Source organism: Pipistrellus kuhlii, unplaced genomic scaffold (genome assembly GCF_014108245.1).
Source record: "Pipistrellus kuhlii isolate mPipKuh1 unplaced genomic scaffold, mPipKuh1.p scaffold_m20_p_14, whole genome shotgun sequence".
Taxonomy (NCBI): Eukaryota; Metazoa; Chordata; class Mammalia; order Chiroptera; family Vespertilionidae; genus Pipistrellus; species Pipistrellus kuhlii.
The window spans coordinates 41,060,001-41,132,089 of NW_023425449.1; the positions used below are offsets into that span (position 1 = coordinate 41,060,001).

Sequence of the window (72,089 nt, forward strand, 5' to 3'; positions counted from 1 at the left end):
TTGTAGCCAAGCTAAGATAATTGGTATGGTGGAATCTGACTTAAGGTTTTGCTATAAACACAAATGATTTTTTATCTGTTTTAAAAAAAAGATGCTTTCTTGCTACCAAATGAGGTCAATTCTAATACATAATATATGATGAAGTATACAAAGTATTTAAATAAGCTCACATACACTCATGTGCATAAAGATAAGTTTACTTATCAGGCACCTTGATCTACTCTTCACTTTTAACTTTTCTTTGCAGAAAGAAGTCTGCTTTCTAGCCTGTATAATAACATAAACTAAATCCACCCCTGAGACAAGAAGTCAGAGCAGTCTACAAAGCAGACTCTGAGCAGGACCTGGCCCTTAAATCACAGCATATCCATGTCTGCTGAAAACACTCAGCAGTGGGGCTTGTGAAAACAGAACATTCTCTTTCCCCAAAAAGCACTGTCTACATCCATCTTCCAGGAGAAATGGCTTTCCAGGGACTGCAGGCTGATAAGACATGGCAAGTGATAAATGAAGCACTGGTGTCAGAGGATAAAGGGCCCCCTGAGGTTGGGAAGCCAGTACCATTTTGACAAGAGTTATGCAGGCAAATGCATACCTGCCAAACACAGCTCACACATGCACACACATAACACACACACACACACACACACACACACATTCACACAAGCATGCATGTACACATGTACACACAGGTGGCATAGAAACAATCATCAGGCCATTTGGAAAGGAAACGGAAGTCTCTGGAAAGTGGAACTCTGCCTCCTTTTGCTTACAACACTCAACACTTTATTTAGCCTCTTTGGGCCTCAGTTTCCTCAAATATAAAGGAGAGAAAATAACATTGCCTAATTCATAGGGGTCGCATCAGATTAGAAGCTCTAATACAAGTAAACTGTAAGAACAGTGTGTAGCACATGGCCACTTTAGTTTATTCTTATAAAACTAGATGTCGATTTTTTCATTGCCACCTTTCCGGCATCTGCCCTCCACCTCCAAATTGTACCTGTTTAAACAAGCACCTCTGATTATGAATGCTGGCAAATTCCAATTAGGAAAGCTCAAAAGTTATTCTTGGGACAAATCTTTATCCTTAACCAACTTGTTCAGTCACCTCAGCTGCGTTTTCAGATGCTTGCTCAACACCAGCAATTCCAACTTAAGGGAACAAAGAGGGGAAAACCCTCCCTTCCTACTGATCTCTTTGTCCCCTTTACCCCTGGGCAGAAATATCTGGGCACCAGCAGGAATGAGAAAACCCCGTCCTGTCCTGGCAGTTCCGGAGACCAGCAGGCTATCTGCCTCCTGCAGGCTCTGGGATGGCGGCCCGCCTCTCGCCCAGCCATGCATCTGAGGCATGAAGTGAATGGCTAACAGCTCCAAGTCTCCTCTTGGAAAAGCATCAGCTATTTTTGAAACAAAGTACTTCCTCGAGACAGAGAAAGTCCATATTAGTAAAAAAAAAAAAAAAAAAAAAAAAAAACCAATGGAGAAGTGCCTCTCTGGCTCTTCCTCTGGAGCCTCTGCTGGTTATTTTTGTAGTTTCCTTTCTCTGCTAGCACACTGGGAGAAGTGAGGAAGTGGACACTATTCCCAGGGCGATGCCTCTGACTTCACAACTTCCGGTAGCTCGGAGCCATGCCCGGATCTCGGTGGCCACAGCAGATCATGGGGGAAGAGGCTCGGGCTCTGGGTTTGGATGGGCGTAGGTAGAGATCCCAGCTCTGCCACATGAGCCATCTTAGGAAAGAAACCTATTCTCTCTGGGAATTGGTGCTGCAGCTCAGAATTAGGTGACATAAGGAATAAAAGGTTTTTGCCTAGTCCCAGTAAGCCCGAAATACATATATTTAGCAGTAGTGGTGTCATAGTGGTACTATTCTGACTGGCTAATAGCCAGATGATTTCCTGAATTGTTCCAGAAATACATAATATTCACAATATTCATTTAGGTAATCTATTTCCAATGATTTTTAGAGAAATCCTAATATAACTGGCCAAAGTCTGAAGTGAATTATCTTGACAAAGTCACGAGAACCAGATTTAACATGTGATGAAGCCCCAGTTACTTGCAACCTTGCCTTCCTCACTTCCCCTTGCAGCGGAGAATGGAAAGATGGCCACGGGGGTTCATCCAACCCCCGCAACATGCTGCTTTCAGTGTGACCTGGCCATGACTCCCAGTAAGAGGGGCCACTTACTTCTCCACCCCTTGGGTTCATCCTGGCCTTGTGATTTGCTCTGATAAGTAGAAAGTGGCAAAAGAGCAGGTGGGGGACTGCAGAGTCATCGCTTCAGGGAGCTGGCAGCAACCACACTAGCTCTTTCTGCTGCTATTAATGTCTGCGAAAAAAAAAAATAATAAATAAATAAATGAGCTAGCTTCCTTGAAGGTGAGAGACCACCTGGCGAGACAGAAATCCAGCCAACAGCTAGCACCAATCCCAGAGTGGAGCCACCTCAGACTATCTCATTCCTTTGGAGCCATCAGTTCCCATAAGACCCGTGAAAGGCCTATTCAGCTAAGCCAAACATTGCTAACCCACAGAATTGAGAGCTAATAACTGACTGTGCTTTCAAGCCACTAAGATTTGCAATGCTTTAGTCCATAGAAAGTAACAGCTGATTACCTCCTTCGGCTTCCTCAAGCTTCCCAGGCTTGGTCCTAACTGGGGACCTTTGCACTGGCTGTTCCCTCTCCCTGCAGTGCTTTCTCCAAAAGTGTCTTCTGCATATGGCTAGCTCTCATGTATTCTTTAGATGTCTACTTAAAAGTCTCTTTTTTTCTGACGCCTTTCCTGCCCCCTCTAAAATTTCACTCTTTCCCCTGATGTTTTCATTTCCCGTCCTTACCCCTCTAGCCCCTACAGCACAGATAACTGTCTAATGGAGTATGTTTGCTATCTTTCTCCTGCAGTCGAAGGAGAGCTTCATGAGGGCAGTTTTCATTGGTTTGGTCCTGGAACACCACCTAGCACAGCAAACTACATTAGCTTGGCTAAGTTTGGCTGCTATAACAAAAGAGATCTAATAATAATCTAGTGACTTACAACAGGTAAGTTATTTCTCTCGGATCCTAGTTGAGCTTTCTAGGCCAGCAGGTAGCTCTGTCCCAGGAGACCCTCAGAGGCTAGATTTGAGTTCTCTCCCATTACTTGCATAGTTGAGTCCAGATGGCAGAAAAGTTCTCTATCCCAACTCAAGGGAAGGGAAAAGTAAACTTGCCTGGATATCTTAAGACATAGACCCCAAGCTGGTACAAATCTCTTTTGTTCGCACAGTCATTCCTACCCACGTGGGAGATGGGAGCCAGGGTCTGTCTGGGCAGCCTCATGCCCAACTACAAATCTATTACCATGTAGAGGTACCAGCAATGGACTTGGCCACCAATCCATCAGAAGTGGACAGCTTTCCCAGGAATTCTTCTTAAGGAACTTGTCTCAAAATAACTAATGTTGAAATTAACAATAAAAAACATAAGAAATACATTACAGAATCCTCATGCTCAGTTGAGCGAATTGATGGATTAGCTGGTGGGATCCACAGCCACAAAGGCTAGCAGAAAGTCAGCAGAGAGATAAAAACCATCCGATCTCACTCTAGGCAGGAAATCAGGGTGACAGAGAGCTATGATTCTTGGGAGTGTGCAACGGATGTGAAGCCACCACCATTCCTGCTTCAAGTCCAACTTTGCTGGTTTGGACACTAAACAATTCATCATTCTGATCACCAGCTTTTTGCCCTAGAAAATCAGGAAATGCTTGGAGAAGGTATGTTTGTGTATGAAATAAAATAATGAGTATGAAAGCAGACTAAAGACCAGAAGACTGTAGAAATGTTGGCTATGAGCTGGACCAGATGAATGGAGGCATCAAGTAACCAGCTTGGGGACATATTTGGTGTGTGGGAAATTTGTACCTCTCTAAATTAGCAAATCCTCTTCAGACCATGATAATCATACCTCTTTCTAGTTGGTGGAAAGAAGGAAAATACATAGGGGGCATTTTGTGACCATCTTAGAGGTAAAATTTGGTTATTTTGCATCTGACTTCTGTCTGATGCTTCTGTAAATGTAAATATGGGCACTGCATGTATTTGATGCTCTCAGGAAGGCCAAGGCATGGTTAGGAGCAAGGACCCTATCCAAGTGGTTCTATCTAGAAGAAGGCCCAACAATCAGAGATGGCACAGGATGAAGCCAGCTGGAGGGCAGATCCCTTCCTGGATGTTTACATTGCCCATGGAGGTTCGCATTAAATAACAACTTCTCAGCAACTGTTCAGAGAATAATCCTGAAAGTGCTTCAAAATACACTGGTTGATCTGAAACTCCCAAGTCTACTACTAAAGCTGGCATTATTTTTCAAGGGAAGCCGTACGGAAGATCGTATGCAAAGCCAGAGTGGGAAATGGGAGAACTTTCACTCTGTGCTGTTGTTCCTGGCATCAGAGAGGCTTTTTCATAAGTCACCCTTTGTGTTGCACTTGTCCATTGTCCAGAGTTTTGCTGGTAAAAATGGAAACATTGAAATGAACCATGTTTTAATCTAAATAAAAAATGACTTGACTATCTATTACTTGCTTAGGTTGATATATAAACAAACAACGATAAACTATGTTTTAATATGTGCATGATGACGAAAACAGTTTCAAACAAAAGACTTTGAAACATACATTTAAAAACTTGAAATCTGGAACAAGAAGAAACACTTCAGAATTGATCAACATAAAAGGCTCTACAACACTTGGCCACATTTTCTTTCAATGCAAGGTTCTCTGACCACTAAAAGGGACAATATTTAAGCTCATGCATTGAATTTGGAATTACAGGATTCCCTCATTGACTTAACGCAGTATGGGCTTATCACTGAACCGCTTTACTGATTAATTCAAGTACACCTTAAGTTGAATAACTACTGAGATTTACTGGTGTCTTTTAATTTCCCAATTATATGCTAGTCCCATTATATTTCCTTTTTTATTGATTAAGGTATTACATACATGTCCTTATCCCCCATTGTCCCTCCCACTCCCCTAATTATGCTCTCACCCTCACCTCTTGTTGTCTGCATCCATTGGTTATGCTGATATGCATGCATACACGTTCTTTGGCTGATCTCTCCCCATGACCCCCACCCTCCCTTACCTTCCCTCTGAGGTTTGAGCATCTGATCGATGCTTCTGTCTCCAGATCTGCTTTTATTCATCAGTTTATGTTGTTCATTATAATCCACAAATGAACGAGATCATGTGATATTGATCTTTCTCTGACTGGCTTATTTTGCTTAGCATAATGCTCTCCAGCTCCACCCATGCTGTTGCAAAAGGTAGGAGTTCCTTCCTTTATACAACAGCCATTACACTTCTTAATCTTAACAACACTCAACATTTCCGGCCACAGTAGCCACTTTCTCAAATGCATCATTTTCATCTTCAGAAAACCAATCAGTTAATGCCATAGTGATTACTAAAATACTGCTTAGTCAGTAATTTAGTCTTTCTCCTCTAGATCATTGACAGCAATTGTCATGTAAACTATGTTCTCTAAGATCAGTATTCATCATACTTTATTTCATAGATCCCTAGATCTGAACGGAATAATTCTGCTTCGGGGGAATACAAAAAGAGATATCAATTATGACGTTTCACTAACACAGAGTCAAATGACACAATTTCTAACATGCTGGATACTTTGGGGAAAGGCATAAACAGTATCAGTCTGTGTGCTTGACCTATTTTCTTGAACAGTCATGTGTATGTAGTCACTTTAATAAGAGACTCTTAGATTTGCCAAAGGAAAAACTTGACCTAAATCAGTAACTGCTTTCACCAAGGATGAATTAAGAAGAAGAAAAAAATATTTGATTCTCCTAAAGCTCTTTCAAAATAAAATCAAGTCAAATGTGTAAAACTGATAATTTACTGAAATAAGGAATCAGGAATCACTTGGCTCTAACTCTTCAAGTGTAGCTAACTACGTATGGACACAGATGACCAATAATGCTACTTCTATTCGTTGAAAAAGTAGGCAATGTAAAAGAGAAAGTGAAGGTCTAGCTACACTGAGGTGGAATTACCACCGAGGCCTAAAGAGCAGATGACAATTTATGGGTTCTTTGTTCTGTTCTATTGATCTATATGCCTGTTCTTTTACCAGTAACTGGCTGTTTTGATTACAATGGTTTTGTAGTAAATTTGATTTCCAATGCTGTGACCCCCCCCCCTTTTTTTGTTCTTTTTCAAGATTGCTGAGGCTATTCTAGATATTTTTAGGTTCCATATATGTTTTGGGGGTATTTATTCTAGACCTGTGAAATATACTTCTAGCTGGTATTTTAATAGAGAATGCATTGACTCTATAGATTTCTTTGGGTAGTATGGAGATTTTAGTGATGTTAATTCTTCCAATCCATGAACAAGATACATTCTTCCTTTAGTTTGTTTGTTTTTATATATTTCTTTTTTCAATGTCCTATAGTTTTCTGAGTACAGGTCTTTTACCTCCTTGGTATTCCAAGGTATCTTATTTTTTGTTGCAATGGTAAATGGAATTTTTTTTTTTTTTTTAGTTTCTCTTTCTGAGAGTTCACTATTGGTGTATAAAATATGCCATCAGTTTTTATATATTAATTTTGTGTCCTTATACTTATCCTAAGTGAAATAAACCTTTCAGAGAAAGCAAGTATCACATGATCTCACTTATATGTGGAATCTAATGAACACAATATGCTGGTAAACAAAATAGATCTAGAGACATGGAAGCATGGAATAGACTGATTAATCTCAGCGAAGGGAGGTATGAAGAGATTAACCAAAGAACTTCTGGGACACATACAATAGGGAGGTGAGGGACAAGAACTGGATGGAAGGGAACAGTGGGGGAAAAGGTGAAAAGAGATGACATCTGTAATACTCTCAATAATAAAAATAATCTATAAGATCCCTTTCTGGTCACTTAGCAGCCACAGCAGAGCTCTTGGGAGGTTTAGCCATGTTTTCTTATCAGCTTAGCTTCCTGGGAAACTTACATTTAGAACATTGCCCGTGACATTGGTCCTTTACTGAATCTATTACTTGGTTCACAGTCAAAGCACTTGCATAAGGAAGTTAAATTCAAAGTGAATAAAATTAGTAATGGAATTGACTTTATAAAACATCAAATGTTTATCATGAAACCTTGATAATAATGCATAATGAGTGGAGAGAGTGATTTGAACTTTCTGTACCACACTGATATTTACTGATCAGGGTGTGGCACAGTGTACAAAAGCTGTCAAATTTCAGAATGAGCTGCAAATCATTTATTTTACTGAAAGAAAACCTTCTTGATCTGTTGACGTCTTCTGTGATATGTAACCCTTATCTGATAGATATCTATGGCACTGCCAGCAACAGTGGATGAGCAAAAAAGGGAAAAAATCAATAATTTACTGATGATAAACACTCTTAGGAAATTCAGGATAGAAAACAACTTCTTAATTTGACATAGAACATCTATAAAAATCCAACAGCCAACATCATATTTAATAATGAAATGTTGGGCCCATTCTCTCCAACATAGGAAGACTGGATTTCTACTTTTATCACTTCTCTTCAACATTATACTGAAAGGAGTAAAAAATAAAAATCCTCGGTTTATGTCCTGTGTTACAGAAAATGTGTTTCGCCAATAAAGAAAGAGAAAGAAAAATGGTATACACATTGGAAAAGAAGTCAAAGTTCCTTTATTTGTAGACAATATAATCATCAATGTGAAAAACTTAAAGTAATCTACAAACTAACTAATAAAAAATAATATATGGGTTTAGACAGTTTCAGGATACTATATCAAATATATAGTATATGCAAATATCAATTATATTTTATGTACTATCAAAAAATAATTGTAATACTAAACTTTGCATTCATATTAGCATTGAAAATACTTATGAATACAAGTAACAAAAGATGCTCCGGCTCTTTGCTGAGGTCATATTGAGCTGCTAGCAGCTTCGGGGGCATCTTTAAAAATCAGCAACCTGGCAGAAGACATCAAGGCCAAAATCAATAACTACCAGACTGCTCCTTTGGCAGACACTTCCCCAACCAGAACCAGACCAGGAACTGTTCACAGAACTACCTGGACTTCCACCCTGTGAGTAGACAATGACTGCTAAAGGGGTTGACTGTCTCTGTGTGTGAATGGTACTGGCATGTGTACCGGTACCCATATCCTGGGTTTCAGCCTAGGATGACCACCAAGCAGAAGGTACGTTCCCTGGAGGATTTGAACTGAATGCACCCCACCTGTCCTCTGTCCTTCATCCTTCTCCCAGGGAGATAAAAGGGAACCTAGGTATTACATCCCACCCTGGAATCCTGAATCATGGCTTAACTACAATAATAATAAATACTTGCAGGGAAAATGTTTTTAAAAAAGCTCTGATGTGTACACTTAAAACTTTGTCAATGCTGAAACTAATTAAAATGGAGATATATATCATGTCCATGAGTAAAATGTTAATATTTTTATGATGCAAATTCTACACAAATTGCTATATAAGCATGATACAATCCCAATCAAAATCTCAGCAAAATTTATTGGAGAAGTTGGAAAATTGATTTAAAATTCAGATGAAATGAAAGGATGTTAATAAATAATAATTTTTGAAAAAAAACATTATTAAAGAACTTACACTACCCATTTTGAAAAGTTACCATAAAACTGTAGAAAACAACAGAGTGTGATATTGGCATAAGGATAGACATAGTGATCAATGAAACAGAATAAAGAGTCCAAAAATAAACCAACATTTATGTAATCATTTACGAAAAATTTCAAAGTAATGCAGTGAAAATTTTATAGCCTTTTATATAAATTGAATAGCCATATGAAAAATAATGTACATCAACCTTTACCTCACACATATACAGAAATTAACTGAAAGGACCAGAGATATAAATATAAGAGATAGAATCATAAACTATGTAAAAAAAAAAATGAAAACAAAATTCTTGTGGCTTTGGGTTAAGCAAGCAAAGTTTTTTAGATTGAACACCAAAAGCATTAACTATGAAGTTAAAATTTGACAAATTAAACTTCATCAAAACTCAAAACTATTTCTTCTCAAAAGCCACAAATAAGAGAATAAAATATAAGTTACAGACTGGTATCTGATAGAAAAATTCCATCCATAATATATAAATATTTACAACCCAATATCAAAGTCATACAATCCACTAGTCAATAGGGAAATGCAAGTTAAAAGCACAAAGAGTTACCATAGCACCTGCACAGAATGCCTAGAATTAAGAAGATTGGCACTAGTGAGTGCTGATGAGGAGTAGGAGCAAATGGGACTCTTCTACATTGCTAGTTTGAATACAGAATGTTATGTCCACCATGGAAAACAGTTTAATAGTCCCTCCTAGTTAAACCTATATTTATCATTTGACCCCAAAGGCCTGTTCCTAAGTATCGATATTTACCCAAGAGAAGTAACTACACATAATCTCACTGACTTGCACTTGAATGTTCATGGCAGCTTTATTAATAATAGTAAAAAATTTAAAAATAGTGCACATGTGCACCAATTGGTGAATAAATGTGACACAAACAGCTATACAATGGTACACTGCTCAGCAATAAAATAAATGATGCATGCAAAACATGAAAGTGTCTCCAAAGAATTTATACTAAGTAAAAGAAGGCAGATACAAAACCACTTGATGATATGACATTAGAAAAAACAAAGAAACAGCATGTAAATCTGTGTTTCTAGGATGGTAGAGGAGGAGTTCTCTGCCAAGGGGTAGGAGTAGATGCGATGTGGTGAGAGAACACTCTATAGCATGGTTATTGTGAATAGTCACATGAATGTATTGATTTCAAAACTCATCAAATTATTGACTAAAATACTTTATCTTTATTTTATGTAAATTATCTCAATAACATTTTTCAATATTTTTTGAGATTTGGATCTTATTATTAATACGTGTTGAAGTTTAAAAATATGGAAAGTAATGGTGTATTCATTTCCTAATGCTCTGTTACATAATACCACAAATTTAGCAGCTTAAAACAATAGTACAAAGTTTTATCAAGCTCTACTTGGTTCTCTGTTCAAAGCCTCATGGGAAAAAATGAAACTGGCAGCCATCTAGAGGCTCTGGGAGAAGATCTCCCAGACACATTCAGGTTGTTGGCAGTATGAATTCCTTTATGGTTGTAGGACTGATGTTCTCATTTCCCTAATATGTAGCCCCTTCCATCTTCAAGCCAGCAATGGCATGTGCAGTCCTTCTTGTGCTTTGAATCTCTTGCCTTCCCCTTCTACCTTTCCCTCGTGTGATTACATTGAACCTAGCTGGATAATCCAATATAATCTCCTTATTTTAAGGTAAACTGTTATTAGTAACCTTGATGATATCTACAATGCCTCTTTTGCCATCTAAGGTAACAAATACACAGTCCTGAGGTTGAAGCATGAATTTTTGGGGGGAACATAATGTTGTCCCCTCAGATAGTCCACACTACTGGTGATGATCTAACAAGGCACTGACTGCAGCTTAGTCTTTGCCAGATAGTGACCTAAATGCTTCAAAGTTATTGCTGAAGTCTATCTTCCCAGCTGCTGTCAGAGGGGAGCACTATCTCCCTGGTCATCGTTCAATGTGGAAAATGAGCATGGAAAGGTTTGTAAATTGCCAGTATCACTTGGCCAGTTAATGATGGGGCAGATATTATATTCATATCTATCTGCTTGCAAAGCACTAAACTGATGGTGGTTGTATTTTGGTTACTATGTCATTCTCAGATGATCTTAATTAAAAGTAACAATGGCCTCTCACCAGTCCCTCATTCAGAATTACTTGAATTTTTCTCTGGCAATACATTGCACAGCTTGCAGTTACATGCTTTTTAAATTATGTAATCAGCATCTGTCTTTTCACTAAGTTATAAGTATCCAGAGAGATCATGTATGTCTACTCAGTATTGTATGTCAATGTCCCAGCTGACACTTAGATTACAGTAAGGGCTCAACATGTACTTGTTGAATGACTGACTGACTGAATGAATGAACGAGCAAGTCAATAGCAAATAAGTACACATCCCACTTCTGTTATTCTCTCCAAAGGCTGTTCATTTCTCCTTGCCTTTAAAACAATGAGGCATAACATTGAGAGCATGATGCAAAGGAAAAGAATGCACTGATGTCCCAGGTCTGTGCCCCACAGATTAACTGTGACATTCTATAAACACACCTCTGGAAAGGATTGCTGGAACCTGCCACATCTCTGTTCTTCTAACCTCTGCAGAGAAGAGGATCTTATTATTATAACTAGAGGCCCATGCATGAAAATTCATGCACTGGAGGGAAGTTTATAATAATTGTTCTGTAATAATTCAGGTCATATTTTATCTCATCATTGTATTTGCATAAGTGAACAACTTGAGCCCTTCCCACTCTAGATTTTAGGAAGCATTGCCTGGACTAGCATGTCCCAGGGACTGAATTCTGTAGGGTCCCACTGAGTTCAAAATACAGTCTTCCTGGACTAGCATATACACCACTCACCACATGACCAGGAATGGTTAGAACCCAGCAAGCAGGAATGGAGCATGACTCTTGAGTATCTAATGTGACTCACTTGGCATAGACCCAGCATCCAGAATATATCGGTTAAAAAAAAGGAACTAATGTAACCAGTGTACCACATGGAAAGTGATCCCACGACTTTCCTGGAATTTATCATCTTAAAAGTCCTCCTCCCTGAAACAGAATAAAAGCATATCTGCAAATATAAGGATAGCAATGTTGGCCGTGTCCTTTCTACAACTTATACTGTGAAATCGCCTTTCTTGATTTGTCTGTGTCTCTATACTTCAAAGAGAATGTCTCTGAAACCTCCTCTACCAGTATGTAACCCCATGTGAACAACTATACACCAACAGGAAAGATTTTATTTAAACATAATTACGTTTCTCAAGTGCTAAACAGTGTGTGCTGTGAGTGGTCTGGTTGGCAATATTAATTTTAATGAAAGGCCAGAAAACACATCCCTGGGGTGTTCTCGGTCAGTCCTCCCCAAGCAGTGGGAACAGAGCAGCAACTGCTCCAGGTGTGGGCTGTTTTGGGACAGCCATTTAGTATTTCCCCACCAATGTGGGAGACACTTGAAAGAAAAAATATTCCAAACTTCTCTCGATAGCACACCAAAAATCTAGAATGGGAATCATGGGAATTTGAGTGACTGAAGAAGAATATAGCCACTTTGAATTTGCAGACGAATCTTGGCTTTGCTTTGATCATTTGAAATATTGAGCAATATGAAAAGATATCATGACACATTCAGTTGATATGAGATGCAGGTTTTTGTAGGTCGAAAATGGTCAACTGCTTGACATTTTCATAAATTTCAACCTAGTAAAGAGACCATGAGAGTAGATGAATCTCATCTCAACTTTAGTTTCATTTTCAATAATCACAAAACTGGAAGGACTTAAAGAAAATAAGTCCAATTTTTTCATTTTAAAGACTGTGTTAGTAGGATTAGGTATAATTTAAAGTAATTAAAAACCCTCAAATATCTATAGGATGAATGAGATAGAAGCCTATTTCACATCCCCATCCAGGAGTGCCTGGATATGTAAGGGAAGAAGCACCTTTTAATTCCACCCCTTCACTCTGAATGGGTTCCCAGCCTTCATGAACCTCACGGTCTAAGATGTCTGCTGGAGGCCCAGCCATTACATAGACAGGAGCATGTGAGAAGAGAGGCTTACAATCCAGACAGAGGCCAGGCCCTGGGGAACTGGGGAAACTGTGCCAAGAGGCTTGGATATATCTTGCAGGCACCCAGAAGGCATTTGAATATTAAGCAGAAGAAAGATATGACTGGCTTTGTGTTTTAAGTAAATCACGTTGGCAATCCTTTGGATAGTTTAAAGAAACAATGGGCTATTGCAGTAGCTAGGCAAGGGCGAGAAAGATGGATAAAACAGGAGGTGCAGCAGTGGAGGTAGTGTGCAAGCCTGCACTTCCTGGGAGGATAGCTGAGAAGAAAAGACAGAACTAATATGATACTGTCAAAGAATTTTGACTTCCTCCTGATTGTGAGTGTGTAGAAGAAGCAGTATTTTGGGGGGAGAAGCAGGTTTCAGAGAAGAAGAATGTAGAGGGGCCCTATGCAAAGATGGATCGTGTAAGGTAAATGTTCACAGTGGAAAAGAAATTGGTTTGGTACAGTTGAAAGGGATTAGACAGATATGGGCTAAGAAGTAAGTCTCCTAATCGGGTAAGATCATTGGAGAAAAGTAATTATGAGAGCTTCCTTTTGTCTGGAAGTCAAGAATAATGGAGGCTAAGAATGTGGTTACAAGGGCCTGGTCTCAAGTATTTGGGGGGTCCATGTCCTTTTCTGGCTGGCATTGTTTCAGAGGTCTAGGCAGTGTCAGGCATGGTCTGAGAGGATCAGCCTGGCCTGGTTCTGTGTAGGAGGTTTGTGACAGCTGCAGAGGGCCATGAGTAGTGTCAGAACCCACCAGGAGCTCTGGGCTTCCCTGGAAAGAGGTAGGCATTTACTGGCCCTGTGGTAGAGATTAGATAGGGCAGCTGGGTGCCCATGGCCCAGCCCTCAATGTAAGGAGCCAGAGGGTTCCACAGGATTTCTGCGTCATCTCCTTAAGGCCTGGAGGAGCAGCTTCCTTACTCAACCCGTTGACATAATTGCCATCACATTAATTACTTTTCATATCCACATCTTAATTTGCACACTTCATAGCCCACCTGTAAGATATAAGAATCTTTCCCTGGCCAGTTTTGCTTAGTATAGGGGTGTCGAACTCAATCAGAGAAGGGGCCAAAATCTAAAATCCAGCCTAAATCGCGGGCCGAATGGTTTACTGAACAGTCATAAACTGTCATTGTGATGGAAACGCAGCGGAGTGCAGTGATGACAGCGCGGTGCGGGCCACATTGCAAGGCCTGGCGGGACAGATTTGGCCCGCGGGCCTTGTGTTTGACACATGTGGCTTAGTAGTTACTGCATCAGCCCATGGACCAAAAGGTCTAGGGCTCGATTCCAGGACAAGGGCATGTACTTTGGTTTCAGGTTTGATCCCCAGCCCTATGTGGCAATTGCTGGAAGCAACCAATCAATGTGTCTCTCTCAGATCAATGTTTTGTTTTTTTCCCTCTCTCCTTCCTCTCTCCCTTCTACTCTGTCTGAAAATCAATGGAAAAAAAAAAAAATCCTCCAGTGAGGTTTAAAAAAAAAACAACACAAAAAAGATTTAAGAATCCTATCCTTAGTAAGCCTTAGGCACTTACCTTACCTCTTGATTATGGTTTTAAAAAACTTATGCAGAAATGTGTTAACACCAGTATTAATACATTTTTGAGAGCATATTTTGGGAAAAGTTTTTCTTTAGTACTTAGCCCCTTTAAAGGCCCTGGTATGTATTCACAGGGCTCTCCATGAAGGGGTGCTGTGTGGGATGGGGGAAGGGTCATCTCTGCTCAGGTGATTTCTCCCATCACTCTCCTTTAATACAGACAATTGAAAGTGGACTTTGTTGTCAAACTTGAGAGGTATAGAAAGATAGGTGATGCGGAGATACACATAGACATAAACACAGGAAAAGACAGAATGTGAGTGAGAGTGAGAGCACAGAAGAGGGGCATCATGTAGTTGACAATCTAGTGGGGAGGAGAGATTAGAGAAAGACAGCTATCAGTCATTGTGGCAAGCTCTAGAAAGAAACTGGCCCAGAGGCAGGGAAAAGACCACAGGGTATGGAGGAATTCACTTCATATGAGGAGTCAAAAAGCCTCTGAAGAGTTTCCTCTGCGGATGGGAAAAGACTATGCAGACGGCCTGCGGGGAGACAGCTGGGTGGTTGAAGGTACTGAAAGCAGATCGTCACTTCAGCAGAGCAGCCAGAAGGGAAAATGGTAAGAGAGAGCAAAGGAGATTCAACCACCAGATAATTGGCTAACATCACCTCGTAACTTCACTATTTCTCCAAAACAAAATTGGTAAAATTAAATTGAAATTGCATAGATAGCTAACCTTTATATTTTTCTTTTATTCGAGTAATTTCATAATAGGTTTGTCATATACTTGGAAGTTAATTCTATGATGTCATTTCCTAAACAGTTTCCAAATGCCTTTATCATAAAGAGTTCACATTAAATAAAACACTTTCATCAATTCAAGGTCCAAATTATTTATCATGGCAAAACTCCAACTAATTGTGAGTCAAAGGGAAGACTATTTTGCACACAAAATTAGAAATATTTATAGCATTAAGGTCACGTTTATGTACTTTTTATTTACAATAGTATCCATCTCTAAGTCGCTGGAATTTCGGAAAGTTCTATGATCATTTCATGCACAGTAAAATTTGTGTACAGTACAAATTAAACAGTTTTTTATTATTCCATTGATAATTGATTTGATATGAGATAACTGTTCTTGTTTAATTGCCTTACTCTGAAGAAAAAAAAAAGAAAAGGAAAAGAAAAGAAAAGGAAAGAAAAGAAAAGAAAAGAAAAGATAAGAAAAAAAACCCCGAGGGGAAAGCAATCCTATTTCTGGCCAACACAAGAACAGAAATTTCAATTTGCTTTGAAATGCAATTAGTTGAGTCTATCAGGCCTACCTCTGGTTTCTAAAGTCTGCAAATACTAAGTGCAAAAACTTCACAAAAATGTAAGGAAAGTTCTAAAGTTTAAGGATATGTTGACAAAACATGCCCTTCATTAATATCTTGTTTTCCCTAAGGGTTTTCAAGACCTTATAGGAAATTTAATTCTGTAGGCCACTCTCTCAGAGAGGTGAGTTTTATATAACAATGCATTTGGAAATTTCCTGCTAAAAGAATAGTATGGAAGAAAGAATATGGGAAGGAGGAAGAATGTAAGGAGGACACCTCAAAAGTTTTATTAGCGGGTTAAGTAATTTTGCTTGGTAGAGCAGATTTGATTATTTTTCAAAATACACATTTTTACTGATTTAGAGACAGAGAAAGGGAGAGGGAGAGAGGGAAACACTGATGTGGATGTGAGAGGGAAACATCAATCAGTTGCCTCCCATACACATCTGATGGGGGATGGAACTGTAATGTGTGTTTGTGGAATTGAACCTGACTGGGAATGGAACTGGCAGCCTTTTGGTGCATGGAGAGTGCTCAACCAACTGAGCTACCCCAGCCAGGGTATATTTGATTCTTATTTTCAACTTTCTGTGGTTTTGTCCTTACTTCATTTTTTCCACCTCAAGGGAACATGGTTGATGGGTCCTAGGCCTGAAGCTTGTGAATTAAGAACTCTCTAGTTCATCCATATGTGTTCTCCAACAAGCTCCAAGTGTATCTGCAGAGACACCTGAAGAGGCCCATCAGTGTGACCCCGCCAGAGGAGTCCTGCTCCCAAGAAGTGACAGCAGGGGTCCCTTCAGAAAACCTAGTAGAAGGAGGTTCCTACTAGACCCACAAGCAGAAACATATGGGGCCTACAGCTTCTCTTATTGTAACTACTGAGAACCACTTTTCTGGCTCCATGTCTTTTAGAATGAGCCCTACAATAACCTCCATGAATTAAATATTTCCTACAATTTTATAATCTAACAAAGGCCACTATGGTTTCACAGGTGAGTGTAATTAGAGTTTGTCCAGTCCTCCCCAGTTGGTGTCTAGAATCTCATTAGAAATGTCACAGCTGCTAGGTAAGAAGACATATTATAGAAATATTATTTAACCAGAAAATTGTTGAAAACTCATAGTCACTATCATTATACAATATATTGGTTAACTGTTCTCAGCAAATTTCCTTTAGGATAATACAGCCCCTGCCTTCACTGCGCATCATTGATTCTGGTGTCAATCAGCATCCCAATTTTTTATTCAACAAATAAAAAAAAAAAAAAATCAGAGACCTCAATACTGTAACTTTTTTAATTGATTTTTTTTTTTAGAGAGAGAGGAAGAGAGGGATAAAATGATAGAAACATTGATGAGAGAGTAACATCCATTGGGTGCCTACTGCATGTCCCCTAGAGAGGATTTAGCCCACAATCCAGGCATGTGTCTGACCTGGAAGATTCACATTAACTGTGACCTCCTGGTTTATGGGTCGATGTTCAGCCACTGAGCCACACCAGCCAGGCGAAACTATTTTATATCAGATTGTTACTCAGGGTTGGCAGAAATTTTCTGGTTTCAGCCTAAGAATGACAGTATGTATACTATAAAATAAGTTGTAGTCCAAGGAATTTCCCCTCTAAAGTTAAGCAAGTAGATACTTTAAACAATACTGTAGGTTTGTACTCCTGGCTGACCTTGCCCATTTTATTGTTGACCTAATTCAGAGATAGTGTTCCATCTGTAGCTAAGAAAGTCTTCCCACATTGAAGATTGGAAGAACTATTCTCTGTTTGTAGACTTTCAAAAAAGTAAAAAAAAGAAAAAAAAAGAAAAAAAAATTCCTTTCGTTTTACTTAAAGGAATATTTGCCAGAAAAGCAAGATTGGGCCCAACCCCACAGATAAGTGGCAGTTGTCAGTCTGTTTATTAGAAAAGCTGCCCCTTTAACTAGCTTAAAAATTACCAGTTGGCTTTTCCCAGATTCTACTGACAGCCTCACCCCTCACGCCCAAGAATAAGTGTGCATGTGTGTGTGTGTGGGGGGGGGGGGGGGGGGGAGGGGAGTAAGGAAAAAAAAAACCTATTCCAACTTCTTCCCACCTTTCTGTACCCCATAAAACAATCTTCTGGATTACACACCTGCTAATTCTGGAAGCTCCTCCAAGCTCCCCAAACCCCAGATCTCCCTGTAGATTTTAAGCTTCCCTTGGTACAACACTCACCACCCCAAACACCCTTCAGATGTCCTCTTTACATTCTTCCTCCTTCCTATTTCAGACCTCCATGAATCCCAGTGCAGTCCATCCAAGATGCAGTGAGCCCAAAGGACAGCAACAACTGAAACATTAGAATTCCGACATCAATAGAACACAGCCCGCAGTGGGTCCGGCAGGGACCCTCCAAGGGGGGACTACGCACCCAGCCCCAGCCCCAGCCCCGCCCCAGCCCCAGCCCAGGAGCAAGTCAGCAGCGGGCCCAGCCGTTGCCATGGCCACGTTGTGTGTTAGCACGGTGTATGCAGGCCATTTGCCAGGGAACCAATCAGCGGCCGGCCAGGGCGTTGCCACGGCTACCTTGTGTGTTAGGGCACAGCAAGTGCGGGGCGATGGAGACCCAGGTCGCTTTCCCCCGGCTCAGACCAAGGCCCTGCGAGGTTCCCAGCAGCCGCATCCCCGCGCACCCACCTCTGCCCGGTTTCCTGAGCCCGCGGCATGAACCGCAAGAAGTTGCAGAAGTTGACGGACACCTTAACGAAAAATTGCAAGCACTGTAAGTAAGGATCGAGTGCTGGGTTAGCAGAGACTCCTGGTCCTGGTCTCTTGCCCTACCCGGAGCCAACGTTTTCTGCCCAACCTGCGTTCTAACTCCATGCCTTAGGGCTTTGGAGCCCCCTCCACCACACCAAAAGAAAAGTCTGGAAGAGAATACTTGGATGTTAGCTTTTTGGAGCAGGCTTCCATGCCTGCCGATCGTCTTAGGATCACTATCCAGGTGTCCAGACATCTAGGCTTGCACTCCCACAAGTACACTAATATGCTTCTCAAGAGCTCTTCTTAATTTAACTTTACGTTACAGAAAAGGGATCTATATACTCAGGAGACACATGTGGTTTTACACTCAGTCATAGGTGCAAAGTAAGTATGAAAACCAAGGGAGTTGAGAAGAGTATCACAAGCAACATACACCTGCATTCTAGCTTTCTAGAGCAAATGAAATGACAGGGTTCGATTCTAGATTCTTACTGAGAGATCCACAAGGAGAAATGGTTCCCAACCACTGAACACCGTTAGGAAACAAACCCATGGCAGAGCCAGAAGGAACGTGGGCCCAAGGAGCTCACCAAAGCTAAACACATGGCAAAGAATCTGTTCCCAGCTCTAGACTTCCACGTTCCAGTGGATGGTGAGGGTTGCAGGGTACTTTGTAGGTGACAAGATGGGCACTTATGAAAGGTATCTGCTCCCAATTGCACATTCTAGAAGGTGGTCCTAGAATCTCATACGTAACTTTAGAATTGTATTCAGACTGGAAAACAGAACTGTACCTGGGCCAGGAAGAGAATAAAGACATGGGTTGGGTGAAGACAATGTTGTCAAATGAGCAAGCATATGAATTATATGTTGATTGCAAAACTACTGGCCACCTGAGGAAATAGAAGAAGATATCATCCCAAGACCCCCCCCACCCCCCCTGGGCGGAGGAGAAACAAACATGTAGTTCTGCTAGGAGAGATTACAGGATCTCATGTCTGTTAATTGCATGTGTATCTCATGCAATGAGTAGTAAGAGAGGCTCTCTGAGTGGAGTGGTGCTATAAATGAAAATTAGAGTGTGTATAAGCATCTTAAACTTCTTAGAAAAATAGCCATCCTCTCATTTAAGGCATTATTATGGTTGTTATAATCTGCTGTTGTTTTTCTTAAAATACTTCCACTTCTGGGAGAAGACCACGCCTTCTAAAACATTTGGTAAACACTTTGAATAAGAAATGCAATAATTTCAATATACAATGCTGATTTTAATGTACTCGGTGCTCAGTAAATTTGCAAATAGACTTTCTGTGAATAATTAAGAGGTGAGTATTAAAATATAAAGGAGTACATTGCCAAAACCAGTTTGGCTCAATGGATAGAGCGTCAGCTTGGGGACTGAAAGGTCCCGGGTTCGATTCCGGCTGATCGATGACTCTCTCTCATTGATGTTTCTAACTCTCTATCTCTCTCCCTTCCTCTCTGTACAAAATCAATAAAATATATTTTTTTAAAATTAAAAAAATATAAAGGAACACATGGCAAGAGAAACTCTTTTGCTTTTTATACTTACATAAACATTTTAAAGTGAGCCTGGAAAACCTTGATAATTATTAGTTAAATTCTATAGAAAGAGTTTCAGGTCATTGACATTATAATAATTTTAAATTCCTTTAAACAGAGGACCTTTCCTAAAGTTATATTTCCTTTCAGTTGGCAGATGATAATCCCACTAGGATTAAATGGATAAATTTTGTGGAATCAGAGAAGAAGAAAGTATCTTCAGTGGTCATATAGTTAATCTGCAATTCTACAGATATGAGCTGAAGAAAAATCAAACCAATCCAAAAAAATGAAAGCCCATCCTTGAATTTTTCTTAATTGTATTTAGTATTGTATTCTAGAACTTAAGGAACATTTCAGTAAGGAAAGTTTTCTTATGGCTAATCTTGGATCCTTGGGTAATAAATTAAGCTAATTATTCTATAAACTTCATTTTAGCAGAGATGGAAAAGATGAAACATAAAATGCTTAGCATATGAGATGTTGTGTAGTCATTCATTATGCAGTCTTTTCTTTCCCAACTAGCCAACAGCCTTTTTCCTTAAAATTTTTTTTAAACTGCGTTTAAATTTTACTATTTTAAGCATTTTAATTATAAGCTCTGTGTATTAAGTTTATTTAAATTGTTGCACAACTGTTACCACCATTAATCTCCAGAACATTTTCATCTTTCCCAACTGAAACTCTATATCCATTATAGTATAACTCCCCATTTTCCCCTTCCCAAAACCCCTGGCAACTACCATTCTACTTTCTGTCTCTATTTATTTCACCACTCCAGGTATATCATATAAGTGAATCATAGAGTATTTGTTCTCTTTTGTTTGGCTTATTTCACTCATCATAATTTTTTCAAGTTTCATTCGTGCGATAGCATGTGCCAAAATCTCCTTCCTTTATAAAACCAAATAATCATCCCTAGTATGCATTTATCCTGTTTCCCTGAAAATAAGACAGTGTTTTCTGTTAAAACATAAATTTTTGCTATGTTAATTTTTGCTCCCAAAAATGTTCTAGGTCTTATTTTCAGGGGATGTCTTATTTTTCCATGAAGAAGAATACGGTACACATTTATTGTTAAATGAAAACAAAGGAAATTTATTACCTGTATATGCTACAGTAGTACGGTAGTTGTCAACACAAACCAGACAAACTGTGAATCCTACAGTATCAAGAATTTACTCATTTATTCAATGACAATCATGTCATCATCTTCTGGAACATCATCATAACAATCCAAATTCTGAATTTCCTGGTGAATTTCTTGTGACTCCATTTCTTTCAGAATCAGTGGACCAAATCTCTCATGTTTAGCCTAGGGGGCCTTTTTTTCAGGGGATGCCTTACATTGATATTTCACTCAGAAGGAAACCTGTAAGTAGGTCTTATTTTTGGAGGATGTCTTATTTTCGAGGAAACATGGTACTATATTTTGTTTAACCATTCATTCACCAATGGACACTTGATTGCTTCCACTTTTGGCTACTGTGAATAATGTTGCTATGAGCATTGAGGTACAATAATCATGTCAAACTTGCAGCCCATGGGCCACATGTGCCCACAACAAATATTTATTGCGGCCCAACCAATATAACAAAATGTAAGAAATGTTTTAATAAAAATTTCTTAACTTAATTTTTACAATATCCTGTTGTACCTAATTATAATAATGAACTACAACATCCGCTAATGACTGATTACTGTAACTGTGTTGCATTCATTTCCCTTACGCACCTGAAACACAGGTGCACCATTTCTCTCCACTAATACCAGCAGTGAATATTTTAGCAGCCGATTGCCACGTCATTAGCCTTGGACTAACTTGTTTGGTGTGCGCAACAGGAAATATTTCGCTTTGGAGAACAAGAAAAATAGGTTTATATGCATTACGCTTAATAATTTGTGCAGTTATTCAGTGTCTGGTAAGTTAATGTTCAAGAAAAAATATTATTTTTTATTAAAATATTCCATTATTTTATGTTAATGATTATTTATTTCAGCATGTCTCTATAGAAATAAACCTATGTTTCTGTGAAAATTGAAGCTTTTGTTTTTTTGCAGCCCACATAAGCTTAAACCTTGTTTATTTGGCCCGTGTGAGCCTTTGAGTTTGACATGCTTGGTGTACAAGTATTTGAGCCCCTTTTTTCAGTTTTCTGGGTATATACCCAGAAGTGGAATCACTGAATTATACAGAATTTCTGTGTTTAATTTTTTGACAAACTGGTATACCACTACTGCAACTAACACCTCTTTTAAAAATTATAAGCATTATACACTTGTCCATTATTTAATTTATTTACTAAATAATTTATTTAAAAAAATTTTAATACCCCTCTTACATTTTGGTATCCCAAACCAGAAATCACATGCAGGCCTGTCCTCAACTGTGAGATTAGATGTGATTTATCCATTTCTATGTTCTGTCTTCTTTTACATGCACACAGGTTTTGTCCTTGTGTTGTTGTTTTTTTAAAATACTCTGTCTTGTTTTGAAATAAACTCACCCCATCTTCTGCCTATAATTCATATTTAAACTCACTTTTTTGTTCTTAATGCTTGACAATATCCCTTCCACTTAACATATCTGATATGGGGATTGGAACACAGATAATTATCTGAGTCTTTAAAAACACCACCCTTTATACAATGATGTGTGTTGACAAATATAAATGTGTGTGCGTATCCTTTCAATAAAAATTGCCTGCATTCAAAGTACTGCTGAATAATTGCATGTTAACTTCATATCATCTGCAATAAGAGCTACAAAAATGATAAAATATGCTTAAACATTTTTCTATTGGAAAATGGGTGATTTTTATTTCCAAAATCTCAATTACTAAGGCTAATATAAAATAAAAATTGTTTCCTGACTTTCAGGAGCCTAGTATCTATTTCCAGGGGAATGCTTAATTACAAGTTTCATGAGTGCCTATAATCAAAATGCGAGGAAAGTTAGCATAATTAAACATTACCATACTTACTTTGAATCATATCTCTGCTGCCTTTTAAAGTTTAGGATTGGACCTCACGATCATTATTCGGGTAACTTGACTGATATTATTTTCTTTTTTCCTAAGTGTGACTAAACTTGCATCTATTTAATATTGGAGGGAAGGCTTTTTCTCTCCTTTTAGTGGAAAATCCTCTGTAGTAACCATCTTCTATTGACTTAAGGATCATGAATCTCAAAACAGAACTGTCTTCTGCCCTGGCAGGGTTGATTCCAGGTCCAGGATGTGTAGGGGATGCAATCAATCTCTCTCTCTCTCTCTCTCTCTCTCTCTCTCTCTCTCTCTCAAATTAATAAAAACATAACTTCAGACAAGGATTAAAAAACATTACAGGATTATTGACAACTACATATTTGATGGCTTTAAAATGTTAGTCGATAAATTAATTAATGCAAAGTTTAAGTTAGAAATTAAAGATTAAAACACATTTTTGTTATATATTAACTTTATTTTCCCACAGTTAATAAATTTGAAGTGAATTGTCTTATAAGACTTTACTATAACTTGGTGGGAGATATAACAGAGCGACAAGGCACAGTCAATGGACTGGATCGTAATGCATTTCGAAACATCTTGCATGTGACATTTGGGATGACAGATGACATGATTATGGACAGAGGTAAGGAGAAATACAAATCCAGCCATAACTGAAAAAAGTATGGAGTTGTACTTACTGTTTATAAGAAGCTTAATGTTCTATATTCCCAATTTAACTCGAATATAACATTTAAATCTTCATATTCACGAAAAAGATCATAGGAGAGGCAAATGATAGTGAGGGAGCAAGGAGATGGAAAAGGGGGGATAAATGGTGAAGAAAAAAGACATGACTGGGGGTGTGAACACACAATATAGATAATGTATTACAGAATTATATACCTTGCACCCATATAATTGTGTTAAACAAGGTAATACCAATAAATTTTAAAAAAATTTAAGTATCATAGGAATGGAAATAGTATCCATTCTAGTTTGTGTATTTAAGAAGTGGACAAAGTCAGCCTGAATAATTAGGTTTTCCTTACCTTATAACAGGAAACCTAAAATATTTCTATTTTTACTTAGTAAATATAAGAAGACTAGTTTTAAAAGGACATTTAAGTTTATTTACATCATTGAACGTATTTCAATAAGAATTAAGATATAGTCTGGTTTACCATGTAATAAAGCATTAAATTTGTTGAGTAACTAAAGTTCAAAATTATATATTTTATGTTAATACAGCAACATATTTAATATACCAACACAGCTGCATGTTAATTAGTTAGCATATTTAGATATTCAGAATTTGCTTTGTTCCCTCAAAATATGAGGAGAAAATGTGAAAGTTATTTCTTCCTTTGTCAAATGGGAATGTTGAACCATATAATCCTGAAGTTTTGTTTAATGTAGTACCAACGTAGATACATTACTGAGATTAAAAATGCAGCACAAATATTATATTGCCCTTCTTTTTCTTTTTAGTATTCCGAGGTTTTGATAAAGACAATGATGGTAATGTAAGTGTATCAGAGTGGGTATACGGATTATCACTGTTTCTTCGAGGAACTTTGGAAGAAAAAATGAAATGTAAGATTTCAGGTTATCCTACTGGTTTGCACATTATGACTAACATATCTAAAACATTTTAAATTTATTTCTTCTAATCCAACCAATGAAGTCGGTTGGTTGTTGGTCTGAATTCCCATTAGCCTCTTTTATGGAACAAATGTTGAAAAAAAAGTAATTAAAAGGAAAATCAAGATTTTTGAAGAGTAATTCATGTCAAGTAAGTCTATATAGGCACATGTTACAGAAGCTAATCATGCAGGTATACATTTACATTATAGGTCTTAAGATTATGTTTTTGCATATTTAAGTACTTGAATTATAACCATAAAAGTAGGGGATATTGATTCTAGTGCTCTGATTCTTAGTAAATTCTTAATTTTGATGAACTCTGTTTAAGAATTATGTCAACATTAAAAACTTTAAATAAAAATAAAAGAATTAATGTCAATCAGTTTTCCAAGAGTTTCAAGATGAAAAATTTCAACTTATTGCTTCTTTTTTAAAAAATATATTTTATTGATTTTTTACAGAGAGGAAGGGAGAGAGATAGAGAGCTAGAAACGTCGATGAGAGAGAAACATCGACCAGCTGCCTCCTGCACACCCCCTACCAGGGATGTGCCCGCAACCAGTGTACATGCCCTTGACCGGAATCGAACGTGGGACCTTTCAGTCCGCAGACCGATGCTCTACCACTGAGCCAAACCGGCTTCGGCTTATTGCTTCTTTTTTATCTTAATTTTCTTTTTTTAAAATTTATATTATTGTTAAAAGTATTACAGATGTCCCTTGTTTTGACCCCCTCCATAATTCAATCCCCCCCTCCCAGGCATTCACCAAATCATGCCTGTGACCATGCATTATACACATACCCATAATATGTATATAAGTTCTTTGGTTAATCACTTATCCCCTGCCCCCTCTTCCCATTTCCCTCTGAGGATCCTCAGTCTGTTACATGCTTCTATGTCTCTGGATCTATTTTGTTCATCAATTCATTTTGTTCATTAGATTCTACATATAAATGAGATCATGTGATACTTGTCTTTTTCTGACTGGCTTATTTCACTCAGCATAATACCTAGAGAGTATTATGCCAACATATTGTTTCTTGTCATGCTTTTCCATAGCTGATTGTAATGAAAATTTTTCTAAGGACTGATGCATATATTCAACAAGTGAACATTAAGCATTTATTATGGAAATTAGATTGTGTTAAGGCCCATGGCATTGATAAGAACATCAATATAGAACTTGGTCTTGAAAACTTTATCAGAGCAAATGTTACCTTAAGGATAATATCAAATTCCTAATTGGCTATTTTTTAAAAGATTGCTTTGAAGTGTTTGATTTGAATGGCGATGGATTCATTTCAAAGGAGGAAATGTTCCACATGCTGAAGAACAGCCTTCTTAAACAGCCATCTGAAGAAGACCCTGATGAAGGAATCAAAGATTTGGTTGAAATAACACTTAAGAAAATGGTAAATATGTATAATTTAGAGTTTTATATTAAAATGTAAAGGCTAGTAGTGGGATAAAAATAATAATTCAAATGATAGTAACTATCAGTTTTCTGCTTGGTGAAATCAAACACTTGAATTGTGCTTTTTAAAAAAAAATAATATTGATAGTTCATTACAATTTAATTAGTCTCATTTTTCTAGTATCTTTTTTCCCTTAACACTTGACCATGAAAGGACAGTTGTATTTGCATTAAGTATTTTACATGTTGACTAATATATGGCTGGTCACTCCTAGGATAATGATCATGATGGAAAACTGTCCTTTTCAGACTATGAACAAGCTGTGAGAGAAGAAACTCTTCTACTGGAAGCTTTTGGACCATGTCTACCTGATCCAAAGGTAAAAGAAGCTATTGCTACACTGGCCAGGGGGTTGGAGCACCATTCAGTGCACTAAAAGTCTGCAGGTTTGATTCCCAGTCAAGACACATACCTGGATTATGGTCCCACCCTTGGTTGGAGCATGTGAAGGAAGCAACCAACCAATGTTTCTCTTCTCTCTCTCTCTCTCTCTCTCTCTCTCTCTCTCTCTCTCTCTCTCTCTCTCTCCCTCTCTCCCTCTCTCTCTCTCCCTTTCTTTCTATAAAATCAATAAAACACATCTTAGGGTAGATACTTTAAAAAGGAAGAAATATATTGTTTTTTACTTATCAGTGACCAAAATATAATGTAGGATCAACAACCCAAGTCTTCTTCTTGGTTTGGTGAGTGATGGATCAAACAAATAACCTTCACCCACAGGGAATAGCTTTTAAATAGAGAAAGCCCACTGAAGAAGAACCTGATGGGTCATTTTATAGTGCTGTTGTGGCCCAGTGCTATTGTTTGTTTACTCATTAACTCATTCATTTATGTAGAAACAATTATCGAAGCTTAATGTGGACCAGAAGCACATAGGAAAGGCTTAATCCAAGTGCTCAAGGGTTAATATTTTTAAGGGGAACTTCAACAAGAAAATAATTACTCAACAGTGTGGTAAGTATTATTATAATAATAGTTAATGATTTATACAGGTCTCATCTATGCCAGCCACTATTATAAGCACTGTGGCCCACATCAGCTCATTTAATTCCCTTATCAACCCTATGAAGTAGTTAGTATTATTATTCTCATTTTACAGATAAGAAAACTGAGGCTTGAAGAGTTTAGCCTACTTGTCCAAGTTCAAGCAATAATTATGGAGTATCTTGGCTCTAGAGTCCATAATAATTCTTATCACAATGTTGAGTAATTATTTTCTTGTTGACATTCCTTAAGAAGATTAACCCTTGAGCACTTTGATTAAGCCTTTCATATGTGCTTCTGGTCTACATTAAGCTTCAATAATTGTTTCTACATAGAATATTGTGGTGGGCATGAAGAGCACATCAAAACCAGATGTATCAAATGACTGGTAAATGGCTGGTGAGACAAGAAAGGCTAGGTTTCAAGGACACAATAGTCAGCTAGGTCAAAATGGGGACGGATAATAAATAATCTAAGCAAAGGAAAGGCATGCTGCTCGCAAGAGTGAGAAATGAATCTCTATTCAAAGAGTATTTGGTGTGGTATGAAACTGGTGATGAGTGATGATGCTGGAGATGCATAGAAGGGCCAATCACAAGGGAGCGTGGAGTTTGGATTTTGCCTTGAGTGCATGAGAATTCATTGGAAATTTTTAAGCAGGTGGAATGATTTGGTATATAAATATTACAATATACCTTCCCCCAGTCTCTAGTCTATTAGCTCCAGCTGCCTACTCAACATGTCTAATAGATAATCTCAATAAATTCTTAGTTTTCCCACAAATTGTCCCCTCCCCATCTTCTCTGTCTCAATAAATGACACCCCATACATTCAGTTGATCAATCAAAAACCTAGGAGACATCCTTAATTTTTCTCCAATAGCACCTTTAGTTGTTCCTTCAAAATGTATCCTTGAATATAACATTTTTACCACAGGTCTATTGACCACAAACCTAAATCAAGTTGCCAGCATCCGCCCCTAGATCATTAGCCTTCTTGCTTCCACTGTTGTCCCTGTACTGACTATTCTTCACAATATCCTGTATACTTAAAAACACAAATACTATCATGCTGCTCTCTTGCTCAAAATCCCTCAGTGGATTCTGGAGTCTTATACAGTTGCCCCTTTCTCTCTCTCTCCAACCACCTCTCTCATTCTCCCTCAATCTTTCTTACCCCTGGATCTCTCCCAGCTACCTCACTGTTCCTCCCTAGTTCCTTTTCCAGTTACTATAGTTTCTGTCTAACACATCCTTTCCACAGACCTTCACATGCCTCAGACTGTGATCTCATTCAGTCTCTATTTAAGTGCTATTTCCTCATTATGCTCAAATACCATTGACCTTCTTAACTACTCCCCCTTTCCTTTATCCTGTAATCTTACTTGTTTTTTCTTAATAGTTTTTTTTATGATTACATAGACTATATCTACTCAAATACTTATTGTGTGTGTCACCATATAGATATAAGCTCCCTGAGGATGGGAACTTGGCCTTGTTTCTACCATATTTCCCCATATACTGTGCATAGCACATGGTAGGTACCATGTGCAGTGAATGGATGAATGGATGGATGGCTGAAAGGATAGATCTCAGAAGTGCCTGATGGAAAGTTTTGTTTCTATCTAGCCCCTTACATCTTCTCAAGAACTACTTCATCATTATGCTTTATTTTTACCCTACATCTTCAGCCTCTTCCCTCACTACTAAAACTTTTTCTAGCCCCACACTAAATATTATACTTGGAATATAGTCTGTTCTGTCACCATCTGTAAGTGAACAGAAAATGCATGACCATCACAAGTTCTTATTGTTGTTATCTCGTGTCTCTTCAAAGGAGACATATGAAATATCTTGTTTTGTTCTTCCTTTTTTGTAAGTCTGTACTAATTTTAGCACTTTTATTTTACAGAGCCAAATGGAATTTGAAGCCCATGTATTTAAAGATCCAAATGAATTCATTGATTAAATGAATAACTAATGTCTGTTTTGTATAAAAAAAAAGGAGGTGTATATGTATTGTATATATATTTTTTATACTTAGAAAAATGATATTGAATGTGTGTTTGGGTGGGGAGTGGTGTCCATTTACATATATCATTCAACTTTGGTGTAAGAACCAAGTAAAAGGGATGTAAGACAAGTTTCTTATTTGATGTTGTTGGGTTTGGGTTTAACATTGCTAGAGGTATTTTATACCTTGACATATGTTGAAGCACATAACTATTGGGAAAGTTTGTATTAATGAAATGAATAGTGAAATTATATAATCTTGAATTATAGAAGGCAATTATTAAGGCAAATATTCTTCATGTCAGAAAAATGCTAGATATAATAAAATTAAAAATCATAGAAACTACTGAATGTTTTTGGCGCAGTTAATAATTAAGATGGTATCTTAAGACACTGGAATTTAACATTTAAATACCGTTCTGGTAGGCACTGAGGGAGAATTAAAGAGAAGAAAGAAATGTGTAGCCTATTTAATATGATCTCTATTATTGTTTGAGGCTTTGTTATTCAACCTGACTAAATTATAAGTATCTGAGGGCTTGGGGTTCTCATCATACTCATCTTTAAATCTGTCATAACAGTTGGTACAGTCCTCTGCACAAAACGGCTATCAATAAATACTGTGGGTTGAAAAATACAAAGTACAACAAGATAAATCCAAACTCCTGGCAAGCAGAGGAAGAGGAAAGTGCTGTTTCTTGAGTGTAATGAACGATGCATGGGCACAGCTTTCAGTTTATTTCTGGAGTCATCCCAGTTGCCCCCTCCCCCTGCCATTGCCCTCAGCTGGCAAGCCTGTTCTGGCTTCCTCTCTTTCCTACATCAGCTCTACTCTGTCCCTGACACTGCCTTGCATCCTCCCTTATAAGGAGATTTGATTTTCCCTCTGCCCCCTGCCATCCAGCAGGTTCCTATGGAATGAAGCATGAAAAGACGAGCCTAGTTATGCTTTTTAAGTTACTGTCTATCTTTTTAGTAAACATGCACGAGCAGCAATTATATCTTCTGTCAATATGGAAATATTTAGAAGCTTCTTGGATATTAAATACCTTTTACTATATAAGGTGAAGCAAAAGATACACTGTATTAAAAATGGACAGTTAAAAATAAGTGGAATAAGCAATTCCAAGAAATAAAGGCATTTTACTGTCCAAGTATTTTCTCAAAATTTTAGATTTTTCTGATTTCAAAGTAATAGAGATTACCTGAAGAATACTTCAGAAGTTTAAGAAATTCAATTAAATTAAATTATTCATTAATATCCTGGGATAGATTCTTTCAGGTCCTCTTAAGGCACCCTATATATTTTTAGGTGATCATATCATGTTTGAAAATGCTCATTTGTAAGCTGCTGGTTTTGTGCACCACTTTCTCATGAATATATTCTTAGGACACTAAATACAGCCTCACTTGTAATGGCTGCCTGGTGTCCCATCACTACAGGCTCACTAACCCACTTCCCTGCCACTGACATGTGTTTGTTCACACATTCTTGCCATTATAAATAATTTCTGAAATGAACTATTCTTATAGACAAATCTTCTCACATGCTTTATTGGTTACTTACTTGGCGTAAGATTATAAATAGAGGAATGCTGAGTTGGAGGCCAGTATAAGGTTGAGATTTGTAGCACATGTTGCCAGATTACCCTCCAGAAAGGCCTGCTGTGCCCGATGCATGAGAGGCCAATTCCTTTCCATGTGGTTGCACTTTCTTTGAACTTCTCTTGCTAATGTCAGGGACCATAATTGGCCATGATTTTAATGTATCATTTAAAGAACTAATCTTATACATCTGTACCTAAACTTTTTATTGTAGTTTGATTAAAAAATCAATTTCCAAGTGAATAACCCTGTTTTATTACATATTATTTAAAACTATATATATAGTTTTAACTAATATATATATCTTTTAAAAATCTAAATAATTTAAGTGAAAACTAAGATGATGTCAGTACTTGACCATAAGATCTCACAGGCTCTATTCACAGGCTTTCCTGTATAATATAGCCACACCCCTTGGCTGTTCCTCATCATAATCTGCCCAAATCATTTCCTTCTGCTAGTATATCTAGATTTCTGGATCCTCTTAATTTTACTACTGTAGAATGCATAAGTGATTTTAACACGGAAATTTTACTCACCTTAATGGCAGGGTCACTGGAGTACAGAGTACCTTTGAGGAAGAGATTTCTTCCCTCTTATTCTGAGCTCTGACACCCCCTTGCCTCCTGCTGCCACGCTTGTCCTGAGTCTTGATCCCTCAAGGTACAGCCAGTGTTTCTCAGCCCTGTGTTTGCCTGCCTTCAGGGCTACTCCTTAGGATGATGGATGAACAAGTGTCATTTGGAAGGTTCAGTGTAACCTTCCTCTCACTGACTTCTCAACCCTTTGGCTTCCCTGTCTCCTCCCAGTGCTTTGCAAAGAGGAGCAGAAAGCAGGCCAGGCCCATTTGGGAGAGGAGCATTGCCCTGCAAGCATCTAGGAGAGATTCTGTTTGAGAAACTATCAAGTATTTGTTGTTGTTGTTGTTGTTGTTGTTTAAAGGACAGGATTTTAAAATTTTCACTGCATTCTGGTAGTCCTGCATTCTTAACCTGTAAGTAACTTTGGGTGCAAGATTGCACTTGTAAGAAGCCAAACCAGCAATTGCTTGCATTATAAAGTCATCCAAAACATTCAGTAAGTTCCTTCTTTGTGCCAAGCCATGAGGGTTAAAATATTCTTGGTCGGTTGTTCTGCCCTCACCTTGTTCATATTATATGATAAAACTCTATCCTGTGTGACAGTTCTGTCATCTCTTACCACTGTTTAGATCACAGTGACAGTCCCTCTCCTACTTTCTTCTCCCCTGCTGCCCTCAAAAAGCTATATAGTTTTTAATTAAAGAATATTATTAAAGATAATTAAATATACTATGGAACTAAAAAGACAGTAATGTCTGAGCTGCTCCTTAGGTTGTCCATTTTTCCTAGTGCATTTTATCGAACTGGGTCCATTTCCTCACCGAATCTGCCTCTAACTCCCCCATAGTCATCCAGAACTGATGATTAATTCTCACCAAGTATGGCAAAGAAAGGGTGGGAATTGCATTTGACGTGGTGAGACTATGAAAGATACACAATAAAATAAAACTTTAATCCATGAATGTGTTAATTACAGTTTATCAAATTGTCACGGTTGGTTGGTAATAGTTCAAAAGGAGGTAGAAGTAAAATATTTATCTTTTCTGATATTGCAGCCACCCTTTCTGTTAGAGTAAAGCAAACTATCTCTTGAAGTATTTCCAGCCTGTTACCATTGAAGGAGGAGCCGCCTGGATACAGCCATGCCAATCAAAGCCTCCTTCTCATGAGATGTATCTGATGGAAACTTGCTCCGTTTCACAGGGAGAGCAAAAAAAGAAAGGAAATCTAACAGTAGAATATTCTATGTGAAGCAAAACATGCTTCTTCATTTGAAATGTCTTTATCAGAGTGCCATTACCTTATGCGGTAGTTAATTGCTCACAGTTCCATCACTGGTAATTTGTGGCTTTCTGTGTACCTCATGCCTCCTACCTAATCTGTCAAGAATATATTTCTTCCTCTAAGACACACATCCTCCTGTTTATTTTCATCTTCTCCTGCATGGTCATCCCACACTGCCCCTATTATGTGGCCCAGCCAGACTCACAGAGAGCTCCCTGGGTGAGAAATTTGTCAACTTAAAGGGCATTGAATAAATGTTGTGAAATGCAGTCTGTCTTTCCCTAACTGTAGTTGCTTCTTCCTATCTCCAAGGTCTTTGTGTGGCCCAAGGGACTCCACAGCTTAAAGCCAGGCAGCAGGAAGCCTAAAGATAAAGCATGGCATGCACTTCAGCAGACGACTTACAAGTTCTCTCTGCAAGTGACACCTAGAGTTTGAGTCACTACCTCCTGGTAGAAGGAGTTAGTACCACAGTATAAGCCAGTCCAGAAGATTAATTAAAACCATTTGATCCAGTATTCCTTAATGCATCCTTCAGATATAGCAGTAGAATCATAAAGTAGAATAAAACAATCCCCATAATCCCTACAATACATTACACAAAAATTCAATGAACACCTTTGTTCCTGGATTATCCTAAATATTATATTCATTATTTCATTCATTTATCACAACTATCCTAAGAGGTAAACATAAATATTACTTTACAGCTCCATCCTACAGATTGAAAAAAAAAATGGAGTTTAGGAAAACTAAGAGACTTCTTCTATGTCCCACTCTGGTAAAGAACAAAGCCAAGAGCAGACCTCATCTAGTTCTAGTGTTAGAGACCTTTTTCTATAGCACTATTTATTCTTCTTGCCATGCATACCCCCAGAGGCTTGGAGTAATTTAAAGCTCCAAGGCTCCTGATGAATCTTCAAATTGCACCTTCAAGACTACCTGGTAGTGCGATATAATTTAAATGTACGTGAGTGAGACCATTGGCAACTCTCTTCCAGGCACTTTTGTCATCTGAAACACCTTGGAATTTTGGAATTTCTTTTTTCTTTACTTGAAGTGTCCAACTTGGAAGTAAACGCATGCATGCTTGATACCAATATCAATCTGACACTTAGGCTGGAACCTTGCCTTGCCAAGAGTCCAGATATTTGTGAACAGTAGCCAGGCTGTCAGACTCTATCACTCTAAGGTCAGCACAGGGACAAACGAGCGTCAACCAACCACAGACACTGAGGTCACTGCTGGTTTATGAGGGGAATGGCATACGTCATTCGAGAAGGAGTGAAAAGGGCTGGACTCCTCATCAAAAAGGACAAGAGATGTTTGGGCATCTGGGAGTATCAGAGAAAGACTTCTAGCTGAACAATAAGGAGATGCCAATGAGAAGAAGCTAGTGATCAAGCAGCAAACACAGGAAATGATTACATGGCACTTACTAGGTGACAGTAATTAGCCTAAGGGTGTACAATTAGCAGAGTTGTATCTTGGGTTTGCAGGCCAGGCCCTTAACCAGGTTGTAGCTCTGATTGTCTCTTATGATCATGAGCAATCACATTGCCTTGCACAGACTACATGAATTTTGAAAGCCTAATACAAGTGAAATGTGATTTATAGATTGGTAGGGACCATAGAATCTGCCATCCAAATAGATAATATTGAGAGAAAGTTGATGCTAATAATTACATGAGGACAACACAACTTGGGGTTGTCCCAGACAAAAACATAACATATGGTGATCCTATTTATAGTCTATACAACATTCCAAAAATCACACTTCATGTAAAATGGGAATAGTACCTATTCCCTGCCTTAATCTCACAGGGCTTTTGTAAGAATTGAATGAGACTATTTTGTAAATTCTGATATAAATACATAGGTTAGTAGCAAGGGAAATGTGTGCCCTGTCTTGGAGTATGCTTACATTCTCACTAGCAGCACCTAAGTAATGACTAAAGACACCAACAACCTAGAAATAAAAAACTCTGGCTTCTGGGCCCTTTCATGTGACCAAATGTATGATATTGCTTAAGTTACTCAGCCAGTAAAGGCAGTAGAAGGATCTCTAAAAAATATCTTTAATAATCTAATGAACTTATAGAAATTATTCTAAAACAATTAGGATAAAACTCCAATGTAAACATAACTAGAATTTTTATGAAAATTACACTCTTAGAGTTAGTATTAGTGAAATGACCTCTATTAACACACACACTCACACTCACACACACACACACACACATACACACACACACACACACACACACACACACACTTCTCTGTCATCTCAAAGTCACATACATACAAATGGTAGTTTATCCCATTTAACAGACACATTAGAGCTCCTTGAATTCTCCTTCTGTGAAAACACCAATAATTCTAAGGCAATTGGCACCATAGGACTAAGGACTATGGTCCTGATTAACCATATTCAGGACCTTCGTGTGTTTGTTATGCTGGCTCTAAGGTAATGGAATAATAAAGAGAAATTAATAAAAGGCATGGTTTGTAAGAAAGTGTAAAAGTCTAAAATCCCATTAAGTAAACTAACTTGAATCCAAGTCATGTGAGATCCATCTGATCATGGTTTACTTGCTATGTTCTTAAATTGGATTGTGTAAATTTGACCAAGTACAAAACAGTCTGTTTACCTCTTGGGATTTCTAAATACTACTTGGTACTCTATTCTGATTCATATAAATGCAGAAAAGAATACAGCAGCCCCAAGAAGTAGTCATTAGGAAGTGGGCTCACCCTTTTTATTTCCAAGAACCCTAAAAATCATGGCATGTGGATTTATGTATGTTGTGCACATGCCAAAACATCCAACATCTGCAGGCTATATAGTAAATGACAAGAGCGATATGCAAAAAAGACATAATCCCTTCACGCAAGGAGCACACAATCTAAGATACCAGATGTGCTGTTGTCGTGGGTGGGGAGGAGGAGGAGAAGAAGGAAAAGAAGGAGGAAGAGAAGGAGGAGGAGGAGAAGGAGGAGACAGGAAGTTGGTAGAAGAGGAGGAAAAGGAGAACCAGGAGAGAAAAAGAGGTCAAGAGGATGTGAAATAAAGAAAAAGATTAACTGAGTAGGGGCAAAGTTTTATGCCATAAATTTTTAAAAAGAAAACAGCTAAGATGTGTCCAGTGTGGTTCAGTTTGTTGAGCATCTTCCCATGCCCTGAAAGGTCGCCAGTTCAAATCTGAGTCAGGACACATGCCCAAGTTTCAGGCTTGATCCCCAGTAGGGGGCAGGCAGTAGGCAATAGATTTATATTTCTCTCTCATCTATATCCCCCCCCTCTCAAATCAATAAAAACACTTAAAAAGAAGGAAAGAAAACAGCGAAGTCAGTGAGATAAGGGTGGGGTGCTTTCTCTCCGTTTACATATAATTACAGAAAGCCAAACGGCAGGGGTAAGAGCAGCAGCCTGGTGTGCGGGCCTGCTGAGCAGCTCGTGGAGAGCAGCAGATACCATCACGGCAGAGCAGGATGTGGAGCAGGCCGGGGCCTGCACGCCCAGCTCCAGGTATGTGGCTGAAAGGCAAGGCGCTGGCCTGCGGCAGGTGCAGCGCAGCCAGTGCCCATCGGCCCAGGAAAAGAAAACCTGCAGGTGCAGTTGGGACATGTCCTGAGTCTCCAAAGCCACGAGCTTTTCTGAATAGTTGTCCTATCTTCATTGTCTGCCTGCGAGATTACAGTTTTCAGCAGGAGGGATGAGAGGAGGGAGTGGTTTGGTGGAGTCTCCGTTCTGGGGCTTTGATGACACATGCAAGCTGCTCTGACTCCAGAAGTGAGGCGCAGTCTGAGGAGGGGAGACTGTGCAAGGGCAGGGGTGATGGTGGGACTTGCCCCACCGGCCCCAGCCATGAGGCCCTGGGCCCTGGGAGGGCGCTCCTCTCCCCACAGGCCATGGTGGACACGGGGAGTTTGCTGGTTCCAACTCAGCTCTGCCCACCTGCCCCCCACTCTGGCCATCTGTTTCCTTCTACTTCAGCCATCCTTGGGCAGAGTGGGTATGTCAGCATTCCACCTCCGTGCTCCAAAGCCCCAGAATTCCAGTGCTGCTTGAGCTCTCTTGGCACATCAGAGGAATCCACAGTTTCACATACATGTTGGTGCTCAGAGGTTCTTTGTTAAAGGACCTCTTAATCCCTCTCATGACCTGTAATCAGAGGAAGTTTTTAAATAAACAACTATCATGTTCAGCTAGAAACAGGAGAAACAAAGAGGTCCATGTGTCCTTTCCAAGGTCCCAATACTTGGTCAAGAACTCCTCCCTCCCCCATTCGGAAAAAGACTATTAGAGAATGGAGGGGTCAGGATATGGGGACGATGACATTTTCTATTTTATGAATCTAACTCAGGGCTTTAGTAGTTGTAGGGCAATGGCTGTGGGCAAAGGAACAAGGAGGAATGGCATGAGGGTGAGGGACCGTGCTGTGACTGATGGTGAAACAAGAAAAAGATCTAGTGAGGCAGCAAAGGAAGCACTAGGCCATGAAGAAGGGCCCAAAACAAAAACTAAAGAAGACGGCGCGAACACCCTGACCCCTTCAAAGCAGTAACCGAAGACAGTGAGGTGATGGCGCAGCCCAGAGACCACATCTGGCAGGAGGCCAGAGGGAAAGGAGGATGAGGATGTGTGGAGGGATCGCTGAGGACTCGACGGAGGAAGGTATCAGCACAAGAGGAGCTGTGGCTGCCCAAGCTTATCCCGGGTCCAGACGACCCATAAAGCCACCTGCTGAGGGGTGGCTCTACGTATGTGCTTGGATCTTTCCTCTGACATTCAGGCCTTCGGAGCTCCTAAAGGGCACAGGGTATCTGGGCGGGGTGGCGAGAGATGCATCCATGTGAGGAGTGTGAGGGATTATTCCAGGTTGAATTCCTTCTTTCTCAGGTGACTGGATGCTGGCCGCCCCGTGCCGCCCCCTTTCATTCTTGGCCTGCTTCGATTTGCCTGAGGCACGCAGGCGGCTGCTCCAACCACATGCCCTGTCAGGACCTGTTGATTCATAGAGAAGAATGCAAGGATATTAAATCCCCTCAAATACTGAGAGGGGAGGGCCCTGCTGTCTGGGGTGGCTGGGGTTTGGGGTAGGCAAAAGTTAGAGTATAAAATCATAATACAGAACAATTTAAGGCTGGACCCCAGAACCCGGAGAGAGCTGGGGGGTGTTGGGTCTTTTTGTTCCTTAAACAGAGGAAACCAGAGGTGGTGAAATTCTTTTGTCTCCCAGCTCCAGGTGGGTAGGGGCAGTCCTTGTCCCCCAGCCGCCCTTGCCCCTTTGCCTCAGCAAAGCTGCTACTGTTTTTCTGAGCTGGAGGGCCCCCAAGATTTTAGCTTTGCCCAATCCCAGCCCTCAGAGCTGCATCCATCATGGTCAAGCGCATGCATATTCTGGAAAGTTTATTGAGCAAGAAATCCTCAGCACCATGCCGGGAAAGAATTGCCCTTCTTCAGAATCCATGCGCACCCAGCACCCCCATAAGCCTTTGCCCTGGCGAGGCAGCATAGCCAGGGTTAAAGGTGGGCTCTGCAGCCAGACAGGATTCTGCTCTGGTCTCACCACCTGCCTGTGTGGCTCCAGACAGGTGCCTTGACCACTCTGTGCCCCTGCACTGTGGGGGTCATCAAAATATCTACCACAGCCGAAACCGGTTTGGCTCAGTGGATAGAGCGTTGGTCTACAGACTGAAGGGTCCCAGGTTCGATTCTGATCAGGGGCATGTACATTGGTTGTGGGCACATCCCAGTGGGGGGGAGGGGAGGGGTGTGTGTGCAGGGGGCGGCTGGTCGATGTTTCTCTCTCATTGACATTTCTAGCTCTCTGTCCCTCTCCCTTCCTCTCTGTGGAAAATCAATGAAATACATTTTTAAAAAAATATCTACCACATAAGGTTGTGAAGACTTAAGCGAGTAGATCGCAAGTACTTAGAATGGTATCTTAGCTCTTATAATTATGACAGGAGCTGATTAACTATGTAAAGATGTGTGCGCTTTGGCTGCATTTCTGGATTTTGGACCTGTTTTGTCAGTCAGTGTCACCTTCTCAAAAGGAGCTATAAAATCATGTACCCTTCCAGCATTCAAATAGCATGCCGTGCCACTGGCTGCCCGTCTGCTGCAATTCCTGAGCAAAACTGGAATTCCTCCAAGGATCAGCGTCCTACGCGGGTATGCCTGGAAGGAGCCAAGACAGGTGCAGTTCAGCTGCCGGGAGGAGATGACTAAGAGTCCTCATTATTCCAGGCAAACACTTTCCCTGCAAAAATGCTCAGCGAGGAAGAGCTAGGAATGAAATGCTTTACTTTCATAGGATGCTGACTCTTGATCAGATTGAAATCCCAATTGGGTGATCATCTTCCCCTTACAAAAATAGTGTGCTAGAAGTGTACAGGCTACTACAAAGGAATCCTTTCCCAGATCTATACCTAACCACTCAATGGCAATCTATTGCTACATGAGTTTTAAAGCATTTTTGGTCTGATCTTAATTTAAGTGTGTGTGTGTGTGTGTGTGTGTGTGTGTATATCCCCACATGAACTCAAATGTACACCCAGTGGGACTTTCCCTGCTCTGAAACTCTTGTCTGAACTCCTCAGTCCCACCTGTCTTGCACTTACTTGCAGTTTTGCACATGAGTCTCCAGACACGTGCGTACAGTTTTAGTTTCTAACTTCTGCCTGAAGGAGAGGAACTCTTGCATGGTTGACCATTTCTAATCACTTCACAGAAGCTTATAGACCCTATTTAGGGTTCAGATAATAAAGGTGAGCTGGACACAGTCTTGGGGTCACAGGCAACAGATATAGGACTCTGGGGACCTGGACTGCATCTTTCAGGCCAATGGCTACTGGGACCTTAAGGTCAATTGATGAAGGAACTCCGCTCCATAACGAAGGCTGCAGGGGCAGTGAGCAAACTGGCTGGCTTCAGCCAACAGCTAGGCCATGCAACCGCCACCTGGTCATACTAAGTTGATTCCTTACATTTTTCTCTGCTTTGAAGAAACCATAACCTTAAAAAGTAAACAATGAAAGTCCTGCTATGATATGGACTACAGCTGTAATCACTCTAGGAGCCCATGGAGAAGCAGCTGTCCTTTCACGGACAACAAGCTAGGTGAAGTGTGAGGGAAATCGGTAAAGAGAGGAAAGAAGAGGAGAAGCGGGGGGGGGGGGGGGGGGGGCGCGGAATTAAATGATGCGAAGAGGCAGGACAGCTTGAGCCTCACCCTTATCTAGGAATTGCCAGGTGCATAGAACAACAAAACAAAAATGAGATGCGTTTTACCTTCGCTGTAGGAAAACACCAGCTCTGATGGATAGGAGCGGGAAACAGCTAAGCACAGGCTCCAGGAATAATAAACAAAGCAGACTTGGGGCTCTGTAGGGAGTAGGAAGGGGTCTCCTTACTCACAGTGGTGTCCCAGGCATCCCATTCCAATGGCACATGGCACAGCTGGAGGAACCTGGGGGTGGGGGAGGATAAGAAAGCTGGCGGGAGTGGGTTCCCTGGTTTGGGTTCATCCATTCCTTCTGGTTGTCACATCAATGGCAAGTAGCTGGTGGAGGTAGTCAGGCATGATAGAAGAGCACAGAGTATACACCTCATCTTCAGGTAAGGGGAGCCACTGTGAGGAGGGTCCATGCTTCAAGAGAGAGCTAGCTCCCTTCTCTGGAAGGTACCTCCAGACGGACTGACGGCTCATTTGGCCACGGAGCAGCTTCTGCCCTGTCCTGCCGGTAGAGCAGCACCAGCCCACGGGAATGTGGAGTCTCAAGCCCCACCAGCCCTGCTGGGTCAGAACCCTCTTTTCACTGGATCCTACGGTGACACAGGTGTTTGTGAGAAACTCGACATTAGATGTTCTAGAGACCAACCAGCCATGATTCTCAAAATGCAGCAAAAACTTTACGCATAACAGCCCTGACTGGCTTGGCTTCGTGGATAGAACGTCAGTCTGCAGACTGAAGGGTCCAAGGTTCGATTCCGGTCAAGGGCATGTATCTTGTTTGCGGGCACGTCCCCAGTGGAGAGTGTGCAGGAGGCAAGTAATTGATGTTTCTCTTTCATCAATGTTTCTAATTCTCTATCCCTCTCCCTTCCTCTCTGTAAAAAAAAAAAATTAATAAAATGAAATATATTAAAAACTTCACACATACATCACACATTGCAAAAGAAATCACTTGATTAGTCTGAAGAAATGAAAACTCAGGTTTGATTTAATTGGCCTCAGTCCAAAAGAACAATATCAACAAAAATGGGAAGCTGTTTCCATTTAAATGTTAACCTAATGTACCCATACCCAAAGGGGGAAAAAATTGAAAATTGGAAAAAGTCTTTATTGCAGCCAGAAATAATTTGGTAAAGCCTAATAAGGAAGGGTCTTGCTAGACTGGAAGTCCACCAATAGGATGCCTCATTTTCCTCATTATAATATGAGAAGAGGCCTAAGGAATCAGCAGGCATGGATGGCTGAGGAGACCATGAGCTTACACACTGGAAGAAATGGAACTGATAATGTTATAAGGGCCTGCCAGTAAATCTAATATTTAAAAGAGATTTTGCCCAAATATGCACATGAAAATGAGGTGTTCCTAGCTGCCTGTCATTCACAGGTGCATTCACATACCTGGGGACAGTCACTGAAACTTCAGAAGCAACGTGGGGAGTAGCAAAGCCATGGCGGGAATCCCAATGGCATGCCATTGTACCCACATATCACTGGCATCCTTTGGATGCTGGATGGTATGGCCCTCATCCTCAGTAATTGGTGGCTTGCTGTGTACCCAGGCCTTGATTTAATCTCTAAAGAAAATATCTCTCCCTCTAAAATACACATTTTCTTGTTTATTTTCACCTCTTCCTCCCTGGTCAGCTTACACCGCCTTGTTATGTGGCCCAGCCACACAGACACACACACACAAACACACACGGTTCCCTGGGTGAGAGGTTGTCAGGAGACAGGGTATGTGAATCAATGGGCTCTTATTGCCTCTTCTCCCTCCCCCTTCACCTGAAGTGCACTTTCACTACCTCCCCTCCCTGCACCACCAACCTCCATGGGCAGTCCCCAACTGCCAACCATCCCTGCCAGGGACAGTTTTCCTTCCTTCCTGCACAAAATTTGAAGCAAGTACAAATGCCCAAGTAAAAAATTCCAGTAAAAAAGCAGGAAGTACGATGTTAAGCTTCATCACTGAGTCTTTCAATCACTGTTTTGGTCAGATAAGTTAGTGGCACTAAAGTGCTTCTTCATCCATAGCAATATCTTCTCATTGTTACAGCACTGAACAACCGATCACAGTAGCAACATGCAACCCTTACTGATGGAGCTCAAACAGGCAGACCACAGACAAGGAGCCATTGCTGCTCCTCTCATCTATGCTCACGGCCTATGAGTTTGGGACTGCTACTTACTTCTTAGTGTCTCTCTCTTATCTTTCAGAATGAACACATCCCTATAAAAGCCTTTTAGAGCTTGGGAAATATTATTAAAATGTTCAAAGTACAACAGGAAATAGCATTGGCTTTACAAAAAGTTTGTGTTACTTTTGATAGAAAACAACTAGCCACTTTTCCCATAAATGATTGGTTTCATTTCCACCCAAGATCACACACAACGTGAGCCCATATGTATCAGATCATTGTGCTTCTTAAAAACCCTAGGATAATAAGGAAAGAAATGGACAGTATCCAACTGGATAAAGGCAAGCCAGGTCTTATCATGGACTGTAGCAGGGAGCCAGGGGAAGCGAAGCTGGAGCTTCTTTCTCTTTTTACAGCCACATAATTACAGAAAGCCAAACGGCAGGGGTAAGAGCAGCAGCCTGGTGTGCGGGCCTGCTGAGCAGCTCGTGGAGAGCAGCAGATACCATCACGGCAGAGCAGGATGTGGAGCAGGCCGGGGCCTGCACGCCCAGCTCCAGGTATGTGGCTGAAAGGCAAGGCGCTGGCCTGCGGCAGGTGCAGCGCAGCCAGTGCCCATCGGCCCAGGAAAAGAAAACCTGCAGGTGCAGTTGGGACATGTCCTGAGTCTCCAAAGCCACGAGCTTTTCTGAATAGTTGTCCTATCTTCATTGTCTGCCTGCGAGATTACAGTTTTCAGCAGGAGGGATGAGAGGAGGGAGTGGTTTGGTGGAGTCTCCGTTCTGGGGCTTTGATGACACATGCAAGCTGCTCTGACTCCAGAAGTGAGGCGCAGTCAGAGGAGGGGAGACTGTGCAAGGGCAGGGGTGATGGTGGGACTTGCCCCACCGGCCCCACCCATGAGGCCCTGGGCCCTGGGAGGGCGCTCCTCTCCCCACAGGCCATGGTGGACACGGGGAGTTTGCTGGTTCCAACTCAGCTCTGCCCACCTGCCCCCGACTCTGGCCATCTGTTTCCTTCTACTTCAGCCATCCTTGGGCAGAGTGGGTATGTCAGCATTCCACCTCCGTGCTCCAAAGCCCCAGAATTCCAGTGCTGCTTGAGCTCTCTTGGCACATCAGAGGAATCCACAGTTTCACATACATGTTGGTGCTCAGAGGTTCTTTGTTAAAGGACCTTTCAGCTATTCTGAGAGGTGTCTCCTCCTGATTGCTACATGACATCAGAAAGTTAGACTGGGACCCACACTTCTAAAACATATACACACACACACACACACACACACACACACACACACACTATATATATATATATATATATATATATATATATATATATATATATATATAGTCCATTTCAGAGAGGAAGGAGGAGATAGAGAGAGATAGAAACATCAATGATGAGAGAGAGTCACTGATTTGACCGGCTGCCTCCTGCACACCCTGTACTGGTGATCTAGCCCGCAACCCAGGCATGTGCCCTGACCAGGAATCAAACCAAACCGTGACCTCCTTCCTAGCTCTTGGATGGACACTCAGCCACTGAGTCACACCACCTGAGCTCTAACACACACATTAATCCAACCCTCTGCTTTCTCCAAAAAGTGTAAATCCTCAAAGAATATTTAATATTTCTATTAGTTTTCCTGTGAGAAAATGGGAGACATAGCTCTCAGTTAACCTATCAAAACTATAGAAGATATATGCAAGAACACTATCATTAAAATTTATTTCATTAAACAAGCTCAGTGCTAATGAGGGAAGATAGTTATATATATATATATATATATATATATATATATATATATATATATATATATATATCCATAGAGGAAGGGTTGGCCATGGCTCCCACGTAATGCTTTTTTTTTTTAAAAAAAATTGCTACACGCTTAATGCTTTTTATTTTCTTCTACCAGAATGCAAATCCATAAGACCTTACCAGTCTTGTTCCCTAATATTTTCCCTGGCTTTGTACATATGCACATTTAATAAATAGTTTCTGAATGAATGAATCCCAAGGTTTTATTGGAAACCCTTTTTTTGTGTTGGATCTGAAAAGAGTTTGTGTACTCAGGGTAATATTTTTAGAAAGTTATTGTGACTTCATTTAGTACTCAACAATATAAAGTGAGGGGCTGAGTTAACTCTCCAATGTCTAATGCAGCCTTAATGGACTATGACATGTAATATGAAATCAAGTGCAAGTGTCAATGTTTTTATTCTACCCATCATTTTATCGGCTTCAGTAGCATCCTATTCATTGATCACCAAACAAAATTGAAAATAGCCTCTTGGAGAACAAGAAGGAGTTAACTATGGACACCCCCACCCTGGAATAGTTGTGATAAGTATTTCTTTGCTTACAGAAGAGTAAGAGCTGATTCAATGCCTTTACATGAATTCTATACATGTGAGTATATTTAACACCTTCAGAATGAGAACAAAAGTAGACTCCAATTGACATGTATAGTAAGTTTGGTTTCATTATATTGATAATGCTAGAACAAGTTATGACAATCTGTCAAATATCTTACTTTGTGAAGCTTAAAAATTAAATTATTATATATATTTTGTTTTCTTTTCTTTTCTTTTCTTTTTTTTTTTTTTTTGCAAACATATTTCATTGATTTTTTACAGAGAGGAAGGGAGAGAGATAGAGAGCCAGAAACGTCGATGAGAGAGAAACATCGACCAGCTGCCTCTTGCACACCCCCTACCAGGGATATGCCCATAACCAACATACATGCCCTTGACCAGAATTGAACCTGGGACCTTTCAGTCTGCAGACCAATGTTCTACCACTGAGCCAAACCGGCTTCGGCTATATTTTATTTTCTAAGATGACCCCCTGAAAGAGTAGACAACTGAAGAATTACACTAAGATAATGCTTCTAGGTAAAGTAATAATGTTGAGGATTTCAAAACTCATAAGTATTTAGTACATGGCTAGCCACAGAATTTTAACTCTTAAAAGCTGTGAATGTGTAGGTCAATGGGATAAGATATTATCTGGTAAAATTATACTGACTGAGAAAAGTATTTCTTTCCTCACAGGTATCTGTTACATTCCTAGAAATGGACAATGTCCATGCCAGTTCGAAGTTATTGCACTTTTGGTGCTTCTGAAAGGTTGCCTAGATTCTTAGCACAGACTAGAACATCTTAATATGATAAAGGATTTCTGGAGTTTTTTTCCAGTCACTTTTGCCATTAAGCTCACATACCTGACTGGCCCAAGGCCTCTCACACCTCCACACTTCCCTCAGCCTTCCTTTCACGTTTTTCTGCCTGACAAATTCTTACTTTCCCTTCACATCAATTTCACCTCCACTCTAAATTTTTTCCGTTCTCTGCCAAGAAGTCTGGCCCAGAGCCCATTGTCCAGACCTCTCATAGCATCATATGGCATTGCACTCATTTATCAATGTTGATTTCACTGAGTCCAGGGACCATAATTCATTTCATTGCCTTGTCTGGCATATAATAATTCCCCATTAAAGTGACAGGTACATGAAGTTTTCAAACCAAACTCATGGACTCTAACGGACTCTAAAATTTTCCCAAACATTCTCAGAATTAAGATCTTCTACCCTCGTGAGTAACAAATGCTTGTGTAGACTATCCATCCTTCACTAGTTTCATGGTACCTTACCCTCTCAAGAAACATGCCACACCACAGAATATATTTTCCTCTAAAATCTTCATCTTTATTATTTTAAACTTTTAACACCATCTTGTAAATTTCTGCCTCTCAAACCCCAGTCTCATTTCACTTTATCTTTCATGTCATAAACACTTCTACTACCATACATAATCCCTACATTTTCTCCCAAATTATCAACTTGAACTGACAGTACCTTATTCCCTCTTCCTAGTATCCCCTGTTTTATTTTTTCATTTGAGTAACTCCTACTCATATACCAGATTTGCTTCTGGTGTATGAGTAGGAGTCTCTTTTAAGAAACTCTCTCTGGCCCTAACCAGTTTGGCTCAATGGATAGAGCATTGGCCTATGGACTGAAAAGGGTTTCAGGTTCAATTCTGGTCAAGGGCATGCACCTTAGTTGCAGGCACATCCCCAGTGGGATATATGCAGGAGGAGATTGATGGATGTTTCTAGCTATCTCTCTCCCTTCCTCTCTGTAAAAATATCAATAAAATATTTTTTTAAAATAAACTCTCTTTGGTGTCTTTGGTGAGATGTTAGCATACCCTCCTGTCATTTCATTGCTATATAAAGTCCTTTATAGTACAACTTTCTGTTAGTGTATCTATATATTCTTCAAAACATGAGCTCCTTAAGGGAAAAAATATACTTTATTCATCTGCAACCTATATCAATAAATGGCTGTTAACCTCTCCCCTTGTGTGAAGTTTCTACAGGCAGCCTGGGAAAGGTCTGCAAATCCAATTTGCAGAGGATAGAAGTTGACTGGCCCTGGCTGATGTGGCTCAGTTGGTTGAGCATCATCCTGTGCACTACAATGTCCTGTTCAATTCCCCATCAGGGCACATGCCTGGACTGCAGGAACCATCCCCAGTAGGAGGCAGCTTATTGATGTTTCTCTCTCTCAAATAAATTTAGAAAAAAAAATAAGAAAGTTGCCTGGATTTGGGAGAAGTTAGAGCACACGAAGAGTGCTGCTAAAATCTAAAGAAAACCAAATCTATTCAGGCCCTTTTCTACAAGTTTAAAATTCTGAATGAGAGAATTCACTTTTCAATGAGGAGCTGATATTTGTGAAGAGCTGATATTTGTGAAGAATTTACCTCACTTTTCAATGAGGAGCTGATATTTGTGAAGAATTTACCTCCCATTTCCCCTTTTACCCACAGAGCAATGCAGTTCCTTGAAGACTTGGGTATTCTTACAAATGACAGTCAACAAGAATACTCTTCACACACACAGTGGAGTGCACAGCCACATGGGAAAGAAATGGTTGGTTGGGTATATTCAGGCAAATACCGAAATCTGATTCACATTAGTACTTTCAATGAATTTGCTTACAAGTTCATGCATCTTTCTTCTGTCAGCTAAGAGTCTATTTGTTCTCCAATGTATATATATTAAGTTGTACTTTTATGGCACGTCCCCAACTCTATATTCTTCCAGAAAAATCCAAAAATTGAACATAAGAGAGGTATGCAAGAACTACCTTCTCATCCTTTGAGTCCTCAATCTCTTTGTCTTGGACATCGATTTGTCGGTTTTGTAGACTTAAGAGACTTGAAAGCCTTGTATTCACCACTCCCTCCTTACACATTCATATTTCAGCATCAACTGGCACGTTATAGGCGTTCCATAAATATTGGCTATTTGATTGATAAAAAGACCACACAGATCACTCACTGATCTAAAGGAATGATCTCGGGAAGCTGAAGGCTAGAGTTTCTAGTAACAGGACTGTCCTTCTTTCGAGCTGTCCTGGCTACCATGAAGACAAAACGTATTTCTCAAAAGTATTTTCAGTTTACAGAAGTCTAAATATTCAGCAGTCTGGTGGTGGTAGTGGTGGTGGTGGTAGTGGTGCAGTCACTTCTTGATGAGGAGCACACACTGAATCAAATGATTTGCAGATCTGATTAAAGAGTATTCATGCCTTAACCAGCTCACTGCAGAAGTTTTATGATTTGTGTGTCATTTTAATGCCTTACAATCACTTTTATATTCATGGCTTCATTTGCCGTTTACAACCATCCTGGAAGTAGATGGGGCAGATGTGGTAATTGATGGATAAATAAACCGAGGCATACTTTGTGTCAGGTCAGAAGGCTTTAGTTCTAGGGTCTGCGTGAGAGAAATAAATGCCTGTGGACAAGGTTACAGTGCTGGCCCCGAGAAACCCAGCAGCTTAGGATAAACAAAATTCCTATGCGACCCAGTAGAAGAGTGAACGAATGCTACAACAGAGGTCTGACGTAAGTGTTAGGGAGCACAGAGGAAGATATAAAGTCCAACATCCCTGACATGCCATCCCATCCCAGGAGGGACCCTCATCCAGAGGAGGGCTGGCTCCGTGGAACCCGGAGAAAGCACTTTGCATGGAAACCCTCCCCAATGCTGCAGGTTCTGAAGTGGTTACAAGGGGCTTTGAATTCGTGCACTGCAGTAATTATGTTTGTTTTAATGGAGCAAAGTGTGCTTCTGTTGTGCTATGGCGCAAAGTCCTAATTATTCCAACGCAGCCATTAATCAGTTCCCACACAGCAGAGATGATAGCAGATGTTACACAGATAGCATCTCTTGGCCATTTGCCCGCCAGGCCTGGCCACAAGGACATTTCAAAAGCTTCTTCCCGGAGCATCGCACCACATGTTCTGAGACGTGCGAGCCCAAGGTCCACTTGCCCTCTGCAGCAAGAGAGTCACGTGGCAGCAACAGCCCTTCCTCTCCCGGCTCTCAGGTCGATGGGCGGCCGCTGGGCCTGGTCAGAACAATGATCTGGGCTGCCTGGAGTCCTGGGTCCTGCTGGCTGTTTCCACACAGACAAGAAGTTCCCATTGGACCCAGAGCCGGTGCCGGGAGCTCATTTCAAACTTACAAGGCTGGGAGGACATCAGTTATTTGACTGGAGAACAAGATGTACCCAGAAAACCTGTTCCACTTCTTGCCACCACTACCAGGAAAATGCAGGTATAAAAAACGAGCTGGATTTGTGTGGTAGACTGTTGCTCAAACTTGAGTTCCCAGAAGCAGGCACCAGCCTGCCTGCATTTTCCCTACCCCAGCCTATGAGTAACAGTCAGGGAAACACAAAAGGGCTTTAAAAAGTTCAAAGAATTTTTTTTTTAAAGTTACTGCATCATTATCACCATCAAACTGCCGAATATTTAGACTTCTGTAAGTGGAAAAAAACACACACGCTTAAGTTGAGAGATGATGGGGTTCTTTTTTCTCTCCATCAACCATAGCAAAGAGACTTCCTTGAAGTGGAGTCCCTTGAGGTTTCAGTTTTTTTGTTTTCTATGCATACATGTGCACATGTGTGAAAGAACACACACACACACACACACACACACACACCTGGGTCTTTAAGAAGCACCTACCTGGAAAGAGGACTGGAAAGAAAACAGAACTAAGGAACTGTTCCTCTTGACAAAGATTTTCACTACTTTGTTCTTAAATCACAGTTTCCTCTGTCTTCTCATTGCACTTCCACCAAACTGTAGAAAGACTATCACCCATAATATTTGCAGTTTGAAGAGCTCTCAGTTTGAAAAAAAAAAAAGAGTAGGTGAAAAAACTCCCATAATAATGAGGAAAACCACACTTGGCTTCTGCTGGCACAGACTCTGAACAAAGCCACGAACTGCCATCCAGAGGAGACCTCAGGGGGGTGGAAGGAGGAGGTAACACGTGCTGAGCTCCAATGGGATGCCCCCTCCACAGCAACATGTTGTGGAAAACATCGATTGGTGAGGGACTTCCCAGAACCAACACATTGCCCCTCCTGCCGCGTGGAGACGTGAAAGATAACCCAAGTAGAATGAAGTCAAAGAGCTGGCCTCTTAGCTCAGGAGGAAGAGCATGAATTTCAGAAAGACCTACACAACTCAAGGCCTCTGGAATAATGTCAATTATAAATAAGCAAACAGTTAAACGTGTTAAGCAACAGTCAAAATATTAACAGTGAGATGTAGCAGTGAACTGGCTTGGTCCCAGCAGAAGCAGAGGACGGCCCACCTTAGCCCTTTACTAAGAACAGAATTTCACACATCTGCAAAGGATTGTGAAATAGCATTTAAATCTATAATTTAATACCAAAACACCAAGAGCTCACTAAGTGCCACCTTGTAAGGTCAGGATGAGTGGAGACCATGTGGATTAAAGGCGAGAAAAGCCAGACCCCGATGGCTCTCAGGCTTTGCATCCAGCTGATGCGGTCAGGACTGCAGGGAAACGTCTACTATTAGCCCATTTTTATAGATAAAGAAACTGAGGCCAATAACGGGCCTAGGGTAACTCAGCAAATAAAGAGCACAGGAGATCTCTGACTCACAGCTTGCTGTCCTCAGACCTACTGCTCCAGCTTCTCCATACAACAGTGGCCTCAGGTCTGAATGCACAAATGGAAGGACATTTGTGCATTCAGACCTGAGGCCACTTTGTTAGCACCTCCTAACAAAGTGACATTCCTCTCTCTGTCCCAGTCAAGGTGTGTTCCCTGCAGCATAGCTGAGAGCCCAAGTGCAGGGTTGTGGGTGGGAAAGGTCACTACCCTTTTTTTTTTTTTTTTTGGAGGGGGGGTAGTGCGGGAGGGAGTGATGCCCTATGTGCAAAGAAAAGCTCAAATCCCTAATTCTACCCCACAAAGTTAATTAATACTTGATTTTCCTCACACTTTTTTTCTGAACAAATACTGTATTTTACATTTGCCTTTTCACTTCACACACACACACACACACACAAAATACTCCAACACAAACGAGGCAGAGTAGGATTCCTTGGACAGCACTATCATAATGGGTGAGACTGGGCTACTGGTTTCTGAAGACCAAGATAAAGAAGGACTAGAAAAGATGCCGCACCATCAGACCCAGCCCCCCAGCCTGGCTGTGTGAGCCCAGCAGCCCTATTCCTAAAGGCTGCTCAGCCTCCAAGAAGCGTGACCCACATACTCAGACAAGTACGTGTTAGCACCGAAGACCAATGGGCGCTCCTGTATGAACACAGGTTCCCGTGACAGAAAGGGACAGTTCCCACTGTCAGTCACAGGGTGAGTTGAAGTGGGAGAGCATGTCCTCTGTGGGGCCAGGTGTCAGGGCTGAGGCCCCCTGGGTTGGAGGAGGGGGCGAAGGCTGAGAGGAGGCAGTGACCTAAGGGGTGGTGGTGACTGGTGTCCATTATGGACAGCCCCTGGACTGGGGTTCTTAGCCTGCCTTTGCAGGGGAACCACTTTGACTTCTGTGAGGCCCATAAACTTCCTTCTCATAAAAATGTTATAAATACACAAAATAAAATAAATAAGATTTTTAAAAGCAATTATATTAGAGTATGTTGCATCTGTACACCCTTTGGCTAAAAACTCATTACAGAGCTTAAGTGATCTAAATGTTGACATAAAAAGTACATGTGAAAAGAAGGGTGCTGTATTCCTCCATTGGATTTTGTAGTCACAGGCTATCGCGGGCCATTGGGTCTGCCAATTTGGCGAAGGACACCTGGCTCCCGTTGGATTTGGGAATTAGATTGTCCATGCCAAGCTACCACAGATAGGCCTTGGGTGTTTGCTTTGAACCACTTTGATTCTACTTTATACTGAAATGCCGGAGAACAGGCTAAGAACTAGCATGTGCCTTCCAAAGGCAAAGATGTCTGTGTAGAACCGTGTTTTAATAAATTGTATTGAATACATATGTTTTACAGGACATTAGCATTTTATTTGCTTATATTTTATACTGCTTTTCTTATGAGGTACTCCAATAATAAATAAATCCAAGGATATCCTCTCAGAGGCAGATAGATATAGAGTATTCAGGACTCAGTTTAATTTTATTTTATACATCCTCAGAGGGCTGCCTAATGGCCAATGCTGGCTGCTATTTAGAAGTTTGAATAGAACCTGAGAGCAGCTGCAGGCCTCCTGGACCTTCAGGGTCACAGAAACACCCCTTCCCAGCCCCGTGCACCTGCTCACCTGCTCCCGTGGAGCTCTGAGTTCAGAGCAGGGCTCTGCCCCTTCAGAAACGCCGTCATTATCCTCAGAGGCAAGTACACAAGCGAGTCTGGGCGTGTTGCTAGTTGTCTTCAGTAGTCAGAGACCCAGACACATGACTCTCTGGAAGAGCCAGGAGGCAGCCGCCACCCACACTCAGCCCCCACGACCACCATCAGGCCCTAGGCATGTCCTGGCCCACCCCACCCCACCCCGCCCCGCCCCCACCCTCTCCCTGTGCCAGGGTCTAGTCCCAGTGCCAGCCCTGGCCTCCAGTCCCCCGCACTCTATGGAGCACACACCCTTCTACCACTCCACCCCTCCCCCAAATATAAAGGTAAGAAAAAGGAGCTGTGGAGAAGTCCCAGACCTACTGTGAGAAGCGGGAGGCTGAAATCTCATACAAAGACTTGGCACTGGTAGCTCTTGAACAAAAGACCGAGATAAAGAAGGACTTTATAAAGACCAAGATAAAGAAGACCAGCCTTCCGAGGTGTGGTTGGTGTACGGTCATGCTTCTCATTTTCATCCTCAGTCAGCTGACCCAGGTTAACTGGCAGCTCTGATCGTCAGGAAGCCTGAGTCTGAGGGAAAATGAACTCCCTCCCCAGGGAACACCCACAGCCATCTGAGCCTCCCTTGTGGCCCTTTGTGGCTGCTATTTAGAAGTTTAAATAGAACCTGAGAGCAGCCTCATGCCTCCTGGACCTTCAGGGTCACAAAGATGCACCTTCCCAGTCCCACGCACCTGCTCACCTGCTCCTGCGGAGCTCTGAGGTCAGAGCAGGGCTCTGTCCCTTCACTCCCCACTCCCCACTGCTGGTCAAAATTGCAATGTCATGTTGTCAGAGCATGCAGGAGCCCAGTTTTCTCCTAATAATGACTTCCTGAAGATGCTGGCTTCTGCTTCCTGGGAGATCACAGCATGAAGTTTGGTCTGCTCCTCTCATGAGTCCGAAATATTTCTACACCCTCGCAAACCCTTTGTAAGATCTGTTCCAGTTCCCAGTCAAACCATCGGGGATTTCATATGCTCAAAAAACTGAAGAAGAGGTGCTGGGAGAAAAACCTCCTGATAATGAAGCATAAGCAATGTTTCAATACCAAATATGTCACTTCTTTTCTTTTGGGACTGTCAAAGGAATGTAATATCCCACTAGACAAATTCAAAGTCAAGAGAATAAATTACTCATTTCTATGAAAATCAGCTTACCAAGAAAAAAGAATAATAAAAGAAAGGTACATAAGACCAGGTACGCTCAGGGAGACACTTTGCCTTATGCATTTTATTCCTCTGCAACATGCAATCATATCATGCATCTCTTCAGCAGAAGAGCCCCAGAGAATGTCTCATATCTCATGTTCCTATCACTGATGTTTACAATGCAGGAGCATTTGCCAGAGGCAGCCCTAAATGAGAGCTGGAATTCACACTTCACTCTGGCTCCTGAAACCGTCCTGCAAGGCTCATGGCCTGGGGTGAGGCCCAGACACCAGAGATGCCTTTGAATAATGTAGATAATCCTTCCCTAAAGCTCCAGTTCTAAGTCCTTGGCAAAGTCCACTTGGCTTTCAAACGTTTTTGTGTGTGTATGTGTCAAAGTTCTAGCAATGATGTTTTGAAATGACACACCCCCCCAAAGTATTTGTGTCAGCTCCTGGGGCTGAGCACTTTGCAAGGCACTGAAGAGGCTAATCTTCCTTCCCAGAATGCAGGTGCAGAAGTTGCAGTGAACATAGAGGTGCATTATCTTTTCAAAATCCTGATATCAGTTCTTTTGAATAAATAGTCAGGAGTGAAATTGCTAGATTACTTTGCAATTCTATTTGGCAACAAACCAAATATCTATCCACAGATAGAGAAGTTATGGTATACAGTGGAATATTATTCACCCTTAAAAAGCATATTCTGCCCTATGCAACCACATGGATAACTCTTGAGCACATTTTGCTAAGTGAAATAAACCAGTCACAAAATGAAAAATATTGCCTGAGTCCACTTATATGAGATGTCTAAAGTGGTCAAACTCATCGAAAGAGAAAGTAGAATGGTGGTTGCCCTGGGTTGTGGGAGAGGGAATAATATTATTGAATATAAAATTATAGTTATGCAAAATGAATAAATCCTACAGCATTGTGTTTATAGATAGTAATACTGTACTGCACAGTTAAGAGGGTAGATCTCATGTTATTTGTTCTCATCACAATAAAGAAAAGATAAATGTACAGAGTGACAGCTGCTGGCGTTCCTTCTGCAGTCTTGCAGAACTTGAGGCCTCTGCTCACACTGCTTTCTCTGGAAGGCCCTTTCCTCCTCGCTCCTCTTCCGACACGTGTGAGGTGCACTGGCACTCATTGCTCTGTTATATGTGGACGGCAACTGAGGCTACATCGCCAAGCCTCTCTGTGTCCCAACGCACTGGAGCACAGCTCATCCTTCCTGTGGTTACAGACAGTCAGAGCTCTGACTTGAGAAGATAGTTTTGAGGAGTAAATGAGTAAAAGTAGTATGGTATGTATTTAGAAGAGTCTCTGGTGTTGGCTACTATTTGTATTAGAACCATGTCATGATAACAATTTCAGTCATTGAATGAAATTTGTTGAAATGTGGCAAGTGCCCTGTGAAATGGATACTCCAAGGTTGCAGTAACCCTGCTTGTATCCCCAGTGCCAATATTTGTGTGTGATTATCTTCTTTTTATGGTGTGTTTTGTTTCACTCTGGTGGGGAAGGGAGTGGGAAGAGGTTAGCAATCAGGATCATTTTCCAACAGTCACTTGTTCTGAAATTGGACCCTCTTCCTACAAAAAGGTTCCAAGTGTCACACCTCTTATTATAATAACTGGACTATGCATTATTCATATATACAGACCAATTAAAGAGAACTACAGGATTCACTATGATAGACTAAATCTGGGAACTACTCTTATGGCATGGGAACTGAGCAATCAAGCTTTTCACAGTGATTGAAGCTGAAGGTTTAACAATGCCAAGGAGGGATGGGCCCAGTCTCCCTGTGAATTCATTAATTATGTTTATTGTACATATAGTCTACCTGTGTCTTTGAGGCCTGGGATCATAAAGTATGAATGACAGCACCTCGACTACAGAGTTGTTGTTCCTGCTCATTCAGGTTCAAAAAGAATTCTGCTAAAGCACCACCACTGGGCTCCCAGCTCTTCCTGACAGGCCAACCAGCCCAGAGAAAATGTAAGCAGTGCATTCTACCCTACTGGTAAGGTTAAACCCAAGAGTCACCTATGGGAAATGTGATTTAAATTAGGGAGAAAATATTGACATTTGTTTTTTAAAACATAGAGAAATATTTAAATATAACTACCGAGGACACTTGTACAGATTGCCAGATGTAGCCAGTTTGTGAGCAGTTATATTCCCATCCCTGCTGTAAGCACAAACTGAGGAGCTCCCCAGCGTGCTAGAGGCACCCATGGCAACGACACTTTGCTGGTCCCAGAAAAAGTTTGTGAAAAACCTGTCCAATTTGTGGGGAAGTTTCTGCCCAGAGTTGGGGTTCCCCTTTGTCTATCTCCCCTCAATAGCTATTGAGGTTCATTTCATTTATTCACTATTTATTCACTCATGACTTCCTATTTTTGGAAAGTCACACCTACCTGTGCAAACCAGCAGGGACATGAACTGGGGCTTTTGCATACAGATACACACAGTCATCCTTATTAAGTAGCAAATGTCTTATAGGAACGCAGAGGAAAAACAAGTGAATTTTTTGTGTTAATTTTGCCTGAATAATTAGAGAATTGCTTAGATACATTTAAAAGCAACCAATGGGCCCAAAGATTTCACATTAACATATTCTTTATTGTATTCATATCTGTTTATCCATTGACTTTGGGATTTACTCAATAATTGCTACGTGGGTCCAAGTTCTTAATATATTAACCTCATGATTACTTTACCTGTATTAAGTGGTTTAAATCTTGATGACACATTATCATAATGATAGACTATAATAATCTTAGATATAAATTGCCAAGAATAATCCATGTTCTTGTATAAGAATTTAGATGCAGCCCACATCCATGAAATTTATAATCTGCATTTTATGTCAATATATATTTCACAATATTTACTATTAATAATTAGGTCAATTAATTGGCTCACTATTACAATATGTATACCTATTTTGACATATTTCAATAAAAGTCACCACATGCATTATGAGTTTCAAAGGTAATTCTATCAAAGGAATGTAAGCAACTGATCTTGTTAGGAGTCACTGTCAATGTTTTATAAATAAAACATTATAACTTCTTAAAGGGCTTTTTAAAAACTGTATGTATATTTAACTTTAATTGTTGAGTCATTTGCCAAACTCAACTGGATAATTAACAATATTAGTGGAAAATATATGTTTTGCCAAGAGCTGAAACAAGCTTATTATGATTCACAAGAAACACATTAAATTTTCATAAATTTTATAGTAGCTTACAAAAAAATCACTTGTCAAATTTTTAGGAATTATTAAACTTTATCATTAGGAAATATTACATTATATAAACTTACAACTTCATAAATTATACTAAATGCAAAAGCAATAAGAACTCAAATATCATCACTTTCTATATATTTTACTCCATTTTATTGTGTCTTATATTCTTGAGAATTTTTACATCGGTATGTAAAAATTGATTAGAATCATATTAGTATGGTGAAAGTACTATATAACAATGAATTAAGGTGCATTTAGTCCTAACTCTGTTTAATCATATATCACTGGTAACATGAGGTGGGCCACAATGGAAGTATTTACACCTCAGAAATCAGCAGTAAGTCGGGCCTTAATTTATTGTTTTATTTTTTTAATTTATTGACTAAGGTATCATATATGTGTCCTTATCAACCCATTACCCTCCTCAAACCCCCCCCCCACACACACACACTAATGCCCTTATCCCTCTGTTGTCTGTGTCCTTTGGTTAAGCTTATATGCATGCATACAAGTCCTTGCGTTGATCTCTCCCTCTTACTCCCACCCTCCCCTATCTTCCCTCTGAGGTTTGACAGTCTGATCGATATTTCTCTGTCTCTGGATCTGTTTTTGTTCATCAGTTTATGTTGTTCATTATATTCCGTAAATGACTGAGATCATGTGATATTTATCTTTCTCTGACTGGCTTATTTCACTTAGCATAATGCTCTCCAGGTCCATTATGGTTTATTGACTGACCAGGCTTAAGAAAATGATGGAGCAAATATTTATAATACAAATTACACTTAAAAGTGTGTTGTATATATAGCTGTTACATTATGAAATAGCACAACAAACAGAAAATATTCTTACAGGTTTCAAAATCTATTATTAATTTAGCAAAAAAGTCACTGTCATCAGTGAACAAGTGCAGTTCCAAAGTCCATTTTCATTGTTTCACTTTCACCTTACTTGCTACCATCATTATGAAAATATAAACCGGCAGTCATGTCAGAATTGCATTTGTACATCTGCTGCAATGCTAAGTTGGCTATAGAAATAAGATTTCAGCAAAACTCAACAAAAGCATTACTTAAGAATTAAATAGAATTTATGATAAAGAGTAATGCATATTTATTGTTATTTATAATTTTTGTGCATATACATAATAAAATGGCTAAACATTTGCCATTACACCATTGACTAAGTGTCTTTATTAGTTTTCCTCTGTGTGTATGAAGATTCTAGGCAGTCTAAAGACCTATATTTGCCAAAACATTTTTCCTAAAGAGGTGGTAAGGGATTTTTTGTTTGTTTGTTTACAGAAATAAATAACTTCAATTAAGAAATAAATTTATTTGGTGATAATTACCAAAAGATGATTTACCAAAATGCTAGTACTTAAAATGATTTAGATGCTTCCGTTCCAGTATCATGTGCATCAAAAAATATAGTCCAAGTTTATCCATTTTAAATTATATTCTCATCTAAATATATAATGATACATATTTCATAATTTCAATTATTATTTTAATAGATATTTTTACAATACTTTAATCATATATTTTTAAAAATCACACACACACACACACACACACACACATACACTTTGCTTATCAGAAGAGACCACCATCATCCTTCATGGTCAGCTTCTTCTCATGAGCTCAGGCTGGAAGATCAACCCAAAGGGGCAGTACAAGACGATAAGCTCCCATTCCTGGCTCTAACTCCAATTTTAGAGGGAATTTGCCCAAGAAAGCTCATAACATGTTCCCAAAGCAAAGAAACAAAGTTGCAGTGAGCACAATTATTGAGGTCATCCTAAACTGAGAATGAGATATATCAATAGATGATGCCAGGCGGGCAAGGAATAGCTCAAAGCCATTCAAGAAATATCCAGAATTCAGAAGAGACAAAGGGGGGAAAAATGAGTAGCATGCTTCTAAGGGCAAGTATCTCAGGACTAATAATGAAACTAAAGTTGTATTTCTGGAATTGTTTCTTTTTTGAAACTAGAAAAGTGTTTCATCATAGTAGAATCTATACTAATAAAAGGGTAATATTCTAATTAGACCGTGTTGACTAGACATCTTCTGGACGTCTGACTTCCTTCTGGACAAAGCCATGCTGGTGAGGGCTGAGGCAGAGGCAATTAGGGACTATCAGGTAGGCAGGCAGAGAGGTTAGGGGCAATAAGGCAGGCAGGCAGAGGCAGTTAGGAGTGATCAGGCAGGCAGGCAGGTGAGTGTTTAGGAGCCAGAGGTCCCAGATTGCGAGAGGGATGTCTTTGATTGGAGAGGGAGCAGGCTGGGCTGAGAGAACCCTCCCCCAACCCCTGCACAAATTTCATGCACCGCGCCACTAGTCCAATATAATGAGATGAATAAATGAATGAATGAATGAATGATATGCTGAGCCTGCCAACCAGGGTAGGCATAGTTGCTTGGAGGCTTTGTTTGAAAAACATTTATTGTGAAAATTTGCTATGACTCTGAATTTAAAGAATGTGAGATCTTCGCCAACCCTTAAGGCCTGAGTAGGAAACTACAACCGCTGCACCCAATCTGACCCACCGCCTGTTTTTTCCAATTGAGTCTTATTGGAAAACAGCCACGCTTATGCATTTATGTGTATCTATGGATGCTTTTGCATTTCAATGGAAGAGTTGGGTAGCTGTGATGGGGTATAATAAGCAAGTCCTAAAAATGTACTAACTGTCCCTTTAAAAAAAATAAAATAAAAAGGTTTGGTGATCCCTGTCTTAGAGGAGGTAACGCAATGGTAGCATTCTTCCGATGTTTCTACATTTCATATGGTTCCACAGAACTAAAGAGTGATTACATGGTAATGTATTTGTCCAACTAACACTAACTGAAGGCCTAATGTATGCCATTGGAAATAAATAAGATATCCTCCTACTCCTGGCTGGGAGTCTTAGTTTGAAAGACAGAAAGTCAGATGCTCAATACTAAACTTGGGACTTAGCCATGAATTTGAATGAGATGCTTATTCCCAAGATACTACAGTTGAAGTTTCAGGCTTCACAAGGCAACAACTGCCACCAAGGTTTCTGCTTCTTTAATACAACTTGGGTCCTGCCATTTTGGAACAGAGGTGAGAGACTAAGGATGGCTCTAGTGGACCTCTGCAGTAGGAGAGCTTAAAGGGCCAGCTCAGACTACAACATGCCCTGTTTCTTAGTTGACAAGTGACCCTGGAATGGGAAATGGGTGAGTGGTACCTGACGCTGCTCTGTACTAAACACTCAGGAGCATCACTTCATGTAACTGGCAGCAAGCCCACGCAGCAGGTCCTATTGCTTTCTCACACTGAGTAGGGAGACCTAGGCTCGGAGTGGGAAAGGTACCGACCATACCCAGTAACAGGTAATGGAGTGAGGAAAGAGTCAGTCTGACTTCAAAGCCACGCTGTCGTGCCTTCTGCAGAAGTCGAACCCTGAGGAAGGAAGGGGTGGTAGACACAGTCAAACATAGCAGAAAGGCAGAAAAGCAGATCAATAGACCCTGATGTCACCAGTGTGGCATCACCAGCATCTTGCAGTGTGGGAGAACACCCTTACTTTTTGTCTGGAATTTGCCTTTGATGCTGCCTTCAATCAGGTAATTTGGAGAATAGACATATTGGACTCTTGTTTATTTTATTATTGGTGTCAAGACCAACCTGGAAGGAAAGGAGAATCATAAAATGTACAGCCTGCATAAATGAAGCCTGTGTATTCAGATAATAACTGAGAAAGGAAGAGTTACTCAAAGATATGCAAGGACCATCATTTCCATAGCAAACCTATGCATTTACTTAGAACTCCTGTTTCCTAACTCGGAGGGTCTGGGTGCAAAGCTAGACTATCCATCAGTAATTTCTCAGCCTTGAGCAAGTGTCATATCCTCTGAGAACCTCTGTTTCCTAATCTACACAACAGGAATCATAAGGCCTAATTCTCAGGGTGATTGTGATAGTAAAATGAGGTCATGTTGTAAAACAACTTAGCGTGGTTCTTGGCGTATATCAAGAATGTTGTTTTTCCTGTCTCTAATGTTATTAGGATTGATACTATTATTATTATTGGTATTGCAGTGGGTCAGACTCTATGCTGAAAAATCGAGACATACAAGTGAATAAGGTACAGCCTCCATCCACAGGGATTTGTGGTGGTTGGCAGAGTAGCCTGTAGCAGGATAGATAAATAGGCAGTAGAATCCTTCCTTCAGTTCAGCCGAAAATGTGAAATATCAAAGAAGTCAACGCATTTGTTTATCTACCATTTATTAAAAGGAAAGGATGGTAATGCTATCACAGTTCTTTCCCAATTCTCCGGGCCCAGATTTCTGGGGCTGCAGTGCCTCCTCTGCTGCCATCTACAGATCCCCACCAGGCATCCTCCCCAGCTCTCCCGACCAAACTGCACCTCTCGTGAGAATTTGCACAGGTGTTCTAGTGGTAGCACTGGTTGAACTGGTTACTCCTTCCAAAGTACACGTTTTAAGAGACCATTGAGCCTTAACTAACAAGTATGTGGATTTCCAATAAAGCAGTCAGCTAGTGGGGGCACAGAGAGCAAGTTAGGTGTCACCTACACTGGGTAGCCATCCAAATTGGACAGAGGAAGCCTCAACTGTGATAAAGAGACTCAACTCACGACAGTAAATTCCAGCCAAACTAGCATCTCACTTCATGAGAATCCCACCCTCAATTCTACTGCCTACGTTTTCCTTTAGCTGACTGGCCTAGAATGTTAAATACTAAAGAATTCAATACATTTGTATTGTTTCCGTTTTTGTTTTGTTTTTGTTTGTTTGTTCGTTTGTTTGTTTGTTTAAAGGAAAAGAGAGTAATACTTATAAAAATATTCACAAGAATAAAATCCAGGGGTTGTGTGAATCTGCTCAGAGGAAACATGCTCTTTAAATAAAACGTGCTTATGCTACCAACTTTTGAAACAAAGAGGAATGTTTTGTGCACATCTTATGTGCCCACTTGTGCAAATTGCAAACACAACGAGAGGTAAATTCGAAGCATTGGCAATTTTATTTTCTATACACATACAAAGCTCCCCCTGCAAAATGATATGGATCACTAAAGAGAAAATGGATTACTTATGTCCAGTTGAATTAGCAAATATATGCAGACAAGTTTTAACCAGTGGTGTTCTGGTAAACATTTAACAATAATGTTTTAAAGAAAATAGTTCACTGCTTTTTAGAGAGAGAGGAAGGGAGAAGAGAGAAACATCGACGTGAGAGAGCAACACCTATCACCTGCCTCCTGCACACCCCCCTCTAGGGTTGACCTAACCCTCAATCCTCGTATGAGCCCTGATCCCAGAATCAAATTGGCAACTTTTTGGTGCACCCAGCCAACTGAGCCACACCTGCCAGGAAAACAAGAATTTTTTGAGGAACAAAGGAAAAGTGAATCTCTGGTTTGGAGCATCTACCTATTTCTGTTGTGTAAACAATCTCACAGGGGCTTACGTCTATGATCATTCAATGGGGAGAGATCTCCAGCTAAGCTCTGTAGAGCTGCTGCAAGTGGTTCCAGGAATCACTGACACTATAAGCTTTGCCCACTTTAGGCTCAGAAGCATGATGGAATGGAAAAAACCTCTGGACTAGGTGCTGGAAGATGTGGCTCATGTCCCAGTTTCAAATAACTATGAAGCCATGAAAATCACTCATTCTTGGAACCTGAGTTTTCTCATCTGGAAAATGAGTACTAACAGCTGTCCTAGAACATCCATGAGGATGAAAGAAGTTTATTGAGGTACCTTGAATTCTAAAGTTCTATGCCATAGTAAGTTTTTGCTATTATTACTTAGGCATTCAGCATATAGCATGACAACTCTTATACATATTCTTTCAATGTGCAAGAATCTGTGCACCAGGTCACTAGTATAATATATAATGGGAGATTTCTAAGAAAAGTTTTTTATACTTCTAGGAAAGAGACTCTGAACATATATGGCCATTTCCAACCTTTGGACATTCTTGGTCTGAAAGTAATACCTGGAATATCTGCAACCTTCTCATTCTCAGAGCCTGATGATGAGGCCAACATAGAAGGCAGAAGGAAAGGACACCTAGTTCTTAAGACACCCAGAAGCTGTTAAAGCAAACAACCTGAAACATATCTTATTTATGAACTTGTTTATTGCGAAATCACAAATGTCTTTATTGTAGGTGTTTTCTTGTACTTGCAGCTCAATTAGTCTTTACTAATTTTTGTCTTACTGCCAAAGTTCTTAAAGATATTAAAGCAGTGGTCCAAACTCATCTAAAAACATATATTACATCTTGAGGAATTCACTGTGAGACAAAGCGTTATCATTATTTGCAGCATGGAAATTAAGTAGGATTTCTCACACATTGAAAATTACATCACCTACAACTCTAAGAGCAACATGGCTGGTGATCAGAGTGCCTGAGGACATTTGAACTTGCTAAAGAGCTGCCTAATCTCTCATCTGTAATTACTTGAGAAAAGTTCTATGCAGAATGTGTTTCCATCTTCTTGCTTTATCTTTAACTAAATCTGAGGGTATTTTTCTAAACTAATAAAACCCTCAAAGAATGGGAAAATGGAGTCAAGAAAATGACATCACTTGCAATGTTTGCTTGGACATATGTGGAGTAACCTATCAGGATGACCTCAAATTAGAATTCACCAATAAAATGGCATTGCGAGTGCTCTATCATGGTTAATAGTGATATTTAAAGAGGATGACTTCATATGTCTCATAAACTCAATTAATTATGTTATTCTATTTCTAAAATATAGTGTGGTTGGGGAATATGTCAGGAAAATTTCAGTATCATGCTAGAGACTAGAGGTTCAAAAGTTCAGGCAAAACAGCAAAATGTATTATTTTTAAGAATGAAAAAATACAATGTCAAGATGAATTCAAATAAATACACCAAAAAACATTTTTAATATAATAAAACTTTGAGGAATATAAGGAATGTAGTAATAAAGCATGAGAAAAAACATTTGCATGTTCCTAAGATGCAGAAGAAATTGAAGACAGTTCCTCTATATAAAATATGACCCTTTGAGAATTGCCAAGGTCAGTGAGACCCAGAACAATCAACTTGATCTAAAACTGTCTTGCTCATTTTTCTTATGTGTGCTAGTTCCTCCCTTTCTTGCATATCTACCTCTTTCTTTTACTTCCCTACAATCCCTCCAACTTTACATCCCAGCAAATATTTTATAATCACCCCAGAACATATGTTGAAAAACAGAGGGAAATAGAATGACCAGCCCCTGTTTTCAGGAGCTATTTTTTTCTGATCTCCTGTTTCTTAATTACACCCACCATCTTTGTTTCTTTATGGGTTGATATTAAGTGATAATAGGCAGGACAGAAGCATGTTAATGCAAATCATCTGAAGCATTTTAGTGCAAATTAGTCAAATGTTCCCTCAGCACTTACTTGTCTTTCTGTATTCCTGTTTTCCTTAGAATTTTTAAATATATATTTTATTGATTTTTTACAGAGAGAAAGGGAGAGGGATAGAGAGCTAGAAACATCAATGAGAGAGAAACATCAACCAGCTGCCTCCTGCACACCCCCTACTGGGGATGTGCCCATAACCATTGTACATGCCCTTGACCAGAATTGAACCTGGGACCTTCCAGTCCGCAGACCGATGCTCTTCATTGAGCCAAACCAGTTTCGGCTTTCTTAGAATTTTTTACAAGCTGTTATCTTTCACAGATTATAGAGTATATGGTTTTAACTAAAGTTTAAAATTGTATGTTTGGGATTGAGAAAATAAAACCTAAATCTTTTAAGGAATTGATAGATTTTAAAAAATCTACTTCCAAAATTAAGTAGTTTAAGCTTCAAATCATATTGAAATAATAATTATAATTTCTCCCTAGGTGTGTCATTTAAAACACTTTACAGCTTTCAGAAATACTGATGCTTTTTAAAAATCATCTCATATAGTCATGGATACAGGAATAGAGTGTGAAGAAAGATTTAAATTTTTAAAATACAAAGTAAAACAGAGTTTCATGTCATAAACAAATGAGCACATATTGTAGTTTCTGATGGCCAAAATTAAAAAGTAAAATTTTCAAACAGATAAAGCAGAGTTATTATAATATTAAGAGACTATTATAGCTAAAGTTGCATAAATATTTTCATCATAACTCCCATTTATCTCATTTTCCTTCATGTATAAATTTCTGAAAACAAAGTTGTTGTTTTTTTTTCTTGAAAACTTTCCATGTTATAATTTTCTCTTTCTCCAGGGGTCACTTATTTCGATTTTGGAGAAATCTGAGTAACATCTGTTCAAGGAGTTTGGCTTTTAGAAAAGAATGAAGTGGAGGAAGCACAATAAAATGGATTTTTCCCTAAAAACCATGCAGTCATTTTAACTTCAGATGACTAATTAATAAGGAAAAATAACTAGATTTATTCAAAGACCTCCATAAGAAAGGTAATTTTGTAAACTAATTGAGCCTAAATAAAAGATATTTGTATTAAACAGTGAGTTTTTTCTCTAAATGCATTATATACTTTATAAGTAACTCCTCAGAAACATGTGTTGAGTGCTCTAGCTTTTCCCTCTTTCTTTTAGTTTAAGACGACATGTTAATTCCCCAAGAATGAATGCAGAGAGACAGCTGTGTAGTCTCAATTTAGCATTAGGCCATGTAATTATAGAAATACCTTGAATTTTTATAGCTTTTTAATCCTCTGAAGACCCAAAGTTTATTCACATGATGTTACTGCACTGACTCCTACGTAATGCTTAAGAAGCACCTGCTATAGTTGAAGAATTGGCTGTACTACAAGTTTAAGAAGGCTGGAAAGCAGCATTAATCGTCAATGGAGCATCAGAAATAAAACCCAGTATCTCTGGGTGAATCATTGCCCTATTTCTGCATTCACTGGTCTCCACTTATGTTTCGCTCTAGAATCTTCTAGAATCAGAAAATACAGGGGTGTCAGTGGATATAATTTACTGACTTTGCATAAAAGTCACGTACATTTTTTAATGTCTTAGAATTGAGGAATTACTCTGCCTAGTGGCTTGATACCAGAGGTCACTGCCAGGCCAATTAAGACAGTTTCATTCTATTACTACCTTACAGCAATCACCCCAAATTAGAACACTGCATTTTTCCTCAACAATTTTCAACACATTTAAATATTAATTCTGAATTCTAAGCTATTTATACACTTATGATTGAAATAAACTGGATACTCTTTGTATAGATTATCAGTTCATTGCTGTCAACAGGTTTGTAAACAGATGGCAGGAAAGTTTTCCTAGGAATACTGAAAATGTGCTGAAGAATGTCCCTAAGGCTAATATAATGGAACAATTAATCCTGGATGGAGATGAGCAGGGCAGTCACAAAAGCGGGCATAGTCACAATGGGAGATTCCTTGTAGCTAGTTTATGTCCTTGTAACTGGTATTGTGTTGTAGGACTAAGTATAAGGTATCTGAGAAGCTCATGAAAGGAAAACTGACCCAAAATTGAAGGGTCCAGAAAGGCCCAAAGAAAATAGCTTTCAGGTTTAAATGTAATGGGCTGGCAAGTCTGCAGGAGAGAGACTGAAGGGAAGGTTTTTTCTGGAGAGAAAAGCAGCAGCATATAGAGAGGCTTATTTATAAGAAAGCTGACCCCAAGCATTGCCAGTAGCTCAGAATTCCAATAATGCTGAAGAGTTGTACAAAAGAATAGTAAAATATGACATTGGAGAGTTAATGACATCTCTAGCATATTCCTTAAGCATAATCTATAATAATAAAAAATTAATATGCTATTTATATTGGATGTCTTTCCAGACGTGTTTCCAGGATGAAGTTGGGGCTGCAGCTGCCATGGCTGGGAGGGAGGGATCCAGGCAGCTGCCTCTCTGCGAAGGCCTACTCTTGCACAAATTTTGTGCATCGAGCCTCTAGTTCTATATAAAGATTTACTACCTCTTCTAATAGTAGGAGAAAACCCTTAACTATTAGACCAATCATCTATTCCTAATATGTTACCAGCTGCTTCTCTTCCTCCTGTGAAAGAGACTTCACGTCTCTAACTTAATGGGATAGATTTTCTTTTGCACCAAAACCCATCATCTCCTTGCCCAAGGGCCAGTGTTAACATAACTAGTATAATTTTTTTCATTGGTGATTTTTGGCTCTGGGAATATATTCCTTATTCTCACAATGTTTTGAATGTGGTATTTAAACCTAACTTAGCCCTTTTCTTCCAAAGCTACATTAATATGGTAGAAGGTTTAACAAACAATACAGGCAGAAATGCCTGTAAAAGTTCACTGCAAGTGCCACAAAAATGTAAATTGTTTTTCTCTGCATATGGGGATTTGGTGGTGTTGCAGAGTTTCAGGTTTTTATGAGCACTTAAAATTTGGATCTGATTGGGATCTGGGCTCACATGAACCCATTTTGAATTAGTGAAAAATCCATCTTCTAGCTAAAATTAAAACATTACCCAATCATAACTATAAGAGCATAAGATAAAGGGAACATTTTCAGATATCTTAAGAAATAATGTGAAATTACCATGGAAAAGTAATCAACATATACATATGTAAGCAGGCCCAAAATAATTTAATTATATCAAATAACACTAATAGGGTTGCATGATTCATTTGAAAGGCATGACTTTTTAGACCACATTTATCCTATTAATTAGAAGAACTAGTGATTTTAGAAACCATGAAGCCCAACCCAGGTGTCTGGATCCTAGAAATGTTGTATTGATCAAGATAACAGGAACTTTCTGCTCTGTTATACACAGAGACACATGCATGTTCAAGTTTTTCAAGGAGCCTATATTTATTACCTGGTAGACCTTAAAATTGGGGAGCTTAAAATGGGAATGGTTTAAAATGATCCACTACTACTTCTTACAGTTAACTAGCAATATCCATGCCACAAGGCCAGATCCCACTTTATTCCTTGCAGAGTGTGCTCAGATTGGTAGTAGAGGCTTGAAATTAGAGAATTGAGAACTCCTCAGGGCATGAATGCCTGAACCCCAGCTGTTCAGTCTGCACTCCACCCCCACACACTGACAGCATCTACAACTCTTCATGTCCACCCTGCCCAGAAGTTCCTTTCTTCACCTACAGGACAAATATGCATTGCATGACGTAAATGATAGTGAATGCAAGTATTAAGGGCCAAAGGATCACTGCCAATAAGAACTATTTGTTGCAATGATGGAGATAAATAGTGAAAAATTAAGTAAAGTGAATGCATAATTATTGGAGGCATGGTCCAATATTTAGGAGTGTCAGGTGGAGACACGGGTGTACATGCATAAGTGCTAAGATAGAAGAGAGAGGAGCACCTGGGAATGCCCATGTCAGATGAAGAGACAGGTAGATAGTTACCTCTAGGACATGACAAGTGCTAGGACAGGCTTGGGAACCAGCCCTGTGGCTATCCTAGGTCCTGCTACCAAGTACAATGGCTTGCACACTGCCAGTGGTACTGGTGGGTCACTGGCGGGCTGCACTGCACTGAAGCAGAACCGCACAGTGTCATGGAAAGGAGCTAGGAACTATGCTGGAGCTGCGTCTAGCAAGCCAGGTGGTGGGCCTCCATCTGATGAGCATAGGGGTCTCAAACAAGTGATGCACCCCTTGGGAACTTCGCGAGGGCTCAGAATAAGCAAGGCTTACATTTTAGAACAAGAATTCTACTTTATTACAGAACTAAAGGCCCGGTGCACAAAATTCATGCACAAGGGTATGTGTCCCTTAGCTCAGCCTACACCCTTTCCAATTTGGAACCCCTCTCACAATCCAAGACTGCTGGCTTTCAACTGCTCATCTGCCTGCATTCCTTAGTGCCCCTATCCAATTCTGCCTCTAGCCTGATCATTCCCTAACCATTCCCTTGCCAGCCTGATTGCCCCTAACTGACCTCCCCTGTAGGCCTGGTCCCCCCAAATGCCTTCCCCTTCAGGCCTGGTCCCCCTACAACTGCCCTCCCCTGAAGGCATGGTCCCCCCCAACTGCTCTCCCCTGCACACCTGGGTCACCCCTAACTGTCCTCCTCTGCTGGCCTGATTGCCCACAACTGCCCTTTCTTGCAGGCCTGCTCCCTCCCAACTGCCCTCCCCTGCCAGCCATCTTGTGGTGGCCATCTTGTGTCCACATGGGGGCAGCAATCTTTGACCACATGGGGGCAGCCATCTTGTGTGTTGGAGTGATGGTCAATTTGCATATTACTCTTTTATTAGATAGGATTATAGGTCAATTTTCTATTAAAGTAAAAAGTTGATTTATTAAGAATTATTGAAACTTAAAACAATGTGGGAATTTGACACTAGTTAACCCACTCTGGTCAAGCATGGGAAGTCCCGCCCCATCCTCTCCTTAACTCCCTGCTCTTGTGTGGAAAGTATGAACTCTGTCCAGTCCCAAAGGTGGTCGGATTACTTGAAAGAGAGAGGGCCTTTTGCTTCAACAGATATCGTGCCACCTAGAGTGAATTTATCAATCATGACTATCCACACATATGTAACTACTGAAACTTTACCCAGTGATAAAACTCCCTTACCTATCCCCAACTTGGCTATTTACCATGAAAAACAAAGTATTAAAAATATTGAAATCAACCCTAAGGGGATCTTTCCCACTATTGATGGCCTGAGGCCCTGGAGCACTTCAGGAAAAAGGTCGGCTCCAAAAAGAAACAAATAGTCAAAGAACATATATGCATGGCACATGGACACAGACAAGGGTGTGGTGAATGCTAGGGATGGGGAGGCAGGAACAGGGTGGAGGTGGGCAAAGGGGAGGGGGAAATGAGGGACATTATTACATGTGTTAAAAATTTAAAAAAAGAAAAGAAAAAAGAAACCAATAGTGACAGAAATAAAACAGTTTAATCAGCAACTTCCATAAAAGAAAAAGGCAGTGCAGGTATTATTTGAAAGTTCTGTTCATACTTGGACTCATAAAAGGAGCTATGTTCTATGGCTGCTCTGCAGATTAATGTGTATGTGTGCTATGTTTAATGTGGAAGAAAAATTACTATTGGCTGTAACAAAAGAGCTAATATAAATATGCAAGGCTTAAAGATTAAGTAGTAGATTTCAAATGTCCAGCTTGAAGAAAAGTCATTAAGAATGGGTAACAACATCTCAACCAATGATTAATTATAAAAATAATTACAGTAACTATATATCTCCATCTGTGTGCTTCAAATCAATGCAGCTTGTTCGGGTTTTGTACATGATTTGATTTATTCAGGTCCCAGGTCTACAATCTTGTGGCAGAAAACAATGTGCAAACTGTCAAGACCCCAACAGAACCCGGCAGGCAGCCTGGCAAGGTGCTGTCATCTTCTTTATTGGCTTGTTGTTCTCGCTGGTTAGGGCAGTCAGAGGAGGAAGGGCTCAGCAGGCCCCTGAGTCCTCCATTGATTTTTCACTTTGCCTTCCAAACAAAACAAAATATACCATTAGTCAGTGACTCAGCTCAAAAAAACATGGTGCCTGATTAGATAAGAAGCATGTGATAGTTTTCTTTTAGAATATTGTAATTTACATAACTATTATACTCTAGTCCAGAGGGAACTTTGATTTTTACTACTGACAGTTTAGAATTTAGCTTGATGTATATGCCCCTACCCATGACACTCAAAGAAAGGCAAATTCGAAATTAAAATAGAACCCAAGTTCTCACGTTATATTTTCTAGGATCTAATCTAAAGCCAAGGCTCTTGAAAGTCAGCTTGAAAAATCCAAGCTCTGCCGCTGTAACTCAAGTAGTTGTACTTTCATTTCTTACATTTTTATACCGTGGGCTCAAAGAGATCGATGTGATGTGAATTTCTTTCCGACGGAGTTAAGTAAGTCTGCCATACATCAGGTAAGCCTTGGGTTTGACAAAACTGAATAAATGGCAAATGGCAATTGATAGCAATGTTCCCTTTGATAAAGATTCATTCTGCCAATGTGAGAATGATATGGTGACTCTGAGAGTGGCATTCATTTAAATCAAGTACAACTTTATGACTGAGAACTGAAAAAAAGATATTTTTCTTAAATTTCATACTTGCTTTTGACCACCTTTGATGGCCAATAAATTCATGGAAGGAAGTCCCAGCTCCCCAACATAGCGTCTGCCCGGGCTTGGCAGGGCCTTCAGCTCATCGTGGGTTTTTTAAAATTTCAAAGTTCTCGGCTCAACAACCTTCTTGGCACGCGTTCGGTTAAGTTTCCTGATGTATTGTCTTAAGAATCTTTTTTCTTCCTAACCACTCATGATATCTCTGGTGGCACAGCTCATGTCAGTCTGACACTAAAGGAAGAGAAGTTTATTTGTAGCTCTACAGGAATGTAACAAATGGGAATGATTTAGGGATAAAAGAGCAGAAGTTGTTAGGACTAGCTTACTATTGGCAAGGTTCAACCACACAGCACATGACTGTAGGAGCTCACACAAATCACCTGTAGAGCAAGGCAGGGACCACCCCTCACAGAGCATGGCTGGCCACTGGAGACCCACAAATATGCTCCTTGTCAGGCTTGTCTTCGGTTTAAGCTAATGCTTATCTAAGACAGAGCATTTGTTGGGTCAATTTCCCACATGCTGATATCATTAAATGAGAGAAAAGGAAAATTTTCCCTCAAAAGTCATCTTGTTAGCCTTAAGATTGTTTGCAGATTAACTCTGGAAACTCTCTAATAGCATTTTAATTATGTTCGTGTAACCTGGCACCACATTTGCTAAACCATCTTGATAAAGCATAGTGCCTTCCTGGTGAGCCTGGTCTCTTGGGACAGCAGCCTCGCTGAGATTTCCTTGCAAATCCCTCGTGGACCTTAAAGAAGCTCCCTATGCCAAATGTTTACCTCTCAGTTATTAGAATTTTTAGCTTAATTGTGTTTTCCCAACCTGATTTGCATATCCAGTGCCATCTGGTGCTCAGTAATGTGACCACAGGAGCCACTTACAACAACTGAGAAAGCACGCTCTGTAAACCAAACGTCATGCCAAATAAAGAGGTAAACGAAATCATGTGACAGCGTCTCATCGGATGTCCCCTTGCTCTCCACCAAGAGACCTTTCCCGGCCAGAGGAGTTCAAGGCCTGCCCCTTTGCTCCCCTTGCAGATGCAAACAGGATCACAGGGGCGGAGGCATGAGCAGGGCTGCAGGGGAAGACCATGAGAAACCTGCAGGAGGTCAAGGATAAAAGCTCTGTTCCCAAGCGTATTGCGGGATGCCAAGTTGCAGGCTGGAATTTTTACTGCAGAGTCTTAAACCCCTGACAATGAGAGTTTATAATGGAAATGCTGCCAGACCTTTAACTATAGCGATGCCACTATAATATTTATAAGCAACTTCTACTTTTTCCAAACACATGTATTCATTACTGTGTCTCTGCTTTTGCCTCACTTCAGGGGAACCTCACTGTATAAACACAGTAGATTGGCTTGCTTATACTTGGAGACTCTAATTGCTCTCCATCTCTATCTGTGAGAAGAAAGCCAGCCCCAGGGCCAAGCCGCAAAGCCTCTCCCACTGCGCTTCGCACAGCTCCAGCGCTCTCCAATGCACACGCCGCTTCTCTCACTCTCGGCTGCTGGCATTAGTCGGCCTGCACATTCGCTTTTTTCTTATAATTATGTTTTCAGTGATGTACCTGGGGGAGAACTAACGGGTGTGCTGGATCCACCGGGTCTGACAGATTCTGACCGTTAGGCAAAGTCCTAAGTAAACAAGGGCCTAGACAGTGCACATCATTGAAAAGCCACTCAGAGTGCTGACAGCTTATCTCTTCCAACATAAGTAGTTTCCTGGGAAATTGATTGCTTAATAGTGATGAGGAATGACAAGGATTTCCTAACTCTTCTGTGCAAACCTCCCAGTAATTGTATGTCTGGGCACAGAGTCGTGCTGAACTATTGATCAGTGTGACCGTGTGTATGGCCTGCAGGTGAGAAGTCAGACAAAAGGAAGTGCATCTTCCTTCTGGACGGGCATATGGTGGAAGACAGCACCCCATTGTGGCTCAGGTCACTGGACATCCACATCTACAAGCTGGAACACAGACCAGGGCACCCCTACT

At 40.2% G+C, this 72,089-nt stretch overlaps 1 protein-coding gene across 2 annotated transcripts; it reads left to right on the forward strand.

Moving 5' to 3' along the window:
- The first annotated feature begins 18,217 nt into the window (after positions 1 to 18,217).
- Positions 18,218 to 30,217, forward strand: CLXN (calaxin). 2 transcript variants are annotated; one of them, XM_036437273.2, is made up of 6 exons: positions 18,218 to 18,393; positions 23,412 to 23,570; positions 24,416 to 24,520; positions 25,833 to 25,984; positions 26,262 to 26,366; positions 28,943 to 30,217. In XM_036437273.2, exons 1-6 carry the CDS (start codon positions 18,336 to 18,338, stop codon positions 28,997 to 28,999), a joined length of 636 nt encoding a protein of 211 aa, XP_036293166.1. In that variant the 5' UTR covers positions 18,218 to 18,335; the 3' UTR covers positions 29,000 to 30,217. The 2 variants fall into 2 exon arrangements, with proteins under 2 accessions (XP_036293166.1, XP_045437485.1); XM_045581529.1 differs by lacking the exon at positions 23,412 to 23,570.
- Positions 30,218 to 72,089: the final 41,872 nt, after the last annotated feature.

What these genes read in the sequence shown, in the direction of transcription:
- CLXN (XM_036437273.2), top strand. Translation starts at nt 18,336, where the DNA reads ATGAACCGCAAGAAGTTGCAGAAGTTGACGGACACCTTAACGAAAAAT. An exon ending in TTTGGAAGAAAAAATGAAAT is followed by an intron (nt 24,521 to 25,832) that starts GTAAGATTTCAG and finishes ATTTTTTAAAAG; the next exon opens with ATTGCTTTGAAGTGTTTGAT. An exon ending in CATGTCTACCTGATCCAAAG is followed by an intron (nt 26,367 to 28,942) that starts GTAAAAGAAGCT and finishes TTTATTTTACAG; the next exon opens with AGCCAAATGGAATTTGAAGC.